General features: G+C 42.6%; 3 protein-coding genes across 4 annotated transcripts; all 3 read right to left on the bottom strand.

The window, feature by feature from the left end:
- Positions 1-442: 442 nt before the first annotated feature.
- On the bottom strand, positions 443-2,838 carry LOC106564499 (cyclin-dependent kinase 4 inhibitor D). Of its 2 annotated transcripts, XM_014130622.2 has the most exons (3): positions 2,473-2,830; positions 1,966-2,135; positions 443-1,508 (listed from the first exon to the last, which is right to left on the bottom strand). In XM_014130622.2, the coding sequence occupies exons 2-3, from the start codon at positions 2,107-2,109 to the stop codon at positions 1,116-1,118; spliced, it is 537 nt and encodes a 178-aa protein (XP_013986097.1). In that variant the 5' UTR covers positions 2,110-2,135; positions 2,473-2,830; the 3' UTR covers positions 443-1,115. The 2 variants fall into 2 exon arrangements, with proteins under 2 accessions (XP_013986097.1, XP_013986096.1); XM_014130621.2 differs by lacking the exon at positions 1,966-2,135 and having other exon boundaries at positions 2,473-2,838.
- A 290-nt stretch (positions 2,839-3,128) lies between these two features.
- On the bottom strand, positions 3,129-10,460 carry LOC106564498 (AP-1 complex subunit mu-2). Its single transcript, XM_014130620.2, has 12 exons — positions 10,230-10,460; positions 8,651-8,807; positions 8,358-8,425; positions 8,016-8,146; positions 7,238-7,385; positions 6,571-6,697; positions 6,301-6,443; positions 5,851-5,922; positions 5,040-5,198; positions 3,852-3,977; positions 3,569-3,644; positions 3,129-3,399 (listed from the first exon to the last, which is right to left on the bottom strand). Exons 1-12 carry the CDS (start codon positions 10,269-10,271, stop codon positions 3,374-3,376), a joined length of 1,275 nt encoding a protein of 424 aa, XP_013986095.1. The 5' UTR covers positions 10,272-10,460; the 3' UTR covers positions 3,129-3,373.
- A 10,467-nt stretch (positions 10,461-20,927) lies between these two features.
- LOC106564497 (low-density lipoprotein receptor) lies at positions 20,928-42,135 on the bottom strand. The gene is made up of 17 exons (XM_014130619.2): positions 41,798-42,135; positions 31,974-32,099; positions 31,672-31,794; positions 30,628-31,005; positions 30,251-30,373; positions 30,038-30,160; positions 29,559-29,681; positions 29,228-29,356; positions 28,761-28,932; positions 27,541-27,768; positions 27,065-27,183; positions 26,653-26,792; positions 25,753-25,894; positions 25,449-25,601; positions 24,850-25,116; positions 23,960-24,123; positions 20,928-23,589 (listed from the first exon to the last, which is right to left on the bottom strand). The coding sequence occupies exons 1-17, from the start codon at positions 41,874-41,876 to the stop codon at positions 23,554-23,556; spliced, it is 2,625 nt and encodes an 874-aa protein (XP_013986094.1). The 5' UTR covers positions 41,877-42,135; the 3' UTR covers positions 20,928-23,553.
- Between the last annotated feature and the right edge of the window lie 18,813 nt (positions 42,136-60,948).

The raw sequence follows: 60,948 nt of genomic DNA, 5'->3' as shown, positions 1-60,948 counted from the left end.
AGTTAACCCACTGTTCCCCAGGTGCCATGGATATTGATTAAGGCAGCCCCCCACACCTCTCTGATTCAGAGGTTGGGTTAAATGTGGAAGACACATTTTAGTTGAGTACATTCAGTTGGACAACTGACTAGGTACCCCCCTTTCCCTATCACAGACGCTATAATGGCACAGATCTAAAGATGGAGGACTTCTCTATGGGTTTGCCTCCCTTCTTGGCTCCTCAACTCTAGTTGGATAGTGACCTCCTGTGGCCACAATAGAGAACTGCACTTGTCATCAAAATCCTTGTATATGGACTTCATGGGTGTAATAATATAGAAGATTCTTTTGATCAAGGTTCTGAATTTTAGGTCAGACATAATTCTAAATTGTATAACCTGTTGTTGCTATTTTACCAACAGTAACTCTTTAGCCAAGTTCCATAGAATAGAAACAAAAAAGGTAAAGTTAAACACTTTATTTTGTGCTTCAGTCTTCCAAGAAGGAATGAATACTTAATTTTCAATAGTATTTGTATATAAATAACATCTCAAAAACAAAATTGACAATAAATGTAGCTATTTACAAAAGTTCATAAGAATATTTTCAATAAATAAATACATGTAAAATTCAAAATACGCCTAACAAAAGACAAGTTTTCAAAGATAAACACAACTACCATGGAATGTAGTCATCACGGGATACACCATGTCAAGTCAAAATATCAAAGTTTGGAAGAAAAAAAAAAAATTCTAACAGTTCAATTTCCTTCACAATGAGGAATAATGCAATATAAGTAATCACAAACACTCAATAAAGCCATGTACAAGTGTGCACTCCTGAATCAAAGAGGTCAAATTTACCATCAAAAGGTGCTTTGCTCTGTGCAAAAATAGTGTCCAAATAATGTCCACCATACTTATTCTTCCATAAGCTGCCAAAACAGGACGGTAAACACAAGTCAACCTCGACCAGTTACTAAAAATCATACTTTACAAAGTAAAGTATACATCAACGAATTCAAGTCACCAGATTTTGAGAGGAGAGTGTAGGTAAGGTAGGTGTAGAAGGGGAGTCTATGCACCATCCAATTCGGCATAGAGAGGGGGGGGTTGGTGGTAGAGTCCATCTAACTCCTAAAGAGGGAGAGGTGGGGAGTGAGAGAACACTTTAGACTCCAGCTGTCTCTCTAGAAGCTCCACCACGTCCGGTGTACATGACGATGAGGCTCGGGCGAGGTCCACCGCTGTCTCTCCACTGGTGTTGGGGTGTTTCAGGTTGGAGAGTGGTGCAAGGAACTCAATGACGTCCCAGTAGCCCTCTCGGACAGCGATGTGGATGGGTAGGGTGCCGGTGTGGTCTGGCATGTTGACTGACGCGCCGAACTCCACCAGAACCCGGAGTGTGTCCACGAAGCCAGTGCGTGCCGCATCATGTGCCGGTGAGACTCCTCGCCTGTCTGTGATGTTTGGGTCGGCTCCGTGCTCCAACAGTAAGCTGGCCACGTTGGAGTTGCCCATCATCATCACCTAGGGAGAACAGAAGGAGACTTGATGTTAGAGGGCATTACCAAATGTTATTCATCACATGATGCAGTGTTTGACATAGGCCTAGTGGGAGAGAGTTCATCGGATTGTAACAATTTAATGCAGGGGAATTATAAAGGATATAGGTAGCTAGGTTAGGTACATTTGTCAGAATGGTTGTCCAACACTTTAGCTATTAATGAGCAATAGACAAGGTTGTTACTTGATGCTTCAAAGAAAATATAGTTTAACTCTGGGTTTTCACTGGATTTCATTCAAACAACAAGGTATAAGAAACCATTCTGAGGAAGCAACCATGGGCTGACAGATCTGTTGTTGTCTCCCTCTCCCACCCACACAGACTTAGTTAGCTACCTATATTACATTCAAAGCCAACACAGTTTGAGTCTTAATATTACAGGCTAGGACACAATGAAAGTTCAATGAGGAAGTTGGTTACCTGTAGAGCGGTCTTGCCAAATTGATTGACAGTATCGGGGTGTACTCTGCATTCAGGCCCTAGCATCCTCCTGACCTCGTCCGTATTTCCCTTTGCTGCGGCTGCGGTCAGGCTCTTGGCCGCATCACTCTGACTCAGGACCATTGTGTGCGGATTTCTATATTTTCTCCCTAAAATATTTATAGAAGAAATAGCTAGCTGAGTAGCTACCACGTATCTAATTGTAATCAACTGTTCGAGTCGAGCTACGCTAGCCAGTTCGTCTCGTTAGCTAACTCACTATCATTTATCCCCAACCAGCAAACGTTAGCAAGCTAGTTGCGAGTAGTTCAACCAACATATTATAGTGAGAACAAAATGCCAACAATATATATATTACACACACTTCACAACGTTATTTCTTAGAAATTGTGGAGCCCAATTCTAGCTAGTAGCGCAGGATAATAATGCTAGCTAGTAGCTAGCAGTCTCAAAGGGGAATCAAAACTCATATGAAAAGGTAGTTACCTTGTCTGTTTTGAAAAGATCCCGACCGTTACAGGGTCTTCTTTTCTGTCCTTTTTCCGAGATACTTTTGAAATAAATCACAGCAGGTAAATGTTGAATAACTTTGAAGGCTGCAGGACCTTTAATTTGCGCGCTGAGAACTACGCTACCGTTTACCCAACCAACATTTACAAACATTGGACAGAACGTATCTCGACCAATCAGCGCGTTGAATGGCGAGGTGGGTGGAGTAATGACTTGGTTGCCACCATACAGTCACTGGTTGCTACAGTATCACTGTGGTAACAGTTGAGTCGACCAATGAGAAGCCATAGCGTAGAAGGCGGGCAATTTTGCGGACGTTGATGTCTTCAAAGTACATTCATTCATATTTCTAAAATGTTATAGTAAATCTCCAAAGTCAGAAATTTTATAGTAAGTCTCCAAAGTCATGTAGAAAAAAAGGCGGGTTATTGAAGAAATCGTTCTCAAATGCCCGCGATTGACAGTTGTGTCACTAAAACGTGCCAATGGGTGTGAAAAACGTTTGATATGTGATTTTATATACTTTCTGGCTAAAATAGCAGCTAGCATTTTGGATGATATAAAACAATACATTTAAAGCTAAAATGTTTTGTTCACTAAATGTAATAATACACAAGAAAAACACCCCCATAAAAGGTATTTCAAGGCTATAATTTAATATAAACATTTAACAATCTAAGAGACAATGAGTAAAGCAATTAAAATCAAGTTAAATCTCAAATTACATTGCATGAAATAAAAATCACAAACAATTTTATACAGTAACATTATTAAGTAGAGCATTTCAATGAAATTCAAAGACATTTTCCCTTTTTTAGTGTGCAATTAAATTGAACAATGATCTCTGGAAGCAAATGAAGAAGTTAGCCACCATGGTTTAGAAGTTACTCCGTAGTTGGTAATCTAAATGAAAGAAAACAGAACAATAAAAATACTATAGGATAAATACTAGTTCTAATTTTAAAAAGTAAAAATCATTTTTTTCTTACATTTCTCTCTCTCTATGACTAAATGATGGGTCTCTTTTCACTATACATGAGTAAGCTATATCTAAAGAGCATGGCAGTCCTACCTCCACTCTGTGTGATGTATCTGACCCAGGGCAAGGCCTGGTAACCACTCTTCTCTATAATTTTCATGTACCGCACCTTGAGGCACACAGAGTGACAGAGGAGAGGAGAGAGATCAGGTCAGTGTAACTTGATATAATGGACCATTTGATTTGCCTAACCAAATGAGGCACTTGTAGTCTGTGCTACTTTATGCTAAGTAAGTTACCACTTTGGTTCCACATAAGCTTGTTTTCAAAAGGTCAATACAGTATACTCACATGCGCAAGCACACACACAGCTCACCTGTATCCCTGACACTGTGAAGTATGGAATCTCAAAGTTGACAGTGATGGGAGGTTTGCCCTCCATCTCATCATTCTCCACACTGGGCAGGCCAAAGCTGGCCCGCATCAGAAACTCCTTACCGCCCTGGAGCGACAGCGACACACACAGAGACAGAGAGACAGAGACAGAGAGACAGAGAGAGAGAGACAGAGAGACACAGACAGAGAGACACAGACAGAGAGAGACAGACAGAGAGAGAGACAGACAGACAGAGAGAGAGAGACAGACAGACAGACAGAGACAGAGAGACAGAGAGAGAGACAGAGAGAGAGAGAGACAGAGAGACACAGACAGAGAGAGAGACACAGAGAGAGAGAGAGACACAGAGAGAGAGAGAGACACAGAGAGAGAGAGAGACACAGAGAGAGAGAGAGACACAGAGAGAGAGAGAGAGACACAGAGAGAGAGAGAGACACAGAGAGAGAGAGAGACACAGAGAGAGAGAGAGACACAGAGAGACAGACAGACAGACAGACAGAAAAAGAAAGGGGGGCGGAGAGATACAGAGAGAAAAATTACAGAAAGGATGAGATGGTTCATATAGAGCCCTGAGTTTTTCGTCCTGATGATGTGTCCTGACCAGAAAGAGGCTGGAGTTTTTCCAGGTCAGGAGCCTTAATGTTCTAAATTCTATGGTACATTATAGACCCATTTCCTGGCCGACAGCCACATCATGAAAAGTTGCTCACAGTTCAGAATCAGAAAGGGGTTTATTTACATGGGAGTGAGATACAGAATCCTCTGGCTTCAAATGCAGCTTGTGCAATTAAATCAGATGGTTATCGTCTACAACATCGTCATCAGAGGATTGATTACCTAGCAAGTTAGCAAGCCAGTGAGGCAAGGTAAAATACCACAACTAGAGCTAGATAAAGCCAGGAGAATAATATACTTGTTGAACATAGCTGTAGCCATCAGTCTTACGTGTTTTCATGGTCATCACTCTCTCACTGTTAAGTTTGTCAAGGTCCCGACATCAGGGTTAGCTATCCTGCTACAGAGCTTTTTGTTGCGAAGCAGCGCGCGCTTCACTCGAACGGAACATTTGCTTGTAAACAAAAAAATGGCTCTATATATTTGGCCTTGAGTTTTGTCAACAGGGAAGATCGGCTGGAGACAGAAGTGCTGCTTGGATGGAACACTTACAGGGAAGGACTTGATAGTCCACACAGCCAGGTTCTTCTCAGGGACGTATTTAGCGTGGCCCGTACTGGTCTTAAACTTGGGGGAGTCAGCGTCACTGGGGACGGGCACCCGCACCTCCACGTTGTTGGCTACTGACTGCTTCTTGAACTGACCTTTAGCCTATGGAAATAGAGAAAGGCAACTGTAGCATAGGACAATGCATAGATTCATACACTGAGTGTTACTATATAACACTAGAAAATAAGGGAGCCGCACACTCTAAGAGCTCAGATGCAAAAATGTAATAACCAACGTTTCGACAGCCAAGCTGTCTTCATCAGGGTATCATCACAAACACTGCGAGATGAGTCATTTATATAGTGTCAAGAGACACACAGGTGTTTGTAATCATGGCCAAGTATGGCCTAATATCATTGGTTAACTCAAATATAAAAAAATAAAAAAATGGCATACAAAGAACATACAAAGAGACAAACAAATGGATAGCATACGATCATAGCATTTGTAGTCTAAGATGTATCTAGCAATTACAATGGCAAAATCACAATTATCACAAGAATGGCTTCAGATCAAAGTCTATGTTGAGACCGAAGGGTGCAAGGGTCTTTAAGTTAAAGATCCAGGCAGCCTCTCGTTTCAACAATAAATTATCAAGGTCACCCCCTCTCCTCGGGAGGGTGACATGTTCGATGCCAATATAACGCAGAGACGAAATCGGATGGTTTGCTTCCAAAAAGTGGGCCGCAACTGGGTAAGTTAAGTTTTTGCACCTAATGGTGCTACGGTGCTCTGAGATACTATATAACACTACCTTAACCATGATCTCGACTCGACTGTGAGAGAACTTCTCGATGACAGACTCAATCCATATCAGAGGCTTCACCTGTAGGGATACAGAATGTAGTTAGTTCTACCGTCAACTGGAAAGCCATTATACTACTTTATCAGTGATGAAGTGGTTGAAAAATAGGCTGATCGCCGTTCGCGGTGAGTCATGTAACACTCCCTTTACTTTCAATGCATTTTTCCCCAAAAAGGTGGGTAAGTGCACACACCAAAATAAAAAAATGGTGCATGAAGTGTTTACCCTCCACTACACCACTGTACTTGATACAGACAGGGCTTACAGCTGACTCAAGTATTGATTTCGGTACAGTAATGTAACAGTGCAATGGAAGAGTGAAACTGTATGAGGGAGGGATGAGGGTATTTAGGGAGGTCATTTATGAGGGACACGTGCACATTTTCAGAGATAACTCACGTGAGTGTTGATGCGGTAGGACATGAGTTCAGACTCTCCGTCAGGAGGGATGAAGGAGATGGTGCGGTCACTCTCGAAACGGGACAGACGAACACACTGGTGAAACTTAACGTCCTCCATCGTTACAGTCTTCCCCTTGTCTCCTGAACACACACACACTTATTTTCATCAACATCTAAAATGCAATTGCATCTGAGAAGCGGTGACTGTGTGTGTGTGTTTGTGTGTGTGTGTGCTCACTGCTAGCCTGTGTGTGTGTATTGTACATACGGCCAGTGAGCGCGAACAGCGCTCGGTCATTGAGTCCCAGTCTCAGCTCAGGCATGCCAGACAGCATGGTCTTCAGCTTGACGGTGCCCACGATGTCACTGCTCATCACACTGCCATTGGCGTTCACCTGGGGTCAACACATGACACAGGGGTCAACCTCTGATGGAGACTTTTAATACAGTAGCTAGTTGATTTATTGAGAGAATGCTCAGCCAATTAAAGATCAAATCCACATTAGGGGAAAAGCACCAGTGTTCACCCCAGCACCTTCGGTATTGTTTATGTTTTGTTGAGGAGATACGGCGGAGAGGAGCATTCGGCAGTAGGGGAAAACAACTACATATTCTGCTGTTCGCGCGTGCAGTGATGTCTGAGGAAAAAAAACTGTTTGTTGTTTCCAGTAACTTCTTTGTTGTTGTAATATCGCAAACAGGCGTGGCACTTCCACCAATTAAGGATTCCAGCTTTAATCAATTAAATGAATCAATTATTCAGAAAGCAAAGGTTATTGGTATTTTCATTTTCAGGAAAATATTGATCACTATGGAGATTAAAGCATTATATACACAAAATCAATTATGACAATTATTGATATTGCCCAAACACAAGCAAAGTCATTGCCGAATTGCATGTATCAAACCCAGCATCCTTATGGTAAACCACTCACCAGTAAGTTGATGGACTCGATGACGTCGATGAAGACCTCATTCTTCTTGTACTTGATGCCCTCTGACCTCCAGGACACAGCGTTGGTGACAGTGGTGGGAACCTTGGTCTTAGCCACCTCCAGCTTGGTGCCCTCCTGGGTGATGTACCTGGAGAGACAGCCAGTATGGACATCAGTAGCTTGATCCCAGATCTGTTTTGTATGACAATGAATTACAAGGACCAGGAATTGGCAAGACAGCACAAACAGATCTGGGATCAGGCTAAGTCAAGATAACATTCCATGTACCTGTAGTAGAGCCAGACAGTATGGAGATCAGTTGGATTGAACTTTCAGAAGTCCCAAAACTTGTCCTTACTGGTTCTAGACCCAACACCATAAAGTATCTGTCTATTAAAGCTGCATATTCATAATAATAATAATATTATTATTATTATTATTATTATTATTATTATTATTATTATTAAGCCATTTAGCAGATGCTTCCAGGTGGAAGGTGGCGTCCCACCTTCCACCTGGGTTTCACACACCTCCAGGACACAATCCCAGAGAGGAGAATCGAAACGTCTTGCACAACGACACCAGCGTGCAGCAGGGACACCCCTCTGCGGTGGAGAATTCACCTGCCCCTCATGTGGCAAACCACAGGTCTCGACTTGGCCTGCACAGCCACATGCAATGGCACTAACACAACTCCACACAAAAAACACAACTGGGAGCAGCGTCATCATCGAAGGACAGCCATAAGCAAGTAAGTAAGTGAGCGGGTGTCACTCACTCCTGCAGGATCTTGCTGTCGGTGGTCTGGGGGAAGCCAAAGTCCATGAGCTCGTCCAGTAGCTCATAGACCACCACAAAGTTGTCCTGTATGCTCTCCTCCTCCAACTCTGTAAAGTACTCTGTGAACACCTGGAAACAACACAACGTCGATTGGCAACCTCAGAAATAATATGTGAATTATGATCATGTTAGGAACATGTTATGTCAAATGGGTCGGGAGAAACCAGTAGACACATTATGCAGGTCTTTTGGTAGAGAGAAACACTTCGGACTCAGCCATTGGGGGTGAAAATGACAGCAGTGGAGTTGTTAAGACAGCACAGAGAGACCTCTGACTCACCTCAACCACTTTATAGAGGAAGGCATAGACCAGAGAGGCATTGGAGTTCTTGTTGGTAGTGGCCACCACTGTTAGAACGTCAAGGTAGATAGAACACACAGGCCTATTCTAAGGTCCTAGGGTAATATGTTTAAGAAGTTCATTATCATCTTTACTCTAGGGAAAAACACATATTTGTCTTCGTGTAGGTTCGATTAACATCTCATTAGTAAAGCTAACATTATTTATACAGGCTACACAATGGTAATGATTAACTTTTAGCTGGCTAGCGACTCAACTCGTTATAAGGATACAGTACAGGTTGCTGTGCTTGATCCACAGGAAGTGAACGTTGCCGTGCGACATGATTGGACTTGTAAGGCCCTCCTCTTCCTGTGTCATGAGCAAAGGCAGGAAATTGTCAATCTCAGCCATGTCCACGTCGCCCTTGTAGTTCCGACATATGAGCACCTGCAGGGTAAGAGGGGAAATTAATAGGGAAAGAAAAACAATAACAAACTATATGGGTCAAAGGTCACCCTTAAGGCACCTGAGTTTTTCCTAACCATGTGACGTGACTGTAAAAAAACTCATGGTCCTACTAAAGGTCAATGGGTGAGAGAGGTAATGAGGTAATGTAACAAAGGTCAATGGTCAGAGAGGTGATGAGGTAATGTAGCGTAGAGGTCAATGGGTGAGAGAGTTCGATTCCATCTCTAAGGAATGCTAAATGAAGGAAGAACATAAGGGCTTGACAACTCTTTGCCTTGACAAGAGATCAGATGGCTGAGAATGGGCTCCAGAGCTAGACCTGTCACTCATTCAAGATGCTGCAGTGCCAACAAAGTCTAGGTGTACAGTAGTACCATGCTACAGGCTTGTAACGGTGGCTATTGTGGCTTGTCAGTTGTTGTGTCCGCCTAGGCCAGGGGTTCAACAACAGGCGGCCCAAGTGATAATTGTTTTAGTTAAATCAATATAAAATATATATTTTTTGGGATTTTTAGTTTTTGTAAAAAAAAAAAAAAAAAATATATTAACAAGAATTCAGCTAAAATTGAGTTTAATTCAATGATCGTGTCTCAATGTAATCAAGGTATGAAATTATTATTTTCAAATACGTCTTTTTGGCTTAGTTGTGGTCGATTTGCAGTGTACAAATTATTATAATTATGTTCTGGCCGGCGGCTGAATATAGTTGCCTAGGCCTACTAATTTGCATGTAGCCTAATACAACCTCTTGCTGTTGTGCCACCTGAAACCATGTCCTCTTTCCCCTCCCATGACTTCTAGGCCTATTGTAGAGGGATGGAATATTTTTATCAAATTACACCTCTAGCTGTGAGAGATTCAGGCTATACTGGTTGTGGTCAATGTTTGTTTGTGGATAAGAAACCTGAATAGAGCATTCTCTTCTGTTTACAACAGGAATTACTGTGTTGTCTGCCCAACTAAATGTGATTTATAATGTGTTAATCTTTGCACTATCCTTCTACAATGTACACAAGATGACAGGTGCCAGGCAACTTTGACTCACTTACTATATTCACTTTCATGTTTGGAAATGATATGTAATTCATTTGTGGCAGCTTTTTTCATAACACCTGGTATAAGAATTTGTCAAGTCTAAAAAGGATGCAGCCACTGGCCTTATGACCTGTTTCTATCCACTTGTGTCCGGAAGTGACTTGTGCAAGGCTTGAATGGAACTGTCACAGGCAACGAATTAATCTTTAACGACGTGGCTATCTATTAATGTTTAATGGCAAGAGCAAACGTTGAACAAACTCGATTACAATCCCAAACAAAAGCGAGTTAAGGTCAAGTCAAGCTAAAACGGACATGGTTTATAACGTTATCAATGACCATAATCAAAATGAGAAGTGATCTTACCTTTCCTTTCAAGTCCAGAACGAAGACAGCGGAGGCAGACATTATCAGCACCAAATGGATCACTCCGCAAGTATTTCAACCACTACAAGCTTGTCCGCTTAAATTCAAGTTAACCTTTAAAGCGTTTCCTTTCGCCAGTAAAGTTGTCTAAATGGGTATAAATGTACTCATGGCTTCCACGGTTCCTTTTCTTGAAGGGAACGTCGGATCTGACGTCACGGGCCTCCAGGTAAAACATTAACAGCATCGCACTCACCTGTATGGAAAAACAAGAGGCCTGGACGCACTGCTCGATTATTTCGCGAGATGGCGCAAGAGATCCATAAATGCAGGTAGGAACTTTTAGCGCAATACTCACGACTTCCACAAGAGGGCATCCGTACATTAGAAAAGTAACGATTGCAAAAAACATCTATCTATTCTGTACCATACAGCACAGGAGGCTGGTGGCACCTTAATTGGGAGGACAGGCTCGTGGTAATGGTTGGAGTTGTATAAGTGGAATGGTATCAAATACATCAAACACATGGTTTCCATCTGCATGATGCCATTCCATCCGCTCTGTTCAAGACATTCTTATGAGCCGTCCTCCCCTCAGCAGCCTCCACTGCCATACAGTCTATAGACTCTATGGTCTGTAGGCCTGGCCTGCTGATAACAGTTTCATGTGATCTTGAAATATTTTGTATTTTTACTCTCATCTTGTCAAGTCAATCCTGGCTTTTATTTTCTGCTTCACATACCTAGAATTTAAATGAATTGAAATGTATGTAATGTATGCATTCACTACTGTAAGTCGCTCTGGATAAGAACGTCTGCTAAATGACTAAAATGTAAAATGTAAATGTAAATTTACTTTAGATGGCTGGAGCTTTTCCCAACTAGATTTATTTTGACCTGGTGACCTTGACTTTAAACAGGCATTATGTCAAATGTCTTGTAGGTCAGACAGACTCCAAAGGAAACAAATGGCTTGTAGGTCAGACAGACTCCAAGGGAAACAAATGTCTTGTAGGTCAGACAGACTCCAAAGGAAACAAATGGCTTGTAGGTCAGACAGACTCCAAGGGAAACAAATGTCTTGTAGGTCAGACAGACTCCAAGGGAAACAAATGGCTTGTAGGTCAGACAGACTCCAAAGGAAACAAATGGCTTGTAGGTCAGACAGACTCCAAGGGAAACAAATGGCTTGTAGGTCAGACAGACTCCAAGGGAAACAAATGTCTTGTAGGTCAGACAGACTCCAAAGGAAACAAATGGCTTGTAGGTCAGACAGACTCCAAAGGAAACAAATGGCTTGTAGGTCAGACAGACTCCAAAGGAAACAAATGGCTTGTAGGTCAGACAGACTCCAAGGGAAACAAATGGCTTGTAGGTCAGACAGACTCCAAAGGAAACAAATGGCTTGTAGGTCAGACAGACTCCAAGGGAAACAAATGACTTTTCCTCTACCTCTCTAGGTTTTACTATACAGTAGGTCAACAAGTTAAACTGTTCAACAGTAGCTTCTTGCTACTATCTATCCCAGGGATTCTTAAACTTTATCAGCTCAAGACCCAAATGAGAAATTGACCGGGACCCAAATTGCCCTCCAACGACTGATTTTAAACCTAACCTTAACCACACTGCTAACCTTATGCCTAACCCTTACCTTAAATTAAGATTTAAAAAAAAGCAAAAAAAATCAATACATTTTTACGACTTTGCAGCTTGGCCATCTAGTGGGTCGATATGACTGTACATTCTATTGTTCATTCAGTGCACTGCTGAGTGCCATAAAGAGGTAGACATACACAACTGACGACACATTGACGCAGCTGCTATTGTCATGACCTAGTTAAGAACACCTGCGCCAGTCAAATCATCTCCCCTTCACATGATGGCTCAAACCATCACAAGCTCAGTTCATTTAGCCCTCAGACTTCAACATGGTATGTACAGGCCTGACCGGGGCATATGGAGAAATGTAATGGACCAACTAAGTGGTGATGCTCTTGACCAGTCTTACTCTCACTCCTACCAATTTTCAACAGTGTAGAGCCACCACTGAACATATCGATGGTAGAACTACTAGTGACTAGTTGGCCTACATGTGTCTGGGTGTGTTTGTTGGGTGCAGCAGTGTGTTTCAAAGTGTGTCCTCCCCTGCAGCCTGAGAGGAAGCATTGCTCTGGGTAGTAGCTGGTGGCTTTGGGTCTCTGAGACAGAGACTATTGTTATTGCTTATCACCAGACCAGTACAGCCAGTACCACTCTGTTCTGTTTGGTAAACTGGCTAGTGACCTGTGTTCCTGTTCCTGAAGTGACTTCCTGTTCTCATGTCACAAGACACTCCCCCTCGTAGACTGTCAGAGTGGTGTGATGTTCTGACCCCGCCCCTTTGTGACATCGCTGGCCAATGGGAGACGGCGCAATGACAATATGTAAATAGTCAGGTGAGGTGACAATACAGGAGATAGTGTTGTCTATGAGCCTATCCCCTGGGGACAAACATTGTTTGTCACCTGTGTTTCAGTGTGTATCTTAAAGCCATAGGGGTCTAGCACACTGTGGATCTAGACTCATTTGAATGGCTATAAAGGGCGATAACTGTGCATCTGTCAACAGTGATGCTGATGGAGTGTATGTGGATACAGACCCTGTATAATTGCCATTGCTCTGCACTTTCACATGTTTTACCTGCAGGTGTCATTTTACCCATCATAACACTATTATAGCTTGGCTTCACTACAACATACTGCATCTAACGAAGGGGAGTGAAGGTTAGGCCACAAAAACAACCCCAGAATTGCACCCCCAGCTTTGTATTGCAGTTATATGTTGAATTCAAAGATTTATCAGAAGACTGTTGATCTACAGTAAAACTGTACTGAATGTTCCACTGGGGCCTCCTGGGGCCACCAGTACAAACATCTATGCAGTCACTTGTTATAAGCCACTTTAAGAAAAGGTATCTGCTAAATGGCATACATTATTAAAAATGTTGGCAAACTTTTTGCACATGCATAGGTACCGCACAAAAACCTGACAGAAATATCACGAGGATGACAAGGTGATCCTATGTATTCTCTATCCATTGGATGTTCCTGGCTGTCTAGGTAGACTCCACGTGTAGACCACTCCTACTAAGGATTGTGGATGCTAGTTCCTGTCAGATGTTATTCATTGATAGAGAACAGGTCTGTCCTTGAGGAGTAGATAACGACATCACAGCTCATAGACTGATCTATTCATTCACTTCCTGCATAGCTCACCTATGTATACTTTATATAAGTAAGCTAAATACCATTCAAATCAAATGTAAACTTTGTAAACAACAGGTGTAGACTAACGGTGAAATGCATACTCACGAGCCCTTCCCAAAAATGCAGAGACAAAAATAATAGACAAATAATAACACACGGAATAAATACACAATGAGTAACGATGACTTGTCTATCTATATACACGGGGTACCAGTACAGAGTCCATGTCTAGGGGTAGAAAGTCATTTAGGTAGATAGAGTGCCTTCAAAAAGTATTCACAGCCCTTGACTTTTACCACATTTTGTTGTGTTACAGCCTGAATTTAAAATAGATTTTTGTGTCACTGGCCTACACGCAATACCACATATTTTAAATGTGGAATAGTTTTTTTTTTGGTCCAAATTTTGACAAATTAATAAATTATGAAAAGCTCAAATGTCTTGAGTCATTAAGTATTCAACCCCTTTGTTTTGGCTAGCCTAAATAACTTTAGGAGTAAACATTTGCTTTTTATGTCACATAATAAGTTGCATGGACTGTGCAGTAATAGTTTTGAACATGATTTTTGAATGACCTCCTCATTTCGGTACCCCACACATACAATTATCTCTAAGGTCCCTCAGTCGAGCAGTGAATTTCAAACACAGATTCAACCACAAAGACTAGAGGTTTTCTAATCACCGCAAAGAAGGGCACCCTGTTGGTAGATGGGTAAAAAAAAACAAAAAAAACAAAACAGACATTAAATATCCCTTGAGCATGGTGAAGTTATTAATTACACTTTGGATGGTGTATCAATACACCCATTCACTACAAAGATACAGGCGTCCTTCCTAACTCAGTTACCACAGAGGAAGGAAACCGCTTAAACTCCAGCCATTACCACGAGCCCATCAACCCCAATTAAGATCCCACCAACCTCCTGTGCATTACAGTATTTTGTGTAGATTGTTAATTAAAAAAATTAGAATGAAATTAATTTGAATCCCATTTTGTAACACAATAAAGTGTGAAGAAATCCAAGGGGTCTGAATACTTTTGCAAGGCACTGTATATAGTAAAATGTGATATAATAGCACACCTTGATGACTTAAAATGGATCATATTGACATACATGTGTCGTATCTTTTGACTATAGTGAGAGGAAACATTGCAACATTGCAATCAGTCAGGGTTAGTACTAGGAGGTACCATGCAGACAAGATTGTGTTTGAGAGAGAGTATTGGGTCAAATGAAACTAATGTCCATCATTTTGACTGCCGTAATGAGATCCAAGCCCTTGGCTTTATCTACAGTACACAGAAGCATTCTCTCTTGTGGGAAGGAGATACGAGGATGTATGTACAATGTATCAGATGTCTCAGAGCAGGAGTGCTGTGAATGAATAAGATGGACGGGGGGACCAGTGGCAGTATTCACAAAGAGTCTCAGAGCAGGAGAGCTGATCAAGGATGAGTTTAGCCTTGTAGAGATTTAATCGGATTAAATTGACAAGAGGGGACCTGATCCTAGAACACCACTCCTACTCTGAGACGCTTGACACATTCAGCCTGGGGTGTTAGAGTTGGGGGTTGAGTGGTGTCTAGTTGAAGGACTGGTATAACTGGACTCTTAAGTATCACCTAGCTATGATCAGCCCCTAAAGTGAACATTCTTGTCAATTACTCTTAATGGTGTGACTTTTGCTTGTCACTCTTGTCAGTGACACTGTCACTGAGTAGTGTGCAGTAGCGGCTTGCGGGCAAAATAACTGGGGAAGCCAGAGAAAAAGCCATATTACACCCTATGTGTTGTGATAATTGCGTTGTTTGCTCTATAACCTGTTAGTTCATATGCCTTGTGACTGTGATATATAGTCCTAAAGGCCGAGACAATAAGAAGACAGTGGCAGAATAAATTCAACCACACCTTTGTTTCACCACAAAACCGAAGAGCAACCTTTGTCCGGTGAAGTCCACAAGAAATATTGCCTGTAACAAACAGTTACATGACCTACAGCAGTGGTTCCCAAACTTTTTATAGTCCCGTACCCCTTCAAACATTCAACCTTCAGCTGCGTACCCACTCTAGCACCAGGGTCGGTGCACTCTCAAATGTTGTTTTTTGCCATCATTGTAAGCCTGCCACACACACACTATACGATAAATTTCTTAAACATAAGAATGAGTGTGAGTTTGTCACAACCTGGCTCGTGGGAAGTGACAAAGACCTCTTGTAGGACCAGGGCACAAATAATAATATAATAATAATCAATCATTTTGCTCTTTATTTAGCCATCTTACATATAAAACCTTATTTGTTCATCAAAATTTGTGAATAACTCACCGCAGGTTAATGAGAAGGGTGTGCTTGAAAGGATGCACATAAGTCTGCAATGTTGGGTTGTATTGGAGAGAGTCTCAGTCTTAAATCATTTTCCACACACAGTCTGTGCCTGTACTTAGTTTTCATGCTAGTGAGGGCTGAGAATCCACTCTCACATAGGTATGTGGTTGCAAAGGGCATCAGTGTCTTAACAGCGCGATTTGGCAAGGCAAGAAACTCTGAGCGCAGCCCAATCCAGAAATCTAGCAGTGGCTTCCGATTAAATAGAATGTTCACAGATCCGCTTGTTGCAATTTCGATGAGAATCTCTTGTTCAGATATTAGTAAGTGGACTGGAGGCAGGGCATGGAAGGGATAACGAATCCAGTTGCTTGTGTTGTCTGTTTGGGGAAAGTACCTGCGTAATTGCGCACCCAGCTCACTCAGGTGCTTCGCTATATCACATTTGACGTTGTCCGTAAGCTTGAGTTCATTTGCACACAAAAAAAATCATACAATGATGGAAAGACCTGTGTGTTGTCCTTGTTAATGCAGACAGAGAAGAGCTCCTTGATAACCAGCACACTTCTGTATGTTGTAAAAGCGTTACATGGTCGCTGCCCATATCATTGCATAATGCAGAAAATACACGAGAGTTCAGGGGCCTTGGACACTGTAGTGTCACTGTAGTGTCCAAAACGTCTTTCAAGCTATCAGGCATTCCCTTGGCAGCAAGAGCCTCTTGGTGGATGCTGCAGTGTACCCAAGTGGTGCGAAGAGCTACTATTTGCACGCGTGTTACCACTTCCCTATGTCTCCCTGTCATGGCTTTTGCGCCATCAGTACAGATACCAACACATCTTGACCACCAAAGTCCATTTGATGTCACAAAGCTGTGCAGTACTTTAAAAATATTATCTTCTGTTGTCCTGGTTTCCAGTGGTTTGCAGAAAGAGGATGTCTTCCTTAATTGACCCCCCATAAACGAAACGGACAAATACCAGGAGCTGTGCCAGGCCCGCCAGGTCTGTTGACTCATCCAGCTGTAACGCATAGAATTCACTGGCTTGTATGCGAAGCAGTAATTGTTTCAAAACATCTTCTGCCATGCCACTGATGCGTCATTTGATTGACATTGTCTGTATAGCTTTTTTGGCCTTTTCCCCCAGCATTGTCCAAGCCATATCCGCAGCAGCAGGAAAAATTAAGTCCTCCACAATAGTATGGGGCTTGCCTGTCCTAGCCACTCGATAGCTCACCATATAAGACGCTTCTAGCCCTTTCTTATTAATGGTTGTAACGGCTGTCGTAGAGAGGGGACCAAAGCGCCAACACCCCCTGTCACACCCTGACCTACTCTACCATAGAAAATAACATCTTACTATGGTCAGGACGTGACAATGGTATCTGTTGCTTTTATACATGTCTTACTACTTGAAAGTCATCTTTATTCTCACTCAAAAAACTCCCGTGGCTTATTTTTCAAATTGTCATGTTTCATTTCTAAATGTCTGCGCAAGAGTGAAGGTTTCTTGCAAGAGAGTAACGGTTAATGTGATTGGATGTTAATTATCTGACTAGGCTACCTGTATTTGACATTGTGTTGTTATTTCGCTGAACACTAGATGGTTTAATTTTATTTTTGGCAGTGAAACGAGGCTACTCAGGCAAGAAAAAAACCTCACCCAAATGTATAGCCCCGTTGGAAAATATAAATGTACTATTTGAAAATATGAAGATTTCCAAAAAATTTTTTTCAAGCAAGTTCATGTTTCCGACATTTTCGGAACACTAAACAACTATTGATTTAGAACCACGAAGAGTTTACCGCAAGTCACAAAGAAAACAGGCGCTGCCTCCACTATTCCAGCACCATTTCAACTTCAACATTTCAACATCGTCTAACCACCTATGCTTAATCTAATACAGTGACAACTAAAATATACCAAAAACATTTAGTCCAATCAATCTAAGCTACAGTAAATATGATGTGGCTGTCGATGGTTCTGATTCCTCTCTCTCTCTGTGTGTGTGTGTGTGTGTGTGTGTGTGTGTGTGTGTGTGTGTGTGTGTGTGTGTGTGTGTGTGTGTGTGTGTGTGTGTGTGTGTGTGTGTGTGCATTCGTGCAAGTATACTTTTTTTTTGACTCACCCTACTTGTAGACAAACGCCAATGCTATCCTCCTCTCTTTCATGTTGACGAAACGGTCTATCACTCTGTCATACAGTACACATATATTTTGTTGTCCTAGCCTACCTGGCTAAAATGCTTGCTCGCTATCCTGACTTCCTTTCATGGGCAATGATGCGCCAGGCCAGCTAGTTAACATTAACCTACTAGCTACATGTTGAACTTCCATCCTCTCAGGCCAGAGGCACAATGTATGAATTTATGGTGGGATCAGAATCGCAATTATAATCATTTGCCAGTACAGAGAATGAAGTATCCCTATCTCCATCCATGGCTAATTTAGGAAACAGACAATTCTAGCTAGCTAGCCACCGGAGGACAACAACACAACGAGACGCAACAATTCAAGTTGTTTCTGTCAATGACGTATGCTCTCGATGAATTTGATAGGAGTGATGCCAAATCCAAACTGGCTTCCCTTGACACTTTTTTGGGGTCAAGGGAGGCCAAATGCTCACTGGCTTCCCTTGCATTCAATGCCACTGGCGGCAAAAATGTCATACCCTTTTGGACCAGACAGCATCAGATAGATGGCTTACACATACAGAGACAGAGGGGCGCTGTTTCGCTCGCTCAGATGCTTTCTCCGGTGAGATACATTCAGCCTCTTGCGAATTGAAGGAAAATTATGAAACACAGAGAGACGAAAGATAAACTATTTGAAGATAAATAAATAATCTGTAGATTTTTTGGGGGGAAGCCTGGCTCCCCTTGGTATACATGAATACACGCTGGTGGTGTGATCTTTGTTTGTTCAATCCCAGCTCCCTCTCTGGTTTACTTTCCAAGCAAAAGTCTCCAGCTGTTAAAGCAATCTTGAACCAATAACTGTAATGTTGCAGAGTTCTCTTCTGATTTCAATAGAGGGCTATAAGTGTAGATTCTCTTCCCACAACTCACTATTGGTGGTTGATTCCACATCTTAATTCCCCAGTTCCGGAACTCTCTCTCTGTTCCATTATGCAAGTAGAGTGCTGATTGAGTCTCTGGTGTATAGAGAGAAGAGTGGGAGGAAGAGTGGGAGGAAGACCCATCATTATGGATGAATTATGGATGATGTTAAATGAAGACAGGATGTTGTCTGTAGTTTGTTTGGGTGTGTCGGTATTTGAGACCATCTGCACTACAGACAGTTCTACAGTTAGATTCTAGAACTCACCCATGTGTGTAATTCCATGTTCGGGGGAAATGTATGGTTAGTCTCACAGCCAGATCAATCCATGCTTTTGTTGTCTGATCTCCACAACTTTGTACTTTGTATTACATTATGCATTTTATTGTCTGAAGTCTGGATGGAAATTCACTTAGATTTGTAGATTCTTCACAAAACCTGAGTTAAAAGAAACACCGTTATACACACCGTTTATACACCCTTGAATACATCCTTACCCATCACATTTTCCATTGCAAAGACAACTCAGGGAAACCAATGTACTTAACTTGAATCAAAGCATCATTGCGGTCATGATGTTTCCCTTTGAACAGCTCTAAAGTGAAGACCAACTGTACACTTTGGGTGGTTCCCAATGAACCACTTTAAAAGAGAACATGAAACGCAACAATGTGCACATTCATCAATCTCTCTACACTGTAATTGTCCTAAATAACCCATTTCAGCGAGGTTACTGAAATACCCTGTAATACTGCAGTGAGTGTAATATGAGTTTATCCCTAGCTATCCAGTTTGAGGCTTTCAGGAGCATGATATTACATGTACAGTTGAGTCATTCTTGACTGGAGGGTCCTTCTTTCTGAGGGGCTTATGACTTCCCAAAATTTGCTAATTTCCTTGTTACAAATACATCAGAACTCTATTGTATAATGAAAATGACTGGATAATTGTAAAGGAGAATTTGGGTCGCAAGGACTTCATTGTAAACATCCACAAATCAGCAACTTAATTGTTCACAGGGAATGACTGGATTATCATAGAATAGGGTGACCTTGACATATTGGGGCAGGAAATGTTAGACCAAAGTTCTAGGCTGTTCTCAACACTGCATTACTCAAGTGGAATATTCTCTAAGTGAGAATAAAAACGTGTTTAAATTAGCTTAGCCTGCACATTGCATTCCTTATTAGTAGTCAAGTGTGATCAAACTGACATGTTTCATCCGTAAGAATTTGTTCTTAACTGACTTGCCTAGTTAAAGGTTAATAAAGAAGTAGGTTGGGTGCAGGGCTGAAAACAGTTGGTATAAATTAAAGAGCCGGCACACTCAGAAGCTTCACCTATTTATTTATTCACCTTTATTTAACTAGGCAAGTCAGTTAAGAACAAATTCTTATTTACAATGACGGCCAACCGGGGAACAACGTTCAGTTTGTTCAGGGGCAGAACGACAGATTTTTACCTCGTTAGCTCGGGGATTCGAACCAGAAACCTTTCAGTTACTGGCCCTACGCTCTAACCACATGGTTTAGTTCCTGTAAGGATCTTCATCAGGTCCTGATGAAACATTGTTGTTTATGAATACAGGTGCGTGGTGGAGTTTATGGGTGGGCCGTCTCCATTTATTTTATACCTTGCCGTCTTCACCTTGACACGTGATAACAAAAGCTGGACTTACACTGGTGGTGAAAGGGTTTGTAAAACACACACACTGACGGGAAGGAGATGTCAGTGAGAGACTGAATGCAATACTGCGCACAAAAAAACTACTTTATGAAACATTAACAACAACAACAACAACTGACAGAACAAAAATAAGTTGTAGGTTAGGCCTTCATCCCCAAAAAACAGTAAAACTGAAAGCCCACAACTAAAATCCTTTGTTATCTACATCTAAAAGTCTTATTAGGTTGGCTTACCACCGTTATCAGGAACGGGTTGACTAATACAGTATGTAGCTAGAACGTTAAGTACAAGTTCTGTATTTTTTGGTTCTAACGATAACACAGCCATACAAGGAAGACACTATCTGTGTAGTGGGATGAAAGAGACGTGACAGATAAAACTTGATCATTATTTATCTTTTATTTAACAAAATAATCACAACACAAACAAAACAAATGGTCACTTTGAGATTGGATTCACTGAACAGGATAATGAAGAATAAAAAAGAAGAGCATTTTGCATGTAACAGGCAAGCTGCAGCTGGTGCTCTGTCCTGTGGACTCGTACATCTTAGGGTGATACACAACATTGTGCTTTACACACCACAACTGATAACCATGATCACAACTGATGTCATAAAACACTGCACAACAGGGGCAATTTAGTCTATAAAATGTAAGATCTTCAATCAGCTTTGAATGAAAGCACAACAATATAACAGAACAAACGTTAACTTCACCAGAACCATAGATATATGTCTTTATATGGATCTGAACTTTACACCGCTGTTCAGAACCAGTAGTGTCATTCACACAACCAAGATAATGATTCAATGGATAATGAATCAAGATAATGAACATTGGTTGGTTGGTTATGATGGGACAATATTAACAACTGTGTAACCATTCACAGTAGACACGAGGGCTTGGGAATAGAAAGCAGACAATCAAGATATTTATATATGTATATATATAAATAAATAAAATGAATCTGTAATATGTACAACATATTTTTCACGTTTTAAAATGTACAAAATGAACAGGGTGATACCACAGCGAACTGAGGATGTAGTATTTACAGAAACATACAAACTATATACATATTCTCAAAAATAATAATTAGTATTGTCATATCATACCAGGATGTCATTCAACATCATTCACCATCATTTATTTTGTCAGCTTTCCACCTTAATAAAAAAATCAAACGGAGGGTGTTTTCTTCATGGCTTAACTCTTTAGAACAGTGAGTAGCATACAGACATAAACCAGTGGCCTTCAACTAGCCTTCAGCTACAGGCCTTCAACTGGCCTTCAGCTGCTGGCATTCAGCTACAGGCATTCAGATTCAGCTACTGGCATTCAGCTACAGGCATTCAGCTACAGGCATTCAGCTACAGGCATTCAGCTACCTTTAAAATTGGCCACAAAACAAACAATGCTCATCGATTTAGATGTAACTTGTTGATGCACAAATTGGAATATATCGAAAATGCACAAGGCGTGTAAAGCCATAACCAGATATAAGGCAACAACTCAACTCACTAACTTGTGTAAGGCAACAGTTGACAGGGGCTATAAGATCATATATACCAAGAGACAGAATGTCTGCTGCACATGCAAAGGCAAGATAACTATTATGTCAGCTATAGTGAAAGGAGGTCATAAGGCATTTGGGTTCTTCTAAACACTGTATACCACATACCGTAAGAACATGTACGTCACTAGACATTACACACATTGCTGGAGTGAGTATAGAAATGCTTGCATTGATGATGGCAAAGGCACAAATATGTAAAGATACCAATGACAGCTCACACGTTTTAGCTTTGAGTAGTGCCGACAACTCACGTTTTAGCTTTGAGTAGTGCCGACATCTCACGTTTCAGCTCAGAGTAGTGTCACACCATAGTTCAATGTCCCCCCTGGGAAAGTCTCCACTTTAAGATGTGGTGATGTTTGGTGCTAAGTGACTATGGACGTGCATGTGTCAATGTCAGGCGATAAGGTCATCCAGAGGTCTCAATGTCCATTGGTAAGTACACCATAAACATACAAACTAGGTACCATTTTTGACCTTAAAAAGATATGACAAGACAGCTTTTTGACTGCAGCCTGTTTTAAACTCACAATCTTCAACACGTTCTTCATATCGTGCTAATTGTGTTTTCTAGTGCTTTTGTCAGGCTGACAAAGGAAGTGGGATCAAACTGAACTCAAGAATCAAATGGGTTGGAAGTGTAGGACGTCTGCTGTACAGCGCTATGCACAATCTTATGCAACATTAGAATAAAAGTTGGCCTATTTTACAGTAAGTAGCCAAATGTACACTCATTTACAAAAGAGCTGCTAAGTGATATGTAACAAAAACAAACAAAGTGGAAGCTGTGTTAGATGGTTATCATTTTGAACTTCCATGTGTCAAAGAGCCATGGTCCAGGACCTAGCCTGGTACCAAATCTGTACATTATGTGCTTAGACATTTATTCTTCTCTCTGACGAGGAGTTAGCCAAAAATACATACATTTGGGACCAGGCCACCTAGGTAAGAGCTCTTACATTATGAAAGAACGGACAACTACAGTCCAACTGTGCATTTACTGTGTCTTTCATTTTCAAGTCCTTCCGATGTTTGACAAAATGGCCTCCAGATGTTTTTTTCTCTTCAGGGTTGTGTTCGAGACCACAACGCTACCAAGTCATTTTCTGTGTGATTCCGTTTGTATGTTTATTCTTCTTTCATTCCTTTTTTTTGGGATGGGTTTCCACGGCAACCAAGTTTTTTTTCTTTTGTGTTTCTTTTTTCCTTCTTCTTCGTCTTGGATGGCAGCACAGTGTTGAGGTCGGAACGTAATCTTCGGAACAGGAAGCCAGGAACTATGGTCATCATCATACGATTGGAAAGGACGTGTCAGTAGCATTAGGGTTAAAATGACCTCCATTGTTTTTTGTTTGTCACTTTTTCAAACAAAAATCTCTCTCTCTTTAAATACAATTCTTCATATCCACTTCTTCTTCTTCTACTAGTCATGCCAGGTCTTCTTCCAGGCTCACCATCTGTCTCTGTGAGGGGAAACAGAAAATAACGATAAACACAAAGTCATGCAACACTGAAAACAGCTACATGCAGTATTTCATAGGCTATACCATAATCAACGGTCACATGCTATCTGTTAGCCACTGCAGAACACCTGCAGGATTGGGGTCAATTCCATTTAAACTCCGTTCAGGAAATTGAGTGGATTGCAACTCCACATAGGAAAACGATGGGCAATTCATCCCATTATTTTACTTCATCGAAATGGTATTGATCTTAACACAGTATGAGAATTTAAAAGGAATGAACTCTAACCCTGGTGATACGTGTAGTCTACATAAGTCATAAGACAGTGACTGTGTTGCTTGGTGGGTTGCTAGGTGACAGTGACAGTACCTGTGGGTAGGTGTATCCGTCCTGGCTGTGGTTTCTACAGATGTGCAACTCGTCCTCTGTGGTCTTCTGGTACACGGGGTTGTCAAAGTGGATGGTGTTGGTGTTCTTCAGCCTCCAGTGTCTCCATAGCAACACTGCACCAAACAGCACCAGGCACATCATCACTGGAGAGAGGAGATAGGGGGTCAAAGGTTAGTTCTTGTTGTTGTTGTTGTTGATAAAGTATGGTAGGTAAAGCCAGTTTAACTTTTACAATGATAAGTGTTTTACTGAGTGTACAAAACATTAGAAACCCCTTCCTAATATTGAGTTACACCCCCTGTTGCCCTCAGAACACCTCAATTCTTCGGGGCATTGACTCTACAAGGTGTTGAAAGCGTTCCACAGGGATGCTGGCCCATGTTGACTCTAATGCTTCCCACAGTTGTGTCAAGTTGGCTGGATGTCCATTGGTTGGTGGAACATTCTTGATACACACGGAAAACGGTTGAGAGTGAAAAACCCAGCAGCGTTGCAGTTCTTGACACACTCAAACCGGTGCACCTGGCACCTGCTATCATACCCCATTCAAAGGCACTTCAACTTTTGTCTTGCCCATTCACCCTCTGAATGGTACATGTACACAATCCATGTCTCAAATGTCTCAAGGCTTGTCTCCTCCCCTTCATCTACACTGATTGAAGTGGATTTAACACGTAACATAAATAAGGGATCATAGATTGACCAGGTGAAAGCCATGTCATGGAAAGAGCAGGTGTTCCTAATGTTTTGTACACTCGGTGTATATCAACGCGTAAGTGAATACATAAACAGAGAGTAGGTTACTGCAGTACTACTGTATTTATCAGTGCACTAGACATTATGCTGATACTACAAGGTAAAATACTCACTGATAGGTAAGACAATGTAGAGCACAGTATGGTGTGATGTCTCAGCTACTTTGGGCATGGCAACATAGCCACTTTGACCTGTCACCGCAGTTTCCTGTGGACTGTGAGTGGTCGAGGACCTATCAGGGTCCTGGGGCTGGGCCCGGCGGGCAGAGGAGGTAGTTGTAGTTGTGGTGGAAGTGGGACGAGCTGGCTGTTTGGTTGGGGCCCAGGTAGGGATGGGGGCTGCAGTTTTGGGAGTGGTGGGGGGAGCGGTAGTTGTTGGAGCTGTTGAGATAAGAGACGGGGGTAAAGGTCAAAGGTTAAAGTTTAGACACACAAGAACGTGTCAGTTAGTTTGAGAAAAGGTTCAATGACCATGAACAGTGAGTATGAGGATAAACACTAACACTTTGACATCCATTGGCTTTTGAACTAGCTTTTAACTACAAAATATTTGGTCTTAAACGGATTTTAATAATGATTAATCATGAAAATATGAATAACATTCCACCCATGAGGTGGGCGATCGGGTCATCTGCAGGAAAGGGGTCTACAGGGCAAGAGTTACACCCTTCTCCTCTAAAGTTCCATAGGGTTCGACAGAGGAAAACACATACCTGCCACACACTTCCTCATGTCCAGGCCGAGGGTCATGTGATCAGGACAGGCACAGGTGTATTTGGGGGAGTGTTGGTTGATCTGAGGAGCAGGCAGACATAGGAACTCACAACCTCCATTCACAAAGTTTTTCTCTGTGCACCAGTTCTTTCCTATAGGAGAGAGGGAGAGGGGGAGAGAGGGAGAGGGGGAGAGAGGGAGAGAGGGAGAGAGAGTGTTAGACCACCTGATTCAGCTTTTAAAGTTAATTACAGTTATTCATATGAGATTTGTTATGTTTATAAAAAGCGTGCGTTGCCATACCGATGGGCTGCTTGAGGTTGTGGTATACAATGATGTCCTCTGGCTGCAACAGGTCCTCTGCCAGTACAGTGATGTCATTTCCTGTCAGGCGGTTGGCACTCATGACTGCTCTGTCGCCCATGTCGGTCCAGAATACTTTCTCCTGTGAAACAAATGAGAGAAACCAGAAAAAAGAGAGACAGGAAGAAAAACTAGGTTACCCAAAGTTAACAAACTGTCCAGTCAGTACATACAAAGTTAACCAACTGTACATAGTACATACAGTACTTAAAGTTAACCAACTGTACATAGTCAGTACATAGCATATCATAGTCAGTACATAGCATATCATAGTCAGTACATAGCGTACTTACAAATTCATCCACAAACAAAGACTTAATGCATCTGTCCTAATTTAAATGGGGGAAACCAACAGTTTCAGATATGGAGCTTATTAACCTATGGCCTGGATACTGTGAGATCAGTTTGGTCTCCATTCAGCAGCTACATGGATGGATTTCTGTAATACAGCTAAAGCTGGCTAGCTGCATGGCTAAACTCATTAACCGGGCTGGTGTATAAGACTCTGAACCTGGAAATCCCCTTTAATTAAAGCTACCACAGCCAGGTTGGTGTGGGCTGGAGGGGGGAGACCATGGTGCTCGACCCAGGGACCTAGAGGAGGTTCTGGGGACACAGCCATGGTAGAGGGGGAAGGCCATGGTGCTCGACCTAGAGGTGGTTCTGAGGTTGGATTGTAACCATTTCCCTCATGGACTGGACTCTACTGGTTCAGTTAAGTCTCCCTTTCCCTTCCTCCAATTCCTCTAAGACCTGTCCATAACTATACTCCAGATGGAACTCCATTCATGGAACTCAAGTTAGCGAGACCTTAAATGTCCCCTTTCTATCACTATTTACCTCAAAGACGGCGACAGAGAGGGGGTGAGCCAGCTTGTCCTCGTTGAAAATGAGTGTGTGTCGTCCTTCTCCGTTTACGCCGATGCTGGAGAGGGTGTGCATCTTAGAGTCCACCCAGTACAGACGCTGGTTAACCATGTCTGTTCGAGAGACAGAGAGCGTTAGAGAAATCCAACTGTATAATCATTAACTTATAAACAATGCTTCCACGCATGATAACGAGGCAGATTATTTTGAATGTATTTAAATGTAAATAATGTACAGCTACAGTATGATAGAACTCCAACAATAACACAACACAAAATCTCAACTGTTCTGTATACGAGTATAAGAACCATGTGAGACAGCAAACACCAATGTGTCCAATCACACATCACTAAGTTGCAGTGTCCAATCAGTGGACTCTTCTTACCAAGCGTGATGCCGTTGGGCCACATGATGTTGTCCGTTACCAAGGCGACGCGGTTGGCACCGTTCAGCCCACTCTTCTCGATCTTGGCCTCGTTGCCCCAGTCAGTCCAGTACATGAAGCTGGAAACAGACACATGACCGTCAGTCAGAACTCCTACCTCGAACACACATCAGCACAACATCTGGAAGACATCTGGAAGTCTTTAGAGAAAAATCACACACACACACACACACACACACACACAATTCACACACACACGTTGAGCTTCTGCCATGTTTCTTGTTTGCGAAAAGAGATCCTCACTCACTCAATTATTCCAATATGTTCGACAACAAAAGCATGCTGTCGAAGATTTATCTTTTTGGTTTTCATGGGAGTCAACGCCCTATTAAACATGATACTAATGAAAACAGATCAATAGGCTATGACCCAAACAAGGTTAATAAAACCAATCAATCAAAACCCAAGTTTCTTACTTGTTGGCTGGGTCCACCACGATGCTTCTTGGTTTCTCCAGTCCTTCGCTTATCAGCGTCTTTCGCCGTGTTCCGTCCGTGGTTGCCACGGAGATGGTCTGGAGCACACTGTCCGTCCAATAGATGTTACCGTGAATCCAGTCGACGGCCAGACACTCCGGCGCCTCCATCTGGCTGTCAATCACCACGCTGTGGTGGGAGGAGTCTCCTGCCAAGTTCATGTCAGCGCTGGGGAAGTGGCGGGACAAAATAGATGTTTGTTAACGAACAAATACTGTATATTGTCTGTAGATAGATAGATAGATAGATAGATAGATAGATAGATAGATAGATAGATAGATAGATAGATAGATAGATAGATAGATAGATAGATAGATAGATAGATAGATAGATAGATAGATAGATAGATAGATAGATAGATAGATAGATAGATAGATAGATAGATAGATAGATAGATAGATAGATAGATAGATAGATAGATAGATAGATAGATAGATAGATAGATAGATAGATAGATAGATAGATAGATAGATAGATAGATAGATAGATAGATAGATAGATAGATAGATAGATAGATAGATAGATAGATAGATAGATAGATAGATAGATAGATAGATAGATAGATAGATAGATAGATAGATAGATAGATAGATAGATAGATAGATAGATAGATAGATAGATAGATAGATAGATAGATAGATAGATAGATAGATAGATAGATAGATAGATAGATAGATAGATAGATAGATAGATAGATAGATAGATAGATAGATAGATAGATAGATAGATAGATAGATAGATAGATAGATAGATAGATAGATAGATAGATAGATAGATAGATAGATAGATAGATAGATAGATAGATAGATAGATAGATAGATAGATAGATAGATAGATAGATAGATAGATAGATAGATAGATAGATAGATAGATAGATAGATAGATAGATAGATAGATAGATAGATAGATAGATAGATAGATAGATAGATAGATAGATAGATAGATAGATAGATAGATAGATAGATAGATAGATAGATAGATAGATAGATAGATAGATAGATAGATAGATAGATAGATAGATAGATAGATAGATAGATAGATAGATAGATAGATAGATAGATAGATAGATAGATAGATAGATAGATAGATAGATAGATAGATAGATAGATAGATAGATAGATAGATAGATAGACACTCCCCTTCCCCCAGTAGGTCCTCACCTGTAGATCTTCCTGTGGTGCAGGTCAGACCAGAAGATCTTGTGTCCAGGCATGTCCATGTCCAGGGCCACCACGCTCTTCAGTCTGGGGATGAGAGGGACGTACTCTCTACGGTCCAAAGTCATCTTCCTCACCTCATGGCGGTTGGTGAACAACAGGTAGGGGACAGTACCTGGAAGACATACAATTAGATTTAGAAAGTTTTAGATTTTGACCTCAAGTCTGCCACTTTACCTAACTGAATTGACATCACATTTAGAAAGTTGTTGTTTAATAATGAGGCCTCAGAGAAGCGTCCTAAACTTCTTCTTTGCTTTGATTTGTTCAGACTGTATCAGAATTCCTCCCAAGGCTCTGTTCATATATCCACACTAGCAAGCAATCTATCAAGCATCCATTCTAAGTAGTATGCTGGGGTGGCTGTCGGAGTGTAGCATAGCTAGTGTGTCCCTCCATCTCACACATACCTGTGGCAGCCTTGCAGGTCTTGGTCTTGGGGTCCAGTTCGTAGCCCTCCTCACACTCACACTTGTAACTTCCCAGGATGTTCACACAGATCTGGGTACAGGTGTCTGGGTCAGCACACTCATCAATGTCTACAGGAGGAAGAAAACAGGTTTAGAGGTCAGAAGATAGGGTCAGGGGTCAGTTGTGGCAATTCATAGTATGATTTGATCCAAATCCAATGTCCTGCGATCTAATCCGGCACTCGTCACTATAGTGACTTAGAGCTCAGTCAATCTTCTGAGCTGAGTTCAGTCTTAGAAAAGTGTCATATAAACGTTTATTTCCACACACCTTCACATTTCCTGTTGTCCTTCCCCAGACTGTACCCAGCAGGACAGGAGCAATTGAAGCCAATCTTCAGGTCGGTACAGGTGTGAGAGCAACCGCCGTTATTGGTCAAACACTCGTTGTTGCCTGCAGAATCAGACCGGAAATCAGTTAGAAGAAATATATCCATCTAGAAATCTATAAGAAACAACCATCATCCTCAATGTCCACGATGACAGCCTTTTTCCTTAGGCAAGACTAAACCAGTCACCTCACTCTTTACAACCACTAACTCGTTTGGCCAGACCAGACTGGCTGAACCACTTGGCTAGCTGTCTCCATCATATTTTCCTAGCTGGGATGTGGTCTCTCTCCTCTGCTTTCCACTGAATGGTATGTGAGTGTAAAGGGAGTTCCCTATGGGCCCAGGGTCAAAAGTAGTGGCCGAAACAGGGATTAGGGTGCCATTTGGGACGCAGCATATGTCTACGGTTCCAACTCACCACACTCCCTGATAGGTTCGTCGGACATGTCTCGGCAGTCTTTCTGCCTGTTGCACACCTTGTCCACGGTGATGCACTCCCCACTCTTACACCTGAAGTTATTCGGGCCCTCACACGCATCCACTGGGGGGAGAATAAGAAAGAGGAGAATATTATTAGACATATAGTACAGCTATAGGGTGTGTGTGTGTGTCCATTAGGGCTGAGCCTCACCGCTCTTGCAGTCCATCTCATCGCTCAGATCCTTGCAGTCAAACTGGCGGTCACACTGACGGCTACCATGGATACAGGAGCCATCGTTACACTGAAACTCATCTGGCTGGCAAGTGGGCCGACCTACCGAGAGAGAGAGACAGAGAGAGATATTAGATAAACAATACAGATGGACAGATAAAGAAAGAGCGATTGGGATTTTCTCTTAAGAGTCTCTTAGTTTAGTATCTGTTCATACAGTATATCTTGGAAGATGAACATTTGTTTTTGTAAACGCTTAACTAAATAAGCATATTTCTGTCTTTGAAAAAAACAGCTGTTTCAGAGAGAAAGGACAGAAGCAGAGTAGAATATTGTCAAAAAAACCTTCCACTCACTGCAGTTGGTTTCATCTGAATTATCCTGACAGTCCTTGCCTCCATCACAGCTCCAACTCCTATGGATACACTCCCCACTCCCACAGTGGAATTCATGTGGCCCACATGGCTTTGTTGTCGGTTTGGTGTCCCTCCCGCCACAGTTCTGGGGCCACTCGTCTGAACCGTCGGCACAATCGGCGTCGCCGTCGCAGGCCCAGAGACGCGGTACACACACAGTGTTGTTACACTGGAAGGCGTTGGGACCGCAGGTGGCGGTGGGACAGGAAGTCTCATCAGAACCATCGGAACAGTCCTTGTCCTTGTCGCACACGAAGGAGACGGCGATGCACTGACCGTTGGAGCATTGGAACTCGTCGTCGGTGCAGTTCTTTGCGGCTGGAGGGAGGGAGGGAGAGAGAGGGATGGAGGGTTAGGAATATGGAAGGGTTGGGGACTGGGTGACACAGTATTTGTACTCTATTGCGTCTTTAGGATGTTATTATATCTGTAAATAATATTATTGTCACTAAAAGAATATGAGAGGTTTTTGTTTAAGGGTTCAATGGGTGCAGAGTAGACACAAAGACCATAGTCATGTGGTGATAGCACCAGTTAGTGATTACAAACTGAAGTCTTAACACATCATCATGCACTAACCACAGAGGTAATCAGTGATGAACAGAACCGTTTGTCTTCAGTATGGTGATGACTACAGTGTAGTCTATCAGGTAGGACAACGATAGAAGAGTTGGCTACAGCTTATACACTATTGGACTAGACTAGTGAATGTAAATATGTAGGATCTTCATTTGAGACAGTTTGCTTCAGAAGGAAAAGAATCCTGCAGCAACCGGAAATGTGAATTATTACGTGGATTATAATTAATGGACATTTCTGTAGAGGTTGATACATTCAAGTCAAATTTCAAAGTGGAAATTACAAACTTCATAAGCCTTCTTAAACGTCAAATACACTACAAATGTTAAATGTCCTGCATTGCAGGAAAGTTCTCCTGCAACAGGGTGGTCAAATTAAGATCCTACATCCGTACTGTTATCTTACCACAGCTCTTCTCATCAGCTCCATTGTCACAGTCAGCTTTGCCATCACAGTGCCACGTTCCGGAGATACACTTGTTCAGTGGGCCTCCACAGCTGAACTCAGTGGGCAGGCAGGTCTTAGCCTCTGGAGACACAGAGAGACATCAACAGATACAGACATTAGAGTCTGTGTGACACATCTTAGCAGCTATATCTTATCTGAAGAGGAGGAGGAGAACAGAGGAAGGAGGAGAAGGATGAGGAAGAAGAGTATGAAAAGAAAGAGGAGAGAGAGAAGAAGAGGAGGAAGAGTCAGTTACTCACCACAGGCGGCTGACAGCTCGTCAGTTCCATCACCACAGTCATCAGCTCCGTCACACACCCACCGGCTGGTGATACATTTCCCGTTGCCACACCTGAACTGACTTGTCCCACATGTATACGCAGCATCTAGGAGAAGAAAAACCCAGGATAACTGTAAATGACTGACAGACAGGACACATTTCATCTTTTATAAATCTATACTAGTGTAATTAAAAAAAAAAGTATTTATTTAACTAGGCAAGTCAGTCAAGAACAAATTCAATAAAATATTTAAGGTAGTACAAATATAATATACAAGGTAGACATTTTAACAGAGTGTTTTTGATACTGACTCAGTGAGTTTTTACAAAATAGGTCAATTCATTATACATATTTTCTGTCATGTGACACTAGTACCACATAACATTAGGCTCACGCAGAGGATAGAATAGGTCTGTAGTAGTGACGGATGTTAACTAACATTTAACTAAGTAACTTCCCTCGGTTAGTTCATGTTCAACAATGCTCGCTGACAACAGAGGGCAATCATCTGACGGCCATTATGATTGGGATTATATCTTGTTGTTGGTGAGAAGAACACATCCTCTACAATGTTTTGTAGTGCCCCTCTGGGACCAGCAATTATGTATGATAAGAGCTACGGTAGTGAGAGTCCAGAGATAAAGGAACAGGATATGAGGTAAAAGGACTACAATATGGAGCATTTCTAAACAGGAAATGAAGGAGTTTCCCATGGGAGAGACTTATCTCTTATCGTTCACACACTGGAGCTACTGTATCTCATGGTCTTTCAGCAGTCAGTGAGAACTTGATGGCCATTTTGTTATGCACTCAAGACTGTTGCTTGGCAACTACTGTTTGTGCGTTTCTCATGTAAACTTTCAAATGAAGGAAATTAGTGCAGGACAAGAGGTTGCCCAAACAGAACACACACACAAGTGTCAACTCACACGCACACACCATTGGCCCACATACAGAATCCGGTAAGGGAAAGTTAAACAACTTATAGACCTACTGTACAGACTTGAGCAAGGAAATCAATTTTTTTCTCACTTCTAGTTTCTGCCAGTAGGCCTATGAATGAATACCACATAACTGTTTGACTAGCCTATTCAACAGTGAAACGAGATTTAACCCCAAAACGACCCAGTTTATTTTGGGTTTGCTGAGGTCACAACCTCGTTGAACTCATCTGCCCAATCAAAGTGAAGATGTCTTCAACAAGGAAGTGAGAGCTAACAGGTAGAGCTAGCATGGAACCTTCAATATTCTGCAAGGTCTCGGTCACTGTAAGTCAGTTTCTCCTTCCACTGTCAAATTCCGCTGTGCCTGAGGCAACAGAGTATGAGTCAGAGCCTGCGGCTGTCTCTTTAAGACAATGGAAGGGGGGAGGAGTCATAATCACACCACCAGCTGCTGATTGGCCCTCGAGGGACATTCCTCAAAATACTCACAACAAGAGCACTAGTGAGAGCAACAGGGGGAGGTGTGGGAAAAACCGGTCACAACACCAGGAATTTTCTGAATTCTCTGAACTCAAGCTGTCGGATGTTGACACTTGTAATAGTAACCGCGGCTACACCAGCATGACTCAAGTCGTAAAGTCGGTTGCTACACAGAGAGTTAGTGAAGGAGACTCAGAAGATAGAGGGTGCCTGCCCCATCTATTGACATGTGATGTCACCAATGCTCACACCTTCCTGAGAAATGTTGGCCTGACTTGATCAATCAGGGCTTTTCATGGGGAAAAAAAAAACAGCTGCTGAACCCCTCGCCTCAAATGCTACATGATGATAGACAGGCACTGTAACCGCCAGGACTGTGTTTCCAGTGAACTCAACACACACACACACACAGGTTCCAGGAATAGTTTCCCCCCATCCTATTCCAGCTGTTCTTGGAGAGAGTGGTGATACATTTACGAGGCCTGCCGACTGTTAGCCGCCCTGAGACTTCTACAGTCTGTCAACTGAAAACGGAGACGTTACTTGGCCCGACATGCACTCTTCCTCTCTCTCTTTCCATGATCCTCCGTCTCCCCTCCCCCTTTCTGTCTGTCTCTCCCCTCATCTCCTCTTTCCCCTATTTCTCTGTCTGTGTTTTGCATTTTCTCTCCTGCTAATCTTCTGTCCCATCATCTACAAATGGGTCACACGCCTCTCAAGCTGCATACTGTGTTCTCTCTACCATTCTCTCTCTAGGTCACAAGACGCTCAACCTCCAGCAGCATAGCCCACTGTACTCTCTCAACAGGCATCTGTGTGTACAGTATGTTAGACTGTACCGTACGTCACAACTATGTCTACCATTCTCTCTCTGGGTCACAAATCTCCGCTCCCAAGCATACTGTACTGCACTCTCTCTTTGTAGCCTATACGATGAGATATACATTGGGTAATAGAGGACTTGTACTGTATTCAACTTGGTCTCTAATTGAAATGCAGTGGGTGAGAGTTATTTCCCCAGGATGTTGTAAGTCGTTTATCTTTTTAAAAAGCCCAGCCGGTTCTGAATGGAAACCTCTTTCCATTGACTAGCTTTGAATGTGAGACGTTATCAACGACAGAGGCCAAGTTTAGCTTCCGTTTGAACCAAAAACCGTCTGGCTGGAAAGGTTGGGCCACGCCATTGCGATACATAGCCCTCTCTCAGTGTGGGTGTGTCGTGACGTCAGAGTGTATTTGTGTGTGTGGTGCATATCATTGATCGATAACTGAGCCATGCGCTTGGCGTAGTAACCAATCACAGAAGACCGAGGACGTTTGTTTGTGGTACACTGTTCAGGTTACAGTTAATTATTATTAAACAATCATAAAATAGAAGTTTGGTTCCTGTCTACTTAACTTCCTTATGGGCCCACTTAATTCAGTCCACCTACTGTCTGTACGGTTACTGTATGTACAGTGAGTCACCATATGGGCATTTCGTTTGTCTTTGAGGTTGTGACTAAACTAAATCAAGATAACAAATATGGGGTGATTTCTCTCTCGCGTTTCCTTGAGGGATAATAGTTGTATTGTATTGCATTGGTTTTCTTCACAATTACTCCAGAAAAGAATTGTCTTGGGGAAATCGACTTCAGATAAAGTGAGTGGGAAAATCCTGTTGTATTTCGAGTGGAACGTTACTTTAACAAATCTACACAGCTCTACCAGCAGGGTACTTTTCATTAGTAACAGCAAATCCCATTCAAACTAGCTCTGCATGCAGCCTGTAAACTATTGCGTAATAATCTCAGATTCTAAGAACCAAAAAGCCATTATGAGCAACCTTCCTTATTCACCAATCAGCACATTCTTAGGTGTCTCTCTGCCTGCCTGCCTGCATGTCTGTCTTGCAAATGGAATTACCGGCAAGTCACCTGATTCGCATTCTCCTTCCTATGCCTGACGCCATCCCCACAAAATTTGACCCACGGGGGAGGAGAGGCAGAGACTAGTGATGAGGGGGTTGACTCCTAACCCGCAGTGCCAGCAGTTATATCCGCGGGACGGACGGGTTCATGGTCATTAAATATTGGCGGATGTGTGGCAGGCGGGTTAAATAAAGAGCAACAATACCTTCAAAATATCCATCAATGTATAATTCTAGTGCAATTTCTATCAACAGGCTACATTGGGCTTCTTATTTTATTATTGGAGGCTATCTGGCATTAGTGCATAAGACTAAGCTTTAGGGCCTAGCTGCACTCCAAATAGCCTACACAGCCAATCGCCAAATGCTTTCGGGAAACAGGAAAAAGTTAAGGACATGGTTGAAATTTCATTCAACAAGACAAAAGCTGCAAAAGGAGAGTTGAAAATAAAGACGAGGGCCTGAAAATAAATGTTTGGGAAAGATTTGGTGAAGTGGTGAAAGGATGATAGCAGTGCTGGCTGTGTTATGTGTGATTGTGAGACACTATACAAATTTGACAGTCACAAGACGGGCCTTAAAATAGGCCTATGTCAAGGGAACTGTAGCCTACTGTTCAGATGGGTTAAATGGAAACTGAAATCTGGACAGTGACTGTAGATCTATAACCTCTCACATAGCCTTAATAACTCCTGCAGAATTAAGCCTTTCTTGCAGGAAAATTATAAACCAAAACGTAGGCAGAATTTGGACTTGGGAACAGGAGTGGGGAAATATGATTTCTTTCTGCATCTTGAGAGAATGCATTGCTCAGTTAGATACCATCTGTAGCGGTGCTGTCTTCACCATAAAAGCTGATAGTATTTCAACCACATAACATGTGCATTGAAGCCCAACTGAAATCTTATCAGAAACATGTTGGGTCCAGTCATTTTCACAGCTTTGTTTCCCCCTTACAACTGGTCAAACAGATGTCAAAAGATCTTCTGCCGTCTTTGACTGTAGCCTATAGCGCATTTTCTATATTTGTGGGTTATGGTTGGATGCGGGCCTCAGATTTACACTTGATCACATATAGTCGGGCGGTTGTGGATGGCTTATTAGCAATTGCGGGTGGGTGTTGGTGAATAAACAGCTGACCCGTGTACCTGGACACAGCTGACCACAGCTGCCATCTGGACAGGGCCTTAATGTAGTTAGGTGCTTGTTGGATGCGGCCAATTTACTGTCAGGGCCTATCCACTGCTGCTGGCTCACAGTTAAATAGAGGAAGCCCTATTTGCAGACAGACAGTGCTCACTCCTTGTAATGTAAGCCTACTGTCTTAAAAGGTTAGCATCATGACCAAGTTACATCATGACCTGAATAGACCTTCATATGGCTGCCGACATACAACGGAAATCACTTTGATTTAGCCGTGCTGCTGACCGAGGAGAGGCAGAGCGAGAGAGATAGAGAGAGAGAAAGTTAGAGAGGGACAGAAAGAGAGCGGGAGAAAAAAAAGAGAGAAAAAGAAAGAGAGTGAGAAACATTTTATAGAGAGAGTCCCCCACCTCCCAATCTTCATCAGGTTCTATTAATAAACACTGCCTCCTGCTTGATGACAACTTGACCATGTAAGGTCCTTCAACGCTGTTTTTTTTGCTACGGATGGAAGAGAAAGAACGTGCTCACTGAACACCAGACCCTAGTCTGCAATAGACTTTCCAACAGCCCCAAATGTCATCCATGTAACCTTTTATATTTTTGAACTGGAAAGCTGCAGCCCGCCTGGTGTTCAACCTTCTTAAGTTCTCCCATATCACCCCTTCTCCTCCGCACACGCCACACTGGCTTCCAGTCGAAGCTCGCATCCACTACAAGACCATGGTACTTTCCTACGGAGCAGCAAGAGGAACTGCCCCTCCCTACCTTCAGGCTATGCTCAAACCCTACACCCCAACCCGAGTACTCCGTTCTGCCACCTCAGGTCTCTTGGCTCTCCCAACCGTACGGGAGGGCAGCTCCCGCTCAGCCCAGTCAAAGCTCTTCTCTGTCCTAACACCCCAATGGTGGAACCATCTTCCCCCTGAAGCTAGGACATCAGAGTCCTGCCCATCTTCAGAAACCATCTGAAACCCTACCTCTTCAAAGAGTATCTTAAGTAATCCAACAACACTAGCACGTGACTCCTCCACCTTCCTAGCTCTGACTTTGCTGATAGCTCCTTTTATTGAGGAAAAACCGACTTACTATGACTGAGATGTGTGGTTGTCCCACCTAGCTATCTTAAGATGAATGAATCCAACTGTAAGTCACTCTGGACAAGAGCGTCTGCTAAATGACTGAAATGTCAATGTAAAACCACAGCTGAAAAGACAATATTGTTTTGCAGCAACACCAACCGTCTCTGCAGCTTTAGTTGAAGTGTATGAATGGCTACACTGGATGACAACAGGAGGACGGTCCATATAGGTCAAAGGCGAGGCTAATATTAGAGTCCTCATCAACGCCCTTGTCATTGTGTGTGACAGGCTTGTTTCTTTAAGTTAGTTTGCCTATGCATTTCTGATTGTTTTGGCACGTGGGCAGTGGCACACACAAACACACACGGCGAGAAAAGTGTTTGTATGTATACACAAATCTTGCCAAAGGTCAGGGCTTGGTCTTTCCATAGCCACAGATTCATTTAGAACTAGGTGACCACTGATGGTCGTCTGTCAAGACGCTAAACCAACAGAACTCAGTCTGTACTGGTTCAGCTAACTGCATTTTTGGTTTAAACTCATTCATCCAACTGCATTCGGCTTATACTAATTAATCTAACTGCACTTGGTTTATACTAGTTAATCCAATTCCACTTGACCTTCATTGTGAGGTTATGAAGGGTGTTTTTGCATGCCACTGGTGACTGATTGAGAGATCTGGTGTGTTAGGAGAATGTACATCATGCCATGCCTAGAAGATGCTCTTGGGGCTGCATGATTCATATGAGGATTATTCTAGAATCTATTCTATTCTAGAACCACTGATGCAACTCTACAGGGATTTTCCCATTATTCTTCATGGTGTCAACTAATACAGCCCCTTGGGGCTCCACACATACAGTAACAGCAGACTTACTGTTGGAGCCCCACATATACAGTAACAGCAGACCTACAGTACTGCTGAGGCCCCACACATACAGTAACAGCAGACCTACAGTACTGTTGGGGCCCCACATATACAGTAACAGCAGACCTACAGTACTGCTGGGGCTCCACACATACAGTAACAGCAGACCTACAGTACTGCTAAGGCCCCACACATACAGTAACAGCAGACCTACTGCTGGGGCTCCACACATACAGTAACAGCAGACCTACAGTACTGCTGGGGCCCCACACATACAGTAAATGCAGACCTACAGTACTGCTAAGGCCCCACACATACAGTAACAGCAGACCTACAGTACTGCTGGGGCTCCACACATACAGTAACAGCAGACCTACTGTTGGGGCCCCACACATACAGTAATAGCTGACCTACTGTTGGGGCCCCACACATACAGTAACAGCTGACCTACTGTGGGGGCCCCACACACACACTCATGGACATACACACTCTGCACATGTCGCTACATTAATGAATACCTTGAACTAGAAACATTGGATGGAAGTTCTAATCTTTAAATCCCTGGGAGCAGGAGTTAGTCTGCATCACAAATGGCATAGTCCCATAGGGCTCTGGTCAAAAGTAGTGCACTTTAAAAGGAGATATGTTGCCTTTTGGGATGCAACCTTAAAGATTGAGGGATTACAGTAGAACAGGGTGGCTGAATGGAGCCACAACTAGACTAATACACAACACAATATTAACCTAGAGGCCGGTAAGTTCACCCTTAGCCTACCTACTGAAACCAATAAGGAATTTGCCTCGACTGCTGTTAATGCATTGCAATACAATGTAATACATTTTAATAATGTTAGCAAATAAGTTAATGGACATGTGAGTTGTATGATAGTGTGTTTAGTTCCTACTGTGGGTTGCTGGTTGGGGGCCACAGAAGTAAAGGTGAAGGAAGTTGGTCGGTTTTTATTAGAGGTCGCCCGATTATGATTTTTCAGCGCCGATACCGATTATTGGAGGACCAAAAAAGCCGGTGCCGCTTAATCGGCCGATTTTTAAAAATGTATTTATTTGTAATAATGACAATTACAACAATACTGAATGAACACTTATTAACTTAATATAATAATCAATAAAATCAATTTAGCCTCAAATAAATAATGAAACATGTTCAATTTGGTATAAATAATGCAAAAACAAAGTGTTGGAGAAAAAAGTAAAAGTGCAATATGTGCCATGTAAAAAAGTTAACGTTTAAGCTCCTTGCTCAGAACATGAGAACATATGAAAGCTGGTGGTTCCTTTTAACATGAGTCTTCAATATTCCCAGGTAAGAAGTTTTAGGTTGTAGTTATTATAGGAATTATAGGACTATTTCTCTCTATACGATTTGTATTTCATATAACTTTGACTATTGGATGTTCTTATAGGCACTTTAGTATTGCCAATGTAACAGTATAGCTTCCGTCCCTCTCCTCGCTCCTACCTGGGCTCGAACCAGGAACACATGGACAACAGCCACCCTCGAAGCAGCGTTACCCATGTAGAGCAAGGGGAACAACTACTCCAAGTCTCAGAGCGAGTGACATTTGAAACGCTATGCTTCAAGCATTGCGCTGTTTATGACTTCAAGCCTATCAACGCCCAAGATTAGGCTGGTGTAACCGATGTGAAATGGCTAGCTAGATAGCGGGGTGCGTGCTAATAGCGTTTCAAACGTCACTCGCTCTGAGACTTTGAGTAGTTGTTCCCCTTGCTCTGCATGGGTAACGCTGCTTCGAGGGTGGCTGTTGTCCATGTGTTCCTGGTTTGAGCCCAGGTAGGAGCGAGGAGAGGGACGGAAGCTATACTGTTACACTGGCAATACTAAAGTGCCTATAAGAACATCCAATAGTCAAAGGTATACGAAATACAAATCGTATAGAGAGAAATAGTCCTATAATTCCTATAATAACTACAACCTAAAACTTCTTACCTGGGAATATTGAAGACTCATGTTAAAAGGAACCACCAGCTTTCATATGTTCTCATGTTCTGAGCAAGGCACTTCAACGTTAGCTTTCTTACATGGCACATATTGCACTTTTACTTTCTTCTCCAACACTGTTTTTGCATTATTTAAACCAAATTGAACATGTTTCATTATTTATTTGAGGCTAAATTGATTTTATTGATGTATTATATTAAGTTAAAATAAGTGTTCATTCAGTATTGTTGTAATTGTCATTATTACAAATAAATAAATAAAAATCGGCCGATTAATCGGTACCGGATTTTTTTGGCCCTCCTAATCGGTATTGGCGTTGAAAAATCATAATCGGCCGACCTCTAATCAAGACATCTAAAGAAGGAAGCAGACTTTGCTTGAGGTGATAAACATATCCTCATAACATACATCTATTAATAAGCCTATTACATTTCATTGTTGATGACAAAAGCTATGATTTGAAATGCCAATTGAGAATGTATTTTGACATAAGCTACATCTAACCTACAAATGCATAACATTAGTGATCAAGAAGGTCTGCAGCAATCAGAATTTTGTAGCAAAATAGGCTATCCAGAGGTGTAAGATAAAACCATTCCTGTAAAAATCGAAGTTGTTCAATTTCCTCCATACATGGCACAGAAGCTGGGCTAAATAACCTCTTGGCACACGGTACAGAAGCTGGGCTAGACGCTCTTTTGCCGCGCCCTTACTCGTTGACAACCGTCTTTTTCCTCCAACACATCAAGCCCACAGGTAAGACCAGACAGCCTTGACAGGTAGGTCTACTGGATGTGACGAGCCTATTTCTCATTCTGATTGGCTTGCGGCTACATACTATTTGAAGAACAGCCAATCGACTTCCCGAGCGTAGCTTCCGTTCATACGGACGAAATAGATACATTTTAACTTTTAGAGATAAACATATTGTCAACGAAAATGATAGCTTAAGTTCAACTTTAATCGGCTTTGAAAGGGAAAATGTCTTGAAAAGCTGTTAGCGCTTGACTCTCAATGTCAAGAACATGCCCCCTTCCTGCGCACTAAACCCACTATTACAAGTTCAGCCTAGGATACGAGGGTATAAACATTGGTTTAATTGAACATTCGACTGGTATTAAAGCACCAAAACAGAAATTAATTCAGAAAATGTAAATTTAGCCATTCTATGTGTGCAGCACGGCTGCATTTGCAATTCAATTTCAGACATAAAATAAAAAGCTCACTGAAATATAGGCAATTGACAACTATGTCATGTTATAAGTAATTTAAAGATGTCAAATCGTTTAGACTAGAGAGCACCAAGGGCAAAACCCGCTCTGCACTCAGTCGGAGTCAGCCCCAAAAATACGCATCATAAGCATCTTGAATGATACAATTGTCTTCACATCCTTACCTGTAGGAGCAAAACAGTGAGAAAGCAACACCAGGCAACATGCTGTCAGCCCGGTGATTCCCACACGAGTCGGTAGCATCTTTTCTCCTTTGGGCTTCTACGCAATTCGAAGTGTTTCTTCTTGGTCTAATATCGACCACCCGGCACGCAAAATGTTTGACAGCTAGCCTACTGAACAGCACTATTTCAACTCAACTGAGAGATGCTTCTATATCTTTGTGGATGTTGCAGTCACAGCTAAAACAAACTGGGATAAACGAATGACTGTTTGGGTATATAGAGAGGACTTACTGTGCGCCTGTGTCTAGGACTAGTGCCAGGGAGAAATATTATATTTTTTGAGTCACTTCTGACTATTTCTATGTGGTCCTACAAGTGGGCGGGATCAGCAGAGTGGTGTGATATTTGAAATTCGACATCAGCACCGCAGGGGTGGAGCTACAGCAGTCAGAGAGAGTAAGAGAAAGAAAGAGAGTCACCCAACCACAACGTTACTGTTATCATTATCTGGCTGGGTTGGCTTCCCTGTCTTGCCTAGCCTGACCCCACCTTCAATTTTAATTTAAGGGCTTTATTGTCATGGGAAATATATGTTAACATTGCCAAAGCAAGTGAAGTAGATAAAAGTGAAATAAACTAAACTCAACAAAAAAAGAAACGTCTCTTTTTCAGGACCCTGTTTTTCAAAGATAATTTGTAAAAATCCAAATAACTTCACAGATCTTTATTGTAAAGGGTTTAAACACTGTTTCCCATGCTTGTTTAATGAACCATAAACAATTAATGAACATGCACCTGTGGAACGGTCGTTAAGACACTAACAGCTTACAGATGTTAGGCAATTAAGGTCACAGTTATGAAAACTTAGGACACTAAAGAGGCCTTTCTACTGACTCTGAAAAACACCAAAAGAAAGATGCCCAGGGTCCCTGCTCACCTCAGTGAACGTGCCTTAGGCATGCTGCAAGGAGGCATGAGGACTGCTGATGTGGCCAGGGCAATAAATTGCAATGTCTGTATTGTGAGACGCCTAAGACCACGTGTAACAACACCCAGGATCGGTACATCCGAACATCATACCTGCGGGACAGGTACAAGATGGCAACAACAACTGCCCGAGTTACACCAGGAACGCACAATCCCTACATCAGTGCTCAGACTGTTCGCAATAGGCTGAGAGAGGCTGGACTGAGGGCTTATAGGTAAGTTGTAAGGCAGGTCCTCACCAGACATCACCGGCAACAACGTCGCCTATGGGCACAAACCTACCGTTGCTGGACCAGACAGGACTGGCAAAAAGTGCTCTTCACTCACAAGTCGCGGTTTTGTCTCACCAGGGGTGATTGTCGGATTCGCGTTTATCGTCGAAGGAATGAGTGTTACACCGAGGCTTGTACTCTAGAGCGAGATCGATTTGGAGGTGGAGGGTCCATCATGGTCTGGGGCGGTGTGTCACAGCATCATCGGACTGAGCTTGTTGTCATTGCAGGCAATCTCAACGCTGTGCGTTACAGGGAAGACATCCTCCTCCCTCATGTGGTACCCTTCCTGCAGGCTCATTATGACATGACCCTCCAGCATGACAATGCCACCAGCCATACTGCTCGTTATGTGCATGATTTCCTGCAAGACAGGAATGTCAGTGTTCTGCCATGGCCAGCAAAGAGCCCGGATCTCAATCCCATTGAGCACATCTGGGACCTGTTGGATCGGAGGACGAGGGCTAGGGCCAATCCCCCCAGAAATGTCCGGGAACTTGCAGGTGCCTTGGTGGAAGAGTGGGGTAACATCTCACAGCAAGAACTGGCAAATCTGGTGCAGTCCATGTGGAGGAGATGCACTGCAGTACTTAATGCAGCTGGTGGCCAAAACAGATACTGACTGTTACTTTTGATTTTGACCCCCCCCTTTGTTCAGGGACACATTATTCAATTTCTGTGAGTCACATGTCTGTGGAACTTGTTCAGTTTATGTCTCAGTTGTTGAATCTTGTTATGTTCATACAAATATTTACACATGTTAAGTTTGCTGCAAATAAACGCAGTTGACAGTGAGAGGACATTTCTTTTTTTGCTAAGTTTATAAAAATGAACAGTAAACATTACACTCACAAAATCTCTCTCTCTCTCTCTGTGGGTGTGTGGGAGGGGTGGGTGTGTGTGGAGGGGTGGGTGTGTGGGAGGGGTGGGTGTGTGTGGAGGGGTGGGTGTGTGGGGTGGGTGGGTGTATGTGGAGGGGTGGGTGTGTGTGGAGGGGCGAGGGCAGGGTGAGTGTGCATCTCCAGCCCCTCTCCTGTGGGTGTGTCATCTGATCTCTCCCCTGAGAGAAATGGAGAGACAGAGGCCTTCAGAATTCCTTCCCATAAAATACCACTCTCTAGTCTAGGACGTTCCCATTGATGTTTTACACTCAGGGAGTGAGAGGCAGGGCACTATTGTTGTGGTCTTGTGGCTGGCACATGTACACAAATCATGTGCAAAAGAAAAGCTTGTGTTTTTCTGTTGTGTTCATGAAGAAGAATTAAAAACAAGAAATTAAACATTTAATAAAGTTAAACAGGATGATTTCAACATAGAGAATTTACCACCTCGGTAAAGTTTGGGGGAGGTAAAATCACATTTAATTTTTGTAAGTGTTATACAATAACAACAATAAGCTATTGTACTGTACATGTAGGAATGTATCTTTGTTGAATCACTACATGAAGCCTATTGTTAGTATTACATAAGAAAATGCCCTATTCAGTAGTGAAATCATTGCCAAATGCTTTGCAGAGAATTTGCTAGATAGTTTCAAGAAGTCAAATATTAGGAAACTCACTAGCTGCCTTCGACAGCTGTGTCAATCTAAGCTTCAATGGTATGTTCTTGGCCATAGAAAAGTATTTCAAAACGGTTACACAATACAATTGTACAGTTTCAATGTTACTCCCATGAACAAAGTGCCATTTACACAAGATAACAGTTATGATGTAAGCTGTCACATTCTATTCCATATCAAAACCGGTCTGAGAATCCAATAACCATTCTCTTGCACAATAATCAATTTTAGGAATCTAAGGCTTTTTCTCACAGCAGAAAGTTCAACTTCACCTAGACAGACTTTTGTTTTGGAAAATGTAGTAAATGAATGGAACATTTAAAATATCTAAATCAACTAGACACTACTTTACATACTGTAAAGTCTATCCTGAGCCAATGGCAACATGCTATCTGTATTCAAATGTTCATCATTTCTACCACATCGTGTCTCTAAGTAAGCAACCTGGGCAGATTTGCAAAACAAATGTAAGGCTTAATAAATATTGCAAAACATAAGTCTTGTGGATCATAAATGATTTACTGTATGTGAAGTATGACTAGAGTGAACAGGCTACTCCTTATAGGAGTCCTATTGGCTGACGTAACTGAGGTATTTGGGTTGTTGAGCAAGATGCCTTGACTCCCAAGGGTGTGACAGACAGTTCAAAACAGATTTAGTAACTTGCGTTACGACCTGACTCGTAGTTCGTAACAACAAAGGGAGACCACACATGACTTAAATGTAAAAAGGAATACATTTATTCAACTAAATAATAAGAAATACAAAAATTGAACATACTGTGGACGTCTGTAGGATCAGTAGTGTATGAAGTGTGTGGATGAGTGGAGAGGGTGTTGTATGGTGAAAACAGACAAAAAAAACTAAAGGTGGTGGAAGCCAGCCTGCCAGTCAGGGAATACCGAGAGTTGGCTGATATGACAACCCTTTATAGCCTGCAGGCCAAGCCTGCCCAGGTGCACCACATCAGCTGACGATCTTCCCGGCTCTGCCCACTGGCCTCCTGCAACACGCAGACTACCAAACAGGAGATCCCAGCAGACAGAGTGGGAGGGATGTCACACTTTGAAGATACCTTTAAATCACATTAGATAGATATGATGGCTATCTATATACTGTATATTCAATATCTATTCTCCACATTGTTGTCACTCTTCTATTTAGTGAGTATTTATATATAAATCCGGTATTACACAGATTCAGTAACTGGAAGGACAAAATAAATAAAAATCATTGTTGACACAATCGTTTTATGTTATTATGTTTATGTTTCCTGCCATCATGTTGTCCCCTCCATTCAGCCTGTATTGATACACACGTTTGGTGTACAATCATCGGTTGGAGGCTGGTTGGGGATTCCCGAAATAAGACTAGGGAGGGATGATGGAAATCCCGCCCCCCTTTTCTCTCTCCTAGTCTACCGCTCCCCTCTCCTCGATCCAGCCCCTCTAGTTGTTACCAGTTCATCTTGGAAAGTCATACATTTTCCTAGAATCTATTAAATGGAACTCTCGGAACTCTCTACTGTAAAATCACTAGGAATTCAAACACAAAAAAACATTACATGTCAAGATGACATATCCCACACACCCCTAGTAGATAAAGGTAAGACCGAGAGGTTGTCTGTGAGCAAGCCCATTGGAATGGAGAGAGAGATTCTAAGAGTGTGGGGTGGATCTAATGTTTATAGAATGTGTGTGTCAGAGCAAATCTTTCCATGAGGTGGTAGTGTGTGTGTGTGTGTGTGTGTGTGTGTGTGTGTGTGTGTGTGTGTGTGTGTGTGTGTGTGTGTGTGTGTGTGTGTGTGTGTGTGTGTGTGTGTGTGTGTGTGTGTGTGTGTGTGTGTGTGTGTGTGTGTGTGTGTGTGTGTGTGTGTGTGTGTGTGTGTGTGTGTGTGTGTAAGAGGGGGAAGCCTTGTTAATATTTATAGAATAGAGGAAATCTTTCCATGGGGTGATATGTGTGTTTGTGTTTCAGTAGGAGAAGGGGTTAATTGGTTATCAGTTATAAGATAAGATACTACTTTATTCATCCTCCAAGAGGGGAAATGTACAGTTAACTTCTGGTCGCCCCTGTTAGCTGGCTCCTGCTTATGAGGTGTGTATGTGTGTATCTGCCTATCTGTGTGTGCGGATGGGGTAGGATAGTTAATAATCAGAGGAAGTATTTCAATTGGGTGATGTGTGTGTTTTTGATGGGGGGAGGGGCTAGTAAGTTACTAGTTGAGACCCAGCTCCTGGTAGTGAAGGTAGCAGGCTGGTACTCCTTGTAGTGAAGGTATCAGGCTGGTACTCCTGGTAGTGAAGGTATCAGGCTGGTACTCCTGGTAGTGAAGGTATCAGGATGGTACTCCTTGTAGTGAAGGTATCAGGCTGGTACTCCTGGTAGTGAAGGTATCAGGCTGGTACTCCTGGTAGTGAAGGTAGCAGGATGGTACTCCTGGTAGTGAAGGTATCAGGCTGGTACTCCTGGTAGTGAAAGTAGCAGGCTGGTACTCCTGGTAGTGAAGGTATCAGGCTGGTACTCCTGGTAGTGAAGGTATCAGGCTGGTACTCCTGGTAGTGAAGGTAGCAGGATGGTACTCCTTGTAGTGAAGATATCAGGCTGGTACTCCTTGTAGTGAAGGTATCAGGCTGGTACTCCTGGTAGTGAAGGTAGCAGGATGGTACTCCTTGTAGTGAAGGTATCAGGCTGGTACTCCTGGTAGTGAAGGTATCAGGCTGGTACTCCTGGTAGTGAAGGTATCAGGCTGGTACTCCTGGTAGTGAAGGTATCAGGCTGGTACTCCTGGTAGTGAAGGTAGCAGGCTGGTACTCCTGGTAGTGAAGGTAGCAGGCTGGTACTCCTGGTAGTGAAGGTAGCAGGCTGGTACTCCTGTAATGCTGAAATGGCTGCTGCATGACATATTTCAGAAAGCCCACAATGACTCAACATATGCACACACGTGCATGCACGCACGCACACACACACACACACAAACACACGCACACCCTCAGGGACCGGCACAAAGGGACAAGTGTGTGTTAGTTTTCTTTATAATCGTTTTGGTACCATTTTCCCGAGTATGTGGTGAATTTGCACAAAACTCCAAACTGGTAATACTTGTAACGCAGCCAGTCTTAAATAAAAAATTGTTCCTTGATTTTGTTTGTAGACATCTTTCACCACGCAACCATTGATCCAAAATACACTGAGTGTACAAAACATTAAAAACACGTTCCTAATATTGAGTTGCAGCCCCTTTAGCCCACAGAACAGCCTCAAATCGTCAGGCATGGACTCTACAAGGTGTTGAAAGCTTTCCACAGGGATACTGGCACATGTTGACTCCAATGCTTCCCACAGTTGTGCGAAGTTGGCTGGATGTCCATTGGATGGTGAACCATTCTTGATACACACAGGAAACTGTTGAGCGTGAAAAACCCAGCAGTATTAGTTTCTAACTGGTGCGCCTGGCACCTACTAGCATACCCCATGAAAAGGCACTTCAATCTTTTTGCCTTGCCCATTCACCCTCTGAATGGTACACACACACACACAATACATGTCTCAAGCCTTAAAAATCCTTCTTTAACCTGTCTCCTCCCCTTCATCTACACTGATTGAAGTGGATAAGTGACATCAATAAGGGATCATAGCTTTCACCTGGATTCACCTGCTCAGTCTATGTCATGGAAAGAACAGGTGTTCATAATGTTTAGTACACTCAGGGTATACATTTACTGTGAGATATAATGAGTACATTGGTTTAATCACCAAAACACAACATAATGAGTTTGTGATTTTAGTAAATCAGTGTGAACACCCCCCCCCGGTCTAAAAGACCCCAGCAACTTCATTTTGGTCGCGCATACACATTAACAGATGTTACAGCAGGTGCAGTGAAATGCTTGTGTTTCTAACTTCTACAGTGCAATATTACAATAATAATACAATACGCAAATAGGCCAAAACAATAAAGAAATGCATCCCTTTACTAAAATTGCATTGGCCAATACAGTACTGTAATACTGTAATATATGCCATTGACGTAGCAGACACTTTGATATAAAGTGACAACAGTCCACACATTTTGGTATGTGACCCCAGTGGGAATCAAATCCACAACTCTAGTGCCATGCTCTTATGAACTGAGCCACGTACAGGACCACAACAATACATAAGTACAGTAAAATACAATACACGATTACAATACAGGTGGAAGATGTACAATTGCCATCCCCATGAGCGTACCACCCTTCTTCAGGCCATGGATGAAGCATGCAATGATTTCAATCCAGACCTACATTAGCAGTGGTTTAATAACTGTTTATCACCATAGATATACAGTGGGGGGAAAAAGTATTTGATCCCCTGCTGATTTTGTACGTTTGCCCACTGACAAAGAAATGATCAGTCTATAATTTTAATGGTAGGTTTATTTGAACAGTGAGAGACAGAATAACAACAAAACAATCCAGAAAAACGCATGTCAAAAATTTTATAAAATGATTTGCATTTTAATGAGGGAAATAAGTATTTGACCTCTCTGCAAAACATGACTTAGTACTTGGTGGCAAAACCCTTGTTGGCAATCAGAGGTCAGACGTTTCTTGTAGTTGGCCACCAGGTTTGCACACATCTCAGGAGGGATTTTGTCCCACTCCTCTTTGCAGATCTTCTCCAAGTCATTAAGGTTTCGAGGCTGACGTTTGGCAACTCGAACCTTCATCTCCCTCCACAGATTTTCTATGGGATTAAGGTCTGGAGACCTGCTAGGCCACTCCAGGACCTTAATGTGCTTCTTCTTGAGCCACTCCTTTGTTGCCTTGGCCGTGTGTTTTGGGTCATTGTCATGCTGGAATACCCATCCACGACCCATTTTCAATACCCTGGCTGAGGGAAAGAGGTTCTCACCCAAGATTTGATAGTACATGGCCCCGTCAAATGATGCGGTGAAGTTGTCCTGTCCCCTTAGCAGAAAAACACCCTCAAAGCATAATGTTTCCACCTCCATGTTTGACGGTGGAGATGGTGTTCTTGGGGTCATAGGCAGCATTCCTCCTCCTCCAAACACGGCGAGTTGAGTTGATGCCAAAGAGCTCCATTTTGGTCTCATCTGACCACAACACTTTCACCAGTTGGCCTCTGAATCATTCAGATGTTCATTGGCAAACTTCAGACGATCATGTATATACGCTTTCTTGAGCAGGGGGATCTTGCGGGCGCTGCAGGATTTCAGTCCTTCACGGCGTAGTGTGTTACCAATTGTTTTCTTGGTGACTATGGTCCCAGCTGCCTTGAGATCATTGACAAGATCCTCCCGTGTAGTTCTGGGCTGATTCCTCACCGTTCTCATGATCATTGCAACCCCACGAGGTGAGATCTTGCATGGAGCCCCAGGCCGAGGGATATTGACAGTTCTTTTGTGTTTCTTCCATTTGCGAATAATCGCACCAAATGTTGTCACCTTCTCACCAAGCTGCTTGGCAATGGTCTTGTAGCCCATTCCAGCCTTGTGTAGGTCTACAATCTTGTCCCTGACATCCTTGGATAGCTCTTTGGTCTTGGCCATGGTGGAGAGTTTGGAATCTGATTGATTGATTGCTTCTGTGGACAGGTGTCTTTTTTACAGGTAACAAGCTGCAGTTAGGAGCACTCCCTTTAAGAGTGTGCTCCTAATCTCAGCTCATTACCTGTATAAAAGACACCTGGGAGCCAGAAATCTTTCTGATTGAGAGGGGGTCAAATACTTATTTCCCTCATTAAAATTCAAATCAATTTATAACATTTTTTACATGTTTTTCTCGATATTTTTGTTGTTATTCTGTCGCTCACTGTTCAAATAAACCTACCATTAAAATTATAGACTGATCCTTTCTTTATCAGTGGGCAAACGTTCAAAATCAGCAGGGGATCAAATACTGTTTTCCCCCACTGTAGTAGTGTTTTAATAACTGTATATCACCATAGATAGTGTTTTAATAACTGTATATCACCATAGATAGTGTTTTAATAACTGTATATCACCATAGATAGTGTTTTAACTGTATATCACCATAGATATAGTAGTGAGTTGCCAACAGAGCCCAGCCATAACGTTAACCTATTTTACTCTTCTCATGTGTAGCTCCTCCTGCAACATCCGACTTACTGTACGTTGAAAGACTGACATGCTCCTCCTTCTATACCTACAAATACAGACAGATTGACATAAAATCAAATCAAATGTTATTTCACATGCGCCGAATACAACCTTAGTGAATTGCTTACATGCAAGCCCTTAACCAACAATGCAGTTTTGAAAATGTTTACTAAATGAAAGTTTAAGAAAGTAACACAATAAAACAACAATAACGAGGCTATAACAAGGTGGGTACCGGTACCAAGTCAATGTGCGGGGGTACAGGTTAGTCAAGGTAATTGAGGTAATATATACATGTAGGTAGGGGTAAAGTGACTCTGCATAAATAACAAACAGCGAGTTTCAGCAGCGTAAAAAAAGGGGGCGGGGGGGGGGCAATGCAAATAGTCTGCGTAGCCATTTGATTAACTGGTCTTCCCTGTGGCTCAGTTGGTAGAGCATGGTGTTTGCAATGCCAGCATGGTGTGTGCAACGGTAGGGTTGCGGGTTCAATTCCCATGGGGGGCCAGTACAAAAAATAATTAAATAAAAAATGCATGAAATGAAATGTATGCATTCACTACTGTAAGTTGCTCTGGATAAGAGCGTCTGCTAAATGACTAAAATGTAAAATGTTCAGCAGTCTTACGGCTTGGGGGTAGAAGCTGTTAAGGAGCCTTCCTCTGACACCGCCTGGTATAGAGGTCCTGGATGGCAGGAAGCTTGGCCCCAGTGATGTACTGGGCCTTACGCACTACCCTCTGTAGCTCCATGTGGTCAGATGCCAAGCAGTTGCCATACCAGGCAGTGGGTGATGCAACCAGTCAAGATGTTCTCGCTGTAGACATTTTTGAGGATCTGAGGACCCATGCCAAATCTTTAGGCGAATAGGCATTGTCATGCCCTCTTCACGACTGTCATGATAGTTTGTTGGTGATGTAGACACCAAGGAACTTGAATCTCTAGACCTGCTCCACTACAGCCCCGTCGATGTGAATGGGGGCGAGCTCGGCCCTCCTTTTCCTGTAGTCCACAATCAGCTCCTTTGTCTTGATCGAGTTGAGGGAAAGGTTGTCTTCCTGGCACAACACTGCCAGGTCTCTGACCTCCTCCCTATAGGCTGTCTCATCGTTGTCAGTGATCAGGCCTACCACCGTTGTGCCGTCCGCACACTTAATGATGGCGTTGGAGTCATGCTTGGCCACGCATTCGTGGATGAACAGGGAGTACAGGAGGGGACTAAGCACACACCCCTGAGGGTCCCCGTGTTGAGGATCTGCGTGGCAGATGTGTTGTTGCCTACCTTTACCACCTGGGGGCGGCCCGTCAGTACATGCATACATTATATATACAAAAGTATGTGGACACCCCTACAAATTAGTGGATTCTGCGATTTCAGCCACACCCGTTGCTGACAGGTGTATCAAATCAAGCACAGTCATGCATTCTCCATAGACAAACATTGGCAGTAGAATGGCCTTACTGAAGAGCTCAGTGACTTTCAACGTGGCACCATCATAGGATGCCACCTTTCCAACAAGTCAGTTTGTTACCCTGCTAGAGCAGTTTCTGCCCTGCTAGAGCTGCCCCAGTCAGCTGTAAGTGCTGTTATTGTGAAGTGGAAATGTCTAGGAGCAACAACGGCTCAGCCGCAAAGTGGTAGGCCACACTAGCTCACCGAACGGGACCACTGAGTGCTGAAGCGCGTAAAAATCATCTGTCCTCGGTTGCAATACTCACTACCGAGTTCCAAACTGCCTCTGGAAGCAACGTCAGCACAATAACTTTTCGTCTGGAGCTTCATGAAATGGGTTTCCATGGCCGAGCAGCCGCACACTAGCCTAAGATCACCATGCGCAATGCCAAGTGTCCACTGGAGTGGTGTAAAGTTCGCCACATTTGGACTCTCGAGCAGTGGAAACGCGTTCTCTGGAGTGATGAATCACATTTCACCATCTGGCAGTCTTACGGACGAATATGGGTTTAGTGGATACCAGGAAAACGCTACCTGCACCAATGCAGTGCTAATTGTACAGTTTGGTGGAGGAGGAATAATGGTCTGGGGCAGTTTTTCATGGTTCCGGCTAGGCCTCTTAGTTCCAGTGAAGGAAAATCTTAACGCTACAGCATACAATGACATTCTAGACGATTCTGTGCTTCTGCCTTTATGGCAACAGTTTGGGGAAAGCCCTTTCCTGTTTCAGCATGACAATGCCCCCGTGCACAAAGCGAGGTCCATACAGAAATGGTTTGTCGAGATCGGTGTGGAATAACTTGACTGGGCTGCACAGAGCCCTGTCCTCAACCCCATCCTACAGCTTTGGGATGAATTGGGACGCAGACTGCAAGCCAGGCCTAATCGCCCAACATCAGTGCCCGACCTCACTAATGCTCTTGTGGCTCAATGGAAGCAAGTCCCCGCAGCAATGTACCAACATCTAGTGGAAAGCTTTCCCAGAAGAGTGGAGGCTGTTATATTAATGCCCATAATTTTGGAATGAGATGTTCGCTGAGCAGGTGTCCACATAACTTGATTATGTAGTGTAAATACATACAGACTGACATGACAGAGACGAGTGTATGAATTAGTGTATGTTAATTCCTTACCTACACATAAATGTAGACAGACTGACATAGAAAGAGACAAGTGCACGTTAATTACCTACCTACATACAGATTGGCATGACTGAAGAAGAAGAAATAGTAGTAACAGAAATATTTTTGTCCTGAGTTAATCATTGTCAGAGCAAATTCCTGTCATCTTTTGTTCATGGGCAATAAACTATTTTCAATCCTATTCCAATTTAGATATGGGTAGTCAAATATGTAACTTATTAAGTGGAAATGTTCACTATACAATGTACTCTATGGCCTTGACTTCCTTTAAGTTATCAAACTAAACATGGTTTACGATAGTTGCGACTTCCTGTCATTGTAAACTACATTATATTCTGACTTCTACAAGAAGGAACATAGGTGAGCAGGAAGTGGATGTGGATCAACTCCCTGACTGACACTTCCTGTTAAGGTGTCCATAGTAACTCTGTTGTAGGGTTAGGGTTGAGGCTAGGGTTAGGCTTGAACTGAGATGTGGACATGAATCTAGGGTTAGGGTTGAACCGACATGTGGACATGAAAGCTAGAGTTAGTGTTAGGGATAAGGTTAGGGTTGAACTAGGATGAGGACATGAAGCTAGGGTTAGGGTTGAAGCTAGGGTTAGGGTTGAAGCTTGGGTTAGGGTTTGAAGCTAGGGTTAGGGTTGAAGTGGGATGTGGACATGAAGCTAGGGTTAGGGTTGAAGCTAGGGTTAGCGTTGAACTGGGATGTGGACATGAAGCTAGGTTTAGTGTTAGGGTTGAGGCTAGGGTTAGGGTTTAACTAGGGTTAGTGTTAGCGTTGAGGCTAGGGTTAGGGTTGAGGGTTAGAGTTGAACTAGGGTTAGTGTTAGCGTTGAGGCTAGGGTTAGGGTTGAACTAGGATGTGGACATGAAGCTAGGGTTAGAGTTGAGGCTAGGGTTAGGGTTGAACTAGGATGTGGACATGAAGCTAGGGTTAGGGTTGAGAATAGGGTTAGGGATTGAACTCAGGTGTGGACATGAAGCTAGGGTTAGGGTTGAACTAGGGTGTGGACATGAAGCTAGGGTTAGGGTTGAATTAGGGTGTGGACATGAAGCTAGGGTTAGAGTTGAACTAGGATGTGGACATGAGGCTAGGGTTAGGGTTGAGGCTAGGGTTAGGGTTGAAATAGGGTGTGGACATGAGGCTAGGGTTAGGGTTGAAATAGGGTGTGGACATGAAGCTAGGTTTATGGTTGAGGCTAGGGTGTGGACATGAAGCTAGGTTTGTGTTGAGGCTAGATTTAGGGTTGAACTAGGGTGTGGACATGAAGCTAGGGTTAGAGTTGAACTAGGATGTGGACATGAAGCTAGGGTTAGAGTTGAGGCTAGGGTTAGGCTTGAACTCAGGTGTGGACATGAAGCTAGGGTTAGGGTTGAACTAGGGTGTGGACATGAGGCTAGGGTTAGGGTTGAACTAGGGTGTGGACATGAAGCTAGGGTTAGGGTTGAACTAGTGTGTGGACATGAAGCTAGGGTTAGGGTTGAGGCTAGGGTTAGGTTTGAACTTAGGTGTGGACATGAAGCTAGGGTTAGGGTTGAACTAGTGTGTGGACATGAAGCTAGGGTTAGGGTTGAGGCTAGGGTTAGGGTTGAACTAGGGTGTGGACATGAAGCTAGGGTTAGGGTTGAACTAGGGTGTGGACATGAAGCTAGGTTTAGGGTTGAACTAGGGTGTGGACATGAAGCTAGGATTAGGGTTGAACTCGGGTGTGGACATGAAGCTAGGGTTAGGGTTGAGGTTAGGGTTAGGGTTGAACTGAGGTGTGGACATGAAGCTAGGGTTAGAACTAGGGTGTGGACATGAAGATAGGGTTAGGGTTGAACTAGGGTGTGGACATGAAGCTAGGCTTAGGGTTGAGGTTAGGGTTGAACTAGGGTGTGGACATGAAGCTAGGTTTATGGTTGAGGCTAGGGTGTGGACATGAAGCTAGGCTTAGTGTTGAGGCTAGGTTTAGGGTTGAACTAGGGATGTGGACATGAAGCTAGGGTTAGTGTTACTACTGTTACCGAAAATACTTGCCCAACAGAAACTGTAAGTATTGATTACATTCCTACACTCCTTGTTGATAATGACGACTCATTTCCATCACATCTACTGTTGCATGCTGGATTATTTGGTTGCTGAATCAAAGCTCCTATCACAATGGATATGTCTCTCTCAGACAGACTTCAACAGAGCATTAAAGAACCAAACATCCTGACTGAGCAACGCTCCAGCAGTATCCTATATCACATTATCTAAAAACACAGGGGTTCTAGTGGTAGTCTACACTGAAGGTCCTAGAGAGTGATTCTTTTGTTTTCTGCTGAACAGTAGAATGTTTTGTGTGTGTGTGTGTCCTTGACAGATAGATAGATGCAGCCAGTCAGGCCATGTGCTGGTTGGACTGGAAGCTGATACCACAGTCCTGTACTCCAGTGGAGGCTGCTGAGGGGAGGATGGCTCATAATAATGGCTGGAATGGAGTCGATGGAATGGTAATACAAAATATATTTGATACCACTCCATTCAAGCCATTATTACGAGCAGTCCTCCCCTCAGCAGCCTCCACTGCTGTACTCTCAGGCCCAGCTCTATAGGATAGGGCGGGAGGAGGTCAGGTCTAACTAACAAGGCCTCTGATAAGTGCTTCATCCTCTGACACGGCAAGAGTGGAGATGACCATTGTGTCCATACACACGTGACCAGTGAAAATAGGATGTGGACATGAAGGTAGGGTTAGGGCTACTACTGTTACCAAAAATGATTGCCCAACAGAAACTGTGAAGTATTGATTACTTTCCTACACTTCTTGTTGATAACGAGGACTCATTTTCATCACATTCCATTCTATCTACTGTTGCATGCTAGATGAGTTGGCTCACTCAGGTGCTGAATCAAGGTAGTTCACACCACTGTCACTCCTTGGATTTGATTGTTTTAGACATCCTGTGTGTGTTTATGTTCTTTTATGCATCCCTTTCACTGCTCCTGTTTGCTTTTACTTCTGTCATGTGTGTTGCGATTTTATATTCACTTTAAATTATGTTTGATTTGAATCATTGACTCCTATAAAACACAATGGAATCTTGAACTTAAACGAACCCTGAGGCTGACAACTGATCTGTCTCTTTCAGACAGAAAGTGCAACATGGAGCATTTGTGGGAACCAAACCTCCTGCCTGGGCAACACTCCAGCAATATCCTATATCACATTATCTGACAACACAGGGTTTTCAGTGCAGTAGTCTTCAATCAAGTAACATTGCATGTCCTAGAGTGATTATTGTGTGTGTGTGTGTGTGTGTGTGTCCTTGACAGATCGATAGATGCAGCCAGTCAGGCCATGTGCTGGTTGGACTGGAAGCTGATACCACGTCCCTGTACTCTGTATACAGCATCTCAAGCCCAGTGCTAGGATAGGGTGGGAGGAAGAGAGCTCCACTCTGCTCCAATTAGGGCCCTCTGACTCTGATAAGTGCTTCATACTTTGGTACAGCAAGAGGGGTGATGACCATTGTGTCCATACACACACTAGCAAGCACACACAAACAGACTCATGTGGCCTGTGAAAATGGGACCACTCCCCATCCCTCGTAATGGACAAGATGGCTTTAGCTTTAATCTTGTCTGGCCCTGTTGGTGTGCGCGAATGTAAAACATATTTTCTCAGAGGCTATTGATTGACTTCATATAACCTTTTTCATATGACCTTTAGATAGCAATCCTAAGGACTCTACATTCAAAACAACAACAACTTGTTTTCCAAGTTAGGTAGTGTTTACCCTACCTGTTCTACTCACGTTTAGGACCCTTTCTACATGGCTTTGAGTTAGCTTTAGGCACATGGCTTTCCCACTCCCCATCCTCCCTCCAACTGGGAGAACATGAATTCAGATGTGAACAGCTCGCTGAGACTTGCTCTGGATGTGTGTGTGCACGTTCCTCCAGAGGTCCAGACGAGGGGTTCCTAGAAGTCAGGAAGTGTTCCTCGAAGCACGGCTCCAGAGTGAGAAACCCTTCCAAGTCAAACACTGTCAACACACACACACACACACACACACACACACACACACTACCATCAACTCGCCCCCCTAGATGAGACTGCACAGTACACTGACCGTTCTCTATCATGTGCCTACTGTCAATGCTCCACATAAATAAACATCAGTTCTGATTGGTGTAATCCAGGTTGTTTATATCAGTCAGATAGTGAGTCATTTATTGGACCTCTTGTCATGTTGTGGACAAACATGAAATGTTTTTTTTACCAGTTAAGGTTGACCTGCATCAAGTGAGTAAGGTAAGGTTGAACTATGACCTAATGTTGTGACTTAACATCAACCAGAAACAAAAAAATAGGCTCCATACGCATAACATTTGCTGCAGTTTGTAATTAATCCCCTAGAGTTGATTGACGCACCAGTGCATCAATCTAAGTAACAATTTAAAAAATCCCCATCGAAATCCATCAGTTTAAAGGAAAGGTGTACTGATGTTTTATATTATATTGTTTTTGTGCATCTCTGAGTGATGTTCTATCGATTCCCTTAGTCATGTCATGTTTTCACGTATCTGAGTTATTGGCGTTCAAGCAGGCAGAAATCCGGACGGTATGACGTAGCACTGTGATAAAGTCTCTAAAGTAAATAAGACTTTTACATCGCCAAAACGTCTATCATACATGTCAAATTTAAATACGATGTCATAACTCGGAAGTATGTCTTCTCTCGAATGAGCCATTGATCATATTTTTGTGATATTACTACCTCGAGAAATGTGTAATTTAACAGAAGGTCTAGTAAATTTTTCAAATTCTGCCTCTTTAGTCCAGGGTGCATTGCATGGTGCAGTTGTCAGAGATATTATAGAGAGGAGAAATTAATCCAATGAATGAACGGAACGTTAACTCCCCACCCAGCAGACTGTCGACCAATCGCGTTCACGTTGTCATGCTGCGTTACGCGGTTGGTAAGCTAATCGTCACGCAATCCCTTACATTTTTGACATTTACATTTTTATTTTTTCCCTTCTCAAAGTCAATGTCGAGAAACTTGGCTATTTTTCTCACATCTTGGAAAAGATATGTAATGTACTTCTTGTTGACGAAATTCGTGCTAATGTTGGGTTTTTGAGCTAGCGCCCAATAGACTCCCGTTCACTCCTTGAAGGAGAGCGCGTCCCATTGACGTAACATGGACAACGTTTCCCATCTCCTCAAAAGTATATCTGCCGTTGTGAATATCAGACTCCACTCTGTGTGGGACATCGATCTGCAGGTTGAACATGGTGAGATTGTAGACTCCTAAATTGATAGCTGTAAACTCACCTAAAAAAAAACAGCACTAACTAGCTACTTTACATGCTGATATTGTCTTTGGTATTATTGTGTGTAGCTACGTTTGCTAGCTAGCTAGCTAGTCAGCCAATAGAGAGAGCATTGCATTATGGATTTTGTAGTTGCCACCAACCTTATTATAATGCCAAAATGAAACATTTGTTTACCAAAAATATTGATCTCACATATTAGTGTTATTTAACACTGTAAATTAAAGGAATGAGTGGTTTTGGGTGATTTTTCCTTTAAGCTAGATATCTCTTTTTTTTGGTTGAGAGAATGCCAAGAGTGTGTAAATCTGTCATCAAGGCAAAGAGTGGCTACTTTGAAGAATGAAATATAACATATATTTTGATTTGTTTAACACGTTTTTGGTTACTACATGATTCCATATGTGTTATTTCATAGTTTTGATGTCTTCACTTATTATTAAATAGTACAAATAAAGACAATCCCTTGAATTAGTAGTTGTGTCCAAACTTTTGACTGGTACTGTGTAGTGTTACACACACACACACACACACACACACACACACACACACACACACACACACACACACACACACACACACACACACACACACACACACACACACACACACACACACACACACACACACACACAACACACACCTTCAGAAAGTATTCAGACCCCTTGACTTTTCCCACATTTTGTTAGGTTACAGCCTTATTCTAAAATTGATTAAATCGTTTCCTCCCCCCCCTCAATCTACACACAATACCCCATAATGACAAAGCAAAAACAGTTTAAAAAAAAGGAAAAAAAAGTTGTTAGTTTATTAAACATTTACATAAGTATTCAGACCCTTAACTTTGTTGAAGCACTTTTGGAAGCAATTACAGCCTTGAGTCTTCTTGGGTATGACGCTACAAGCTTGGCACACCTCTATTTGGGGAGTATCTCCCATTCTTCTCTGCAGATCCTCTCAAGCTCTGTCAGGTTGCATGGGGAGCGTTGCTGCATAGCTATTTTCAGGTCTCTCCAGAGACGTTCCATCGGGTTCAAGTCTGGGCTCTGGCTGGGCCACTCAAGGACATTCAGAGACTTGTCCCGAAGTCACTCCTGAGTTGTCTTGGCTGTGAGCTTAGGGTCATTGTCCTGTTGGAAGGTGAACCTTCGCCCCAGTCGGAGGTCCTGAGCGCTCTGGAGCAGGTTTTCATCAAGGATCTCTGTACTTTGCTCCGTTCATCTTTCCCTCGATCCTGACTAGTCTCCCAGTCCCTGCCGCTGAAAAACATCCCCACGCATGATGCTGCCATCACTATGCTTCACCGTAGGGATGGTGCCATGTTTGCTCCAGACGTGACGCTTGGCATTCAGGCCAAAGAGTTCAATCTTGGTTTAATCAGATCAGGTAATTTTTGTTCTGACATGCACTGTCAACTGTGGGATCTTATAGAGACAGGTGTCAATTGAATCAATTGAATTTACCACAGGTGTACTCCAATCATATATTTATTTATTTCATTTTCAATAGAATTACAAAAATGTCTAAAAACCTGTTTTTGCTTTGTCATTATGGGGTATTGTGAGTAGATTGATGAGAACAAAATAATGTAATCAATTTTAGAATAAAGCTGTAACGTAACAAAATGTGGAAAAAGTCAAGGGGTCTGAATACTTTCGGGTATGCACTGTATATGATGTTCATAGGCTTCGCACAACAGAAAAACATCAACGCCCATAGATGTAGCTAGCTATATGCTCTCTTGGGTGAATAACTGAAATGAGCTCCAGTAGACTAATATTTTTGAGTGTGAACTGTATTATTGTATTGTAATTATACGGACTGGAATAATGCATATCGTTCAAACCATGATAAAGCAGAAGAGAACATGCGATTCTGGTGCAGCACATGCGGCCTACAAAGTTACAAGTATAGGCTAGCAAATTGGATTTAAAATGTTGAAATATAATAGGGCCTGTAATAATAGAAAACTATTGAATGGTTATGGGTCTGAATAAATAACTGTTATAGCAGACTGCCATCGCTCTTCTTTCAAACTACCTGTTGGCTGCTGTATTTAACATTCAGCAAAAAAGAGCTTGCGTCCCCCTTCAAATACTCTATTGGTATAAATGCCCCAAAAATTATGTCCAGAAACGATTATAGATCACGGTGGCGTAGGAATTTATTTCTAACCCACTAAATCAGACACATTTTGCCATGTCTAATGTTTATTCATGTGATATTTGAGTGACTCAAACATTACAACAAAATCTGTGGGCTAAAAATCAGAGCTAAAATAAACGTTAGCTGACATGGGCT

The sequence above is a fragment of the Salmo salar genome, chromosome ssa12 (genome assembly GCF_905237065.1).
Source record: "Salmo salar chromosome ssa12, Ssal_v3.1, whole genome shotgun sequence".
NCBI lineage: Eukaryota > Metazoa > Chordata > Actinopteri > Salmoniformes > Salmonidae > Salmo > Salmo salar.
The sequence above is the reverse complement of the archived record's forward strand: the minus strand, read 5'-3'. Positions and strand labels throughout refer to the sequence as shown.

Excerpts from the sequence above, each read along its gene's own strand:
- LOC106564499 (XM_014130621.2), bottom strand. The coding sequence starts at position 2,649 with ATGTTTGTAAATGTTGGTTGGGTAAACGGTAGCGTAGTTCTCAGCGCG. Across the intron at positions 1,509-2,472 it reads ATCTTTTCAAAACAGACAAG|GTGATGATGATGGGCAACTC; the intron begins GTAACTACCTTT and ends TGTTCTCCCTAG.
- LOC106564497 (XM_014130619.2), bottom strand. The coding sequence starts at position 41,876 with ATGCTACCGACTCGTGTGGGAATCACCGGGCTGACAGCATGTTGCCTG. Across the intron at positions 31,795-31,973 it reads CGAGCTGTCAGCCGCCTGTG|AGGCTAAGACCTGCCTGCCC; the intron begins GTGAGTAACTGA and ends CTGTGTCTCCAG. Across the intron at positions 25,895-26,652 it reads TCTCTGTCGCCGTCTTTGAG|GAGAAAGTATTCTGGACCGA; the intron begins GTAAATAGTGAT and ends TTTGTTTCACAG.
- LOC106564498 (XM_014130620.2), bottom strand. The coding sequence starts at position 10,271 with ATGTCTGCCTCCGCTGTCTTCGTTCTGGACTTGAAAGGAAAG. Across the intron at positions 8,426-8,650 it reads CAAGCACAGCAACCTGTACT|TGGTGGCCACTACCAACAAG; the intron begins GTATCCTTATAA and ends ACGTTCTAACAG. Across the intron at positions 6,698-7,237 it reads TCGAGTCCATCAACTTACTG|GTGAACGCCAATGGCAGTGT; the intron begins GTGAGTGGTTTA and ends TGTTGACCCCAG.